Source organism: Lolium perenne, chromosome 5 (genome assembly GCF_019359855.2).
Source record: "Lolium perenne isolate Kyuss_39 chromosome 5, Kyuss_2.0, whole genome shotgun sequence".
Classification (NCBI taxonomy): Eukaryota; Viridiplantae; Streptophyta; class Magnoliopsida; order Poales; family Poaceae; genus Lolium; species Lolium perenne.
The window spans coordinates 221,608,202-221,680,290 of NC_067248.2; the positions used below are offsets into that span (position 1 = coordinate 221,608,202).

At 44.3% G+C, this 72,089-nt stretch overlaps 3 protein-coding genes and 1 long non-coding RNA gene across 9 annotated transcripts; 2 read left to right on the plus strand and 2 right to left on the minus strand.

The window, feature by feature from the left end:
* Positions 1 to 546: 546 nt before the first annotated feature.
* LOC127302011 (uncharacterized) lies at positions 547 to 5,334 on the plus strand. Of its 6 annotated transcripts, none has more exons than XR_011745561.1 (4): positions 547 to 1,621; positions 2,897 to 3,233; positions 3,332 to 3,410; positions 5,065 to 5,334. It is a non-coding gene; the product is annotated as an uncharacterized lncRNA (long non-coding RNA). The 6 variants fall into 6 exon arrangements; XR_007852580.2 differs by lacking the exon at positions 5,065 to 5,334 and adding an exon at positions 1,787 to 1,935 and having other exon boundaries at positions 3,332 to 4,980; XR_011745560.1 differs by lacking the exon at positions 5,065 to 5,334 and having other exon boundaries at positions 547 to 1,289; positions 1,376 to 1,621; positions 3,332 to 4,980.
* A 1,631-nt stretch (positions 5,335 to 6,965) lies between these two features.
* On the plus strand, positions 6,966 to 7,829 carry LOC127304128 (BTB/POZ domain-containing protein At1g55760-like). The gene has a single exon (XM_051334834.2). The coding sequence runs from the start codon at positions 6,972 to 6,974 to the stop codon at positions 7,827 to 7,829; it is 858 nt and encodes a 285-aa protein (XP_051190794.1). The 5' UTR covers positions 6,966 to 6,971.
* A 6,787-nt stretch (positions 7,830 to 14,616) lies between these two features.
* LOC127298249 (uncharacterized) lies at positions 14,617 to 15,233 on the minus strand. The gene has a single exon (XM_051328158.2). The coding sequence runs from the start codon at positions 15,080 to 15,082 to the stop codon at positions 14,876 to 14,878; it is 207 nt and encodes a 68-aa protein (XP_051184118.1). The 5' UTR covers positions 15,083 to 15,233; the 3' UTR covers positions 14,617 to 14,875.
* A 3,030-nt stretch (positions 15,234 to 18,263) lies between these two features.
* Positions 18,264 to 39,523, minus strand: LOC139831753 (MEIOTIC F-BOX protein MOF-like). The gene is made up of 6 exons (XM_071821077.1): positions 39,348 to 39,523; positions 39,115 to 39,285; positions 36,149 to 36,430; positions 18,891 to 18,942; positions 18,633 to 18,794; positions 18,264 to 18,500 (listed from the first exon to the last, which is right to left on the minus strand). The coding sequence occupies exons 1-6, from the start codon at positions 39,521 to 39,523 to the stop codon at positions 18,264 to 18,266; spliced, it is 1,080 nt and encodes a 359-aa protein (XP_071677178.1).
* Between the last annotated feature and the right edge of the window lie 32,566 nt (positions 39,524 to 72,089).

A 72,089-nucleotide genomic window follows, 5' to 3' on the forward strand; every position in this document is an offset into this window, starting at 1 on the left:
TATTTGCAAACTTCTAAATCTCTAGTCCCTCAATTATTATAAGTGTTTAGCTTTAATCTCTCAAGTTCTTACCCGACACTCTTGGACTGTCAAAATGGTTTTAGCCTTAGAGGCCAAGAATAATCGATGTTATAGTTGAATTACTATATGTAGACTTTCTAATTATCAAGAGATAAAAATGCATCCGGCATAGAAAAAGGCAAGAAGAAACTCTGGCCGTGCAAGAGACTTGGGAGATCACTGAGGTTTGCACTAGCAAATATAATACTATACTTAACCGTGAACAGCCTTCTTTTTTCTCCTAATTTTGAATTTTTTTCGGATTAACCATCTGTGTGACACGTACCCTTTTACTGGTTTGCTTTTCATCTTGAATTTCATGTGTGCAATTCAGGTGGTCTGTACTATTTTTCAGAGGTGGTGTGCTGTCCACAACTTCAACGTGTTTTCTCTCCTGAGGATCTGCTTGTGCTTCTGCTCTGGGTGGATGTAGTTATTTATGGTGGGTTCATGTCCTTAATTTTCGCACCACCGCTTTGACCACCGTTTACCGATCTAGAAAAATCTTTCCCCCACCAGACCCTCCTCTGCCTTCTCTTCCTTCACCACACGTCCCGCCCCACCTTACGGCCCCACATCACCGCTCGACACCGCTTGCTGCCGCAGCGGAGGGGATGCATCTCGTGGCGCAGCGATGTCCACCGGCGCGGCTCATCTTCATGGCCGTCGCGAGGCTGGTGGCCGCTCGATTCACTCTCGCAGCCTCCCGCGCCCGTGCCTCGCCGGCGCGGCTCGCCTTCGCCCCGTCCCGACGGCAGGGCCGACGCCGCGGAGGTGGACGAGACGAAAGAGCCGACGGTGGCGGCGGGGAAGGCGTGACGGAGGGGAAGGCGAGCTGTTGCGCCGCAAGAGGCTCCTCCAGGCCGCCGCCGACAAGCGCGACGAGGCCCGTAGCAGGGAGGGCTGCGCCAGGCAGCCGTCGAATCGGCCGCCTTGCCGCCAGCGACCATGGGCCGTGAGGAAGTGTCGCGTCACGGGGAGGACTCCGCCACGCCGCCGTCGATGAGCTCGAGGAGATGGCGCGGCGCGGGAGGGCTGCACAAGGCCACGCCGCCGTCGACTCCACCACGCTGTGAAGAGCAGCGGTATTTTTTTCGCGTGCGCCGAGGCGGGCGGCAAGATCTATGTCATCAGCGGCCGCAACATGCTGAAGAATGCGCTCAAGACGGTGGAGGCGTCCGACGCGGTGGCCTCCTCCCTCTTGCCCCTCTCGGATCCGCAGCGAGCAGGTAAGTGCAGCCCGTGCGACCTCGCCTCCCAAACGCACGGCTCGCCGCTCTACCTCGCTCCAGTGGCCGTCCTTGTTTTCTTTCAGATTCCAGTTCCGGAGATGCAACATCTCCCGTCACCGCTCCCTCTTCATCGTTGGATAATGCCCTGACTGAGTTCAGATGAATCAATTTGTAGCGTGGAGACTACTTTGCTTCTTTCTTCACGGTATACATATGCCTATTGTGTTCTCTTAATTTAACTTTTCTCATATTCTTTGCAGTTCCTGTTTTTGTCCGTGACCTGGATTCGTTTTCCCGTTTCAATCGAGCGTCCATCGATGCCTGCTTAGGTAGGCCTTCTGCTTCTTATTTCGTTCTTCTTCCTTTCCTGGCACACTTGGGATTCTTATATTCGCGATAAATTACATGCCCTTTCGAGTTGGATTGTTCACCTTTAGATTCCCGCTACACAGTATACCTTCATATGCTAAAAATTCTTACTTTTATGGGCGCAGGCCAGGAAAGAAAAGACGCATGTTTCGTTGGTTGAGGATGTGCCATCCTAAGCTATTTGGCTATTGGTCTTTTAACTGTGATTCAAAGATTCATGTACATCTCAAGATAAAATATGAAGCTATAACTCTTATGCATGCTCAGGTTTGGTGTAAGTGCTTACCTAAGTCACTATCTTCTTTTACCATGTGACAATATTTTGTACATCCAGTGTCAATGCTAAGGGAAATAGACTTAAGTTGATTTAACCCGGTTAATGATAAATAAAAAATTGTTTCTTCGATGTAAATGTAGGACCGAGAACACTCATTTTTTTCAATCAGATTGCGCAACTGAGGACCTTAGAAATTTATTAGGAGGCTTTCCTTTGAGGAGTATCTGTTTGTTTTATTACATCTGCACCGATTTGTTGGTCTGATGGTCAGCTTAAACTAACTAAAAGAGTTAGGAGTAATTTAGTTGGCAGGGAAAATATTAAGTTTTCTGTTAAGTTGAAAAGATTGCAAACATGCTGTTCTACGTATTGATCTGTGGTTCTTGATTTCCCACTAAGAACAGACTTTCATTTTTTTATTACGTATTGGAAAACATACCGAGAAGTTCCTTCTAGGATATTTCCTCCCAAACATAAACCAATCAGTACCTAAGGTTGCACACAGAGCTAAACCTAGCAGTAGCTAAGGTTTCACATAGAGCTAAACTTAGTACTACCTAAGATTTCCCATAGAGCTAAGGAATTACGAAACCCAACAAAAAACACAATCAAGAGAACTCTCTTTTTTGTTCTGTTGTTACCATTTTTGAAGCTTGGAGCCAGTATTTATGATTTATCACATTTACTTTCAACAGTGGTCTGTAATATTTTCCTGAAGTTCAGCATTTGGTTCAAAATAACCGATTCACATGCAGAATCTGATTTAAAGAGTAGAATTTTGCAACTTCTTTTAAGTAATGCTATGTATGAATGTCAGGTTCAACTTCTCAACGAGTTAACATCTTGGAAGAAAATTATGAAGAATCAAAAAAAGAGCTAGCGCATGTACATGTGATTCTTTAAATTGATTCCTTTGAGCTGTTAGTTGCTTGATCATGTCGTCGTGATTTTTCCTCAGGTTTCAGCAGCTCGGTCATCTTTTGACAAAGAGATCGCGCAAGGAAAAGAGAAGCAAACTCACCACAATTCCAGTAAACATGCAGGATTGAAGGATGAGATAAAGAGAAGAAAAAACCTGTCGGTTTCTCTTCCTCACTCCACACAACGGGTGGACCTGCGGCCATGGAGTCTGGATGTCGCTGCGGCTCCATTGACCCTGTGGTCGACTTCGCCGAACAGCCACAGTACGAACATGGTCGTGGCTACCGTCCCCAAGATTGTGCATCCAGCCCCAGTTACGGTTCCCCAGGATGGCGCATCCAGCTCCAGTTCCGGAGCTTCACTGCTGCCGGCAGGTGTGCGTCTCCCTTCTAAGAAAATATATGCATATATTGCAGCAGGTTGAGTACATGTTATTTTGTTCAGTTAGCTCTGAGAGAAGGCTTTTTTGCAGGTTGTTCATCTTCTTATTTGGTAAATAGTTCTTCAGTTGTGTGAACGTTCCTCAGTTTCGGCTCCAAGAAAAGGAGAAGGTATGTATACAATTTCTATGCTGTGCTCTTACTCATTACATGTACCATTCCCTTTTTCTCTTTCAATCAGCTACCCTATTTTACAGATCCTTTCATTTGGGTTAGAAAATAATAATGTAGTGTCAGATTCAGACTATTGAGTAAGCAGTAGTAAGTTGAATAGATATGGCATCTGGCACTGGTGGTGGTAGCATAGAAGAGCGAGCGACGCAGCTCCTTTTTTTCTGGCTTTCTCATTGTCTAAAAAAAGGTTTGGGTTGTTTTTTAGATACAGAGAAAATACCACAGTTTTAGGAATACTGCAGTATTAATAATGTAGTTTTAGTTGACAGGCAAAAAGTTCACAATGTTTCATGCTTCAGTTTTTTTAAAACTGTATTATTCTCAGAATGCATTAAAAATGCAGAGTTGCCAAACGGGGCCTAAGTTTGTAGACAGACTGGTTTGCTTCTCTTGATTTTGAAATTTGTACAATCAGTTTTTTAAGTTTGTAGGTGGACCTGGTTTGCTTATCTTCCTTCTGAAATCTGTGAAATCAGATCTGAGTCAATCCAATGTATTGCAACAAACCAGTCAGAGCTCTTTTTCGTAGCACGTGCTTCGCAATAGGACTGTTCAGATAATGTCATAGTAATGCGCCTGATGCAATAGTTTAAATTCTTTGTAGCTCATTTATGTTTTACTTATGACCAAGTAATATTCCGGTGTAGATTTTCCTGCCAGAAAAATTCTTTCCCTATAAAGGGGTAGGAAAACAGTTTCCTTTGCCACACACAATAATCATTTCCTGCAACTGAATGTATTAAAATGCTTCCCAGAAGTACTGTTGTTAATTGGACTATATATTTGAATAACTTCTACTCAAATGATTTTCGTTTTCAGTACCAGCAGAGCACTTCCACGTAAGTTCAGAGTTCCTCCATGTTTTTATTTCGTTCGTCGCCAACAGGTAGCCACGTGTTGTGTTTTTCTCAAGTTCGTGTTGAACTACTTACTTTTCTTGCTGTCTGTACAAATATCAGACTGAAGATTTGTAGAATTCCAATAGATCACCGTTATATGTTGCAAACTGATCTTATGTTTTTCTTTTTCTTTTTGAATGGTCAGTTTTCAATTCCATGTCTTGCAGTCCGTAAGAGGATTTAGACTTACCAGAACTGCAAGAACTGCAACAGCGAGCGTAAATGCCAAAAGTTCCCTGATTGCTTTAACTACATCCTCTAGAACAATATGGGAAAATGTCGAATGTATGAATACCCATGTTATGACATGGCGAGCTTTCACATTGCAAAAGCCTTGATGTTTAGGGAAACGGTAATGGATTAGTTGATATTCTGTCGTCTATGGGACTACAAACTGTCAATTTGAGCTTACTACTTGATTATTTTGATTCTTCTGTGGGAGAAACAAAAACAATATTTTTTGCAAATTAGTATTATTTTTAATGGCCTGCTAGCCTCCTTCATTGTAACTTGATTTCGATGTGATAATTTCGGGGGAAAAAAACTGTTGGTCATATGTTGTTCCTTTCCTGCGCTTCTGCAGGTTTTTGGCGCTTGGCGGCGGTGAGGCGTGCCCTTACATGCGCTTGATTCTATTTTCTTTTATTTCTGGACTGATTTGGTGTGGATTTTTTACTTCTCTTTTGTGGCAGATGGACGGGATGTCAATGATGGGAGACGAGATTGACTACATGAAGGAGCCACTGCAGCGGAAGATGCAGGAGCAGCCACACGATGCTGACACGGTGGTGGCGTTGTTGAGCCTCTTCCTGGAATCAAACCTGAACGAGAATTGGCCGTGATCATGCGTTCTATATGAATGATGATGTTCTTCCTATATGAATGATGCTGTCCTCTTTCAAATACAGTGTTCTAGCCTAAACACATCAGTTTGGTTCAATAATGTATTGTCAACTACTGAATTGGCTGCCTGTTTATCTTGCTCACTTTTAATTCAGTAATGTTGGTCTCTTGCTTTACTTAACACCATCGTTTGGTCTCAATTATTTCTCCTGCAGTCAAGATTCTTGATAACAACATGCCTGAAAATTCCACCTCAACAAATAGGTGCAGCAGTGCACTTATCTCTTCCTCTTCCCAACAACGACAAAGAAGCTGTCCAAGGTCTTGCCCTCTTTGTCTCAAAGGAAGAGCTGATACCGGGCGAGGACAACAATGCCGTCTGCTGATACCTCAAAGACAGAAGAACACCCGTAGCACCTATCTTACCATGCTATCCGCTAATTAATTAACAATGTATATTAGTACCATTAGCTAATTGACAAACTATGTACTGGAGTACTATGTATTAAGCAACAATGCAAGATATTACCAGTAACTAATCTTCCTGTTATGTGATGTAATCCTATCAACTATGCAATCCTGTAGGAAGATGTATCACTATAAGTGACTATAGTTAAGTAACAATGTATATTAGTACCGCTAGCTAATCGACAAGCTCTATGTACTGGAGTACTATGTGTTAAGCAACAATGTAAGTTGGTATCAGTAACTAATCTTCCGGTTAGTTGATGTAATGCTGGAGGAAGATATATCAGTATAAGTAACTAATTGATGTGCGCCTCCCCAATACCATTCAGTGCTTAATAGTGTTATGCATACAATGCAACTATTGTCATTGGCTCAAGGGTTTAGCTGGCAATTCTAAGTAGAAGAATTTTCCGGTTAGTTGATGCAATTCTGTAGGAAGATATATCAGAATTTGTGTTTCTTTTCGTCGAATAGAAGAATTTTTCAATAATGCCCTTAATTTTCATTCTAAGTATACCTACTATCGTTGCAACCTTTTGAGTACCTTCAAGGGCACCACCTCTTGGACAGCTTACGCCCTAACCTTAAAAATACCAACTCGCTGCGACTTACAAAATAACGGATTCTTACTAGACAATAAAATTAACTAGATAATTACCATGATCTGGCGCGGCGTGCCGCCGCGCCCTTCTTTGCTAGTATTAAAAAGAGAATAATCGAGAAATCAGAAGACACGAAAGTAACTGCAGTAGTGTAAATCAGAAGCATAGTCTCTAGTAATTTAGAAATATAACATAGTTTTTTTTATGTGTACATGATGCGGGTAATCACAACAATTTACGGAAAAATTAGTTTTATTATCTAGGGCTGATTTAAATTAGATTTTAATTTTGTGGCATTCTAGACTGTAGTTATGTCGTGAGATCATTTACTGTAATTTGGACTTATATTAGTTAGATGATTGCACTTAAAAGGCTATTAGATTGCATTGTAGTTGCTCCGACAGACAGATTGAGTTTATATGAATATTCCCGAGTATATGAATGGAACTGAACGTATGTCTAGGATATAAATGTGCAGAGGACTGAAGATAAAATTCATAGTGCCACAACAAAGTAAAGTGCAGATTCTTAAGGCTCCTCTATGTGTCTCTACGTGTGATATTTCTCCTCCGGTGGAGTGCCTCACTGTATCAGCAAAACAGATTTATCGTAACCAGTGTAACAATAGTGCATTTTCTTTTGGATTACAGTTCGGCCACACAAAGTCTGCTTTGGTCTCCGTCCCAATGCAGACGACGTCAAAGGAGCAAGCTCAATCTGGCGTTGCGTCCATGCTGCGAGAAAGCGTCTTCACCGACATCACCATCAACGCGGCGGGAGGCAGCATCAGGGCCCACCGCGCCGTCCTAGCCGCGAGGTCGCCTGTGTTCCTGAGCATGTTCTCGCACGCTCTCCGGGAGAAGGAGCTCTCCACAGTGGACACCCCGGACATGTCAATCGCCGCGTGCCGGGCCTTCGTCAGGTACATCTACGGCGCCTCTGTGTCGGAGGAGGAGCTGCTCGCCCACCGGAGCGAACTCGTCGCCGCTGGCGACAAGTACTGCATCGCGAACCTGAAGGAGACGTGCGAGGAGAGCCTGGGAAAGGACGTGGGCACGGAGAACGTGCTCCAGAGGTTGCAGATGGCGCACACCTACAGCCTAGCGGCGCTCAAACGGACCTGTCTGAGGCTCCTCGTGGATTTCGGGAAGATGTACGAGATTCTGGAAGATTTCATGGAGTTCACCGACACTTCGGACCCGGAGCTGATAGGTGAAATCAAGCGATTTGCATTTTCTCGGGGAAGAAAGTTCCCGGCCACACGACGAGAGGGGAAGGCTTCGGCTAAAATGGCCCGGCGCACAAGTGTTCGCAAGTCTACGCCTAGACATGCTTCGGGCACCACTCAAGCTAAACGGACTGTCAAGCCCACACCTAACCAGGCTTCGGCGAGCATTCCGGCTAAACGGCCTAGGGGGTCCAGTGTTCGGAAGTCCACGTCTGGGCAGGATTCTGACGCACTTCCGGATAAACGGGTTAAACGGGCCAACGTCCGGCTTGCAGGCGACAAGTGGGCACCGCCTGCTTCACGAGGTACACGATGAATGTTCTGTGACCAGCCTTCTAGGTAGTTACGTTCCCCAACCTCAAGCGCGTGTGGGGAGTGTGATGAAGTGAAATCATATTACTTGTCATGTGCACCTCCAGCATGTTTCAAAAAATGGCTATGAGCTAGAACTGAAGAAAGGGATGTTATTATGTCACCATCCTTACTATGTTGCTGCCACCTCTCAGATTTTGTGACTATTCATGTCAGTTTAAGAATGATTCAGAAAAAAAGAAACCTAGAATGCTCTGATAAAAAAGCCGCCAAATTTATGTTTCTGTATCTATGTTTGCCACAAGATCATGATAAGAATGTATAGAGAAAAGAACCTAGGAAGAAAGCAACTGATAAAATAACAGGACTTCCCTTTGCTAACTTTTTCTGAATTTCTTTCCTTACAAAAATCGTATAAGCTGGACATGCATTTTCCTAATTTGGTACAGTGTTGGGTACTAGGTTATGATAAGGCAAGCCAGCGATCTAGGAAATCCTACCCGCTAGTACATGTCCTCTGCTCCTACTCTATGAAATATGAACATATCTGCATGCCATGTTACTACATCTGTTTCAGTTGCTCAATTCAGATGATAACAAAAACAAGAATAGGATGTCCCATTACTGAAAATATGATAGATAAGGCTGAAGTGGATATAACTGAACAAAAGAAAATAAGAAACTACCTGTACCAAAGAGACAACACAAGAAAATCAAAGACTGGTAGAAAAATTCACAGGCCTAACCATGAGACAGAGAATGAAGGAAACTAAGAGAATGGGACAGTCGGTAGTTTGCCTGAGAATCAAGGAAACTGAAAGAAAATAAGAAACTAAAACACCAAAACTAAAAAATTAAGGAAACTGAGAGAATGATCTAAAAATGAGAAACAGAGAATGAGACGGAGAATGAAAGACCGAGCTAAAGATGATAGAGTGAGCTAAAGAATGAGAGACTGAGCTAATTAAGAACAAAAATGAGAACTCTAGAGTGAGAACAAGTAAAGGAACTCAAAAGATAGTCTGAATAGAAATTGAAATTACGAAGGAAATGAATGTCTATCTTTGAGTTCTCAATTTGAGAGAAGAATGAAAGAACAAGAAAATAAAGAACAGAAAATACTAAGGACCGAGATAATTAAGAAGAGACCGAGAGGAGGGACTGAGCAAAGATGACTGAAAACGATCTACCATGAAAAATATAATTAATGAAGACTAAGAAAATAAGGTGAGCTAATGGAAGAGTAACAAGAGACAGAGAAAATAATGATGAAACTGAGAGAAAATATGCTTTAGGGGCCCGGCACGACTGCACGGTGATGTGCGGGTAACACCTTTAGATGATCAAATTAAACGTTGGAGTTTCAGATGGATTAGAACTGTACTTTTTTGCGTTGAGATATCTCTTCTGAACGTTTCTTTTTAAAGTTGAGATGATCCTCAACACGTTACTAATTGTCGCATTACCAAATCTTCCATTAGTAGTACGTGTCGTGTATAGCAACACATCACGTATTAACTTGGGGCGAACTCGGTCTTCGTCCACGCCCGATTGGGCAGCTGATAGCTTAAGAGCATCTCTAGCGGATACCTCATCCGGCCGAACCGTGTGGCCTTGATGTGTTAACTGCATCTGTTTTTTTTTCCCACGAAAAACAGAAAGGACTGAACGGATCCCCCATCTAAAAATCGCAAACACGAATTAGTTGATTTCGGCACGAGACAAAACAGTTCATCCGAGGTTATTTACTAGATTTTGCAAAAGAGGAACTAAATGTTGCTAAAAACTACATTAACAGAGGCCTTCAGTTTGGAGCGGATTCCAAGCGTGTGCCATTTATGGCGGCGTAAAAATCTAGCCGCCGGAGTTGCAACGTGCCATTGAAGGCGGGCTGAAGGTTGTGGTAGGCACATGCACCGAAGCGATGTGGCCAAAGCGATGCAGCTAGACATGGCCGAGCAAGAGCGAGCAGTCACGTGACGACCCATTTTCAGCCCCATTTTAGGCCGGGAATGCATGGTCCGAACAATTTATCCGTTTACATTGCTCAGGTAGAGATACCTTTATTGGCAGAGAGTAGATATGCAGAGCCGAGAGCACAGTGGCGCTAGTTGTAGCGAGGTCGGTCAGATGCGCCGTTGCAAGTCACAAGGTCGAACGAACGTGCAAGGCAACGGAACCCACCTTTTGGGTGGACAGGCAACCGACTCCGCTGACGGAGCACTAGCAGTGTCGTACACAGCAACACAGGAACGGATTAGCGTAGACGCCACTCCGCTTTGCGGAAAAGCGTTTGACTCCTTGGCCCGTGTGATAGTGCAGTTCAGTTGGTGCCTCAAGCCAAACCAAACGCATGATGCCAAGGCCAGATGATGGTCGCTTAAGATTATCTGAACTCGCCGGATAAATCGGACCATCCATGTGCCCCCGGTCCATGATGGAGCGCTAAACTATTTAGCAGTATCTCTACTATTAAGAGCAAACTGGTGAATGTCTGGTGTCACATTTTCAGGATGGACAATAATACCCCCCACGTCTACTATCCAAGATGATTTATCTCAACGCAACAAACAACTCCATACCATTAGGCGTAGCTTTTCAAACTTTCAAATGGCACAACAAACACCTACTATTTCTCAACTAACACGTCTTTATCCTACCATGATGATTTATCCTACCAAGAGATTGCCACCGCAGTGCATAACTTTATAATCCCGCGAAGCTAAAATATTATATCTCCTCCCCCATCCATTTTTTCTTCACCTGACGCGTTATTAAGATCCGATTAACTAGGACGACCCGAGCTTTAGAATCTTGTAACAGCCAATGCTATAGCTATAGCCACGGCCAGATCAGTTTTTTCGTCGCCTCCCGTGCATCCCTTTTCCTCACTCAGCCGCCCCAATCTCTTCCTCTCCCAAAACGCACACCAACCATCTGTGGAATCCCCCGCGTCAGTGGACCGGGAGGAAGCAGCCAAGGGAGGAAGCAGCCAAGGAAGGAAACGGGACCTGCGAGGGCGCCTGCATCCGCGCCCGACTCCTCCACGCCGCCACTCCGCAAGGCAGTTGCGATACAAGAGACCACACTCGACGACCTCCGACAAGTAGTTCCAAGGCAAGCAATCCGAGGCGGACAAACTCAAAGGTAATCTCGCCGCCATCACCAGCCGCCGCTACGGTGGCGCCGGTGACCAAGATGAATACACCATCGATAGAGGGCATGTCGAGCGGGTGGCGAGGTGGGTGGCGTGATGATCCATTGGAACACAACACTCCCAGGATGCGGAGCCATTAGTACCGCTCTGTGTCCCAAGTTACAACAAGTTGATTTTCCTCCATGGAGTCGATACTACTTTGCTTTTTTACCCATTCAGTTTCTGAATTGGACATGACCTTGTACACTTGTCCTCCTGCCTCCTGGTGATCGCATGAACAAGAATCATTATGTGCAATGGTAACAATAAATAACATTCATTACGGACACTTGTGCTACTCGATTCATTAGCCTCTGTTTTTTTCTCAGATGATTTTTCGCATAGTGCAACTACAGGGAATGAGGATTTTCGTTGACATCTTTTCAAGAATACGACTTCTTTTACATTGTGCCCTGTTTCAGCATGAAGTTTAAGGAATGGACATAATGAGGTGTGTGCCAAGTATAAACCGCCCACCCCCATGGGTACTACATGAGAGATGCTATGCTGGACACTGGCGAGTTGCAATTGGCGATGAAGATGGAGATTCTTTCTCTGGTAATCTGGACTAACTAGCTGAATCTCTTTCTTCTCTAGATTTTTTCATTTCAAAATCTCTTCTATATATCTGAAAAGACACAACAAACACCATCCTCGTATGGTGTTATATCTACCCTCTGTTTTCTTCAGTGAATACTAAATTGCTCGGAAATTTTACTCATTTTTTGTTCAGATTGAGCCAAACCCTCCACGGTTAGTATCTTTCAATTGTGTATTGGTCCCAATATTTATGTGGTGCTGGATCGTTGAAAATTATCTTGCTGGACACGAATGCGATAGTTTTTCTTGTTTTTGGTGACGCTAATAAGTGCGGGAGAGGAGCATTGATGCTTAAGTTTCTGGCAGGATATTCTGAAATAAGGTGAAATTAGTACCTAAATTTCAAATTCTTGTAGGTTACCGTGCCTACTGGCTTGTTATTTTGGTTGCTGTAGCTGGCATAGAGGAGATCTTATCATCTGTTTGTTATATTGGAACTGGGATGAATGCATGTGCAAATTGTTAGAGAGATCCATGTGATTATTATGTTGGTTTATACACTGGTTCAGTATAGGCGTATAGCTACTGTGCAGATCCAGTGCAGAATTGCATATCATGCTTGCCTGTGCATATGGATATGACATCCTCCACATGGATGTTGGGTCTAGCATTTAGTTTGAACTTTTCTTATGTTTGCTGGAAGCATATTCGAAGTTACTAGAATACAAAATATATCTAGCAGTTTTTTTAGCTCTCTTTTATGCAACCTGTGAAAGCTATTAACTTTGTAAGCAAGTTTCACCAAAGCCAGTAACTATGAGTTAATCCTGGCAGACCCTACTACTAGATAAGACTCTTGCTTTGTGGAGTACTGCTCAAGAATTAGTTGATCCATTTCTATTTACCTGCATCTTGTAAGAATTATCTGCTAAATATGTTCTAGAGGATCTTTTAAGGTGAAACATGTAATTATATGATATTGTTCCAGTGGTACGGGTCCTTGTTTCTATTACTCCAGAAATGCGTGCTAATTGTGGTTTGTTAATGAACATGGCCAATAAATATCTTACAATATTTTGGAGAACGATGTCGACTAAGAATCAGAACTCATATTGTGTATATCAGTGTTAGTTAATACTGTAAGGCCAAATTAGACCTGACTATAGACGACTAACATTTCTTATAGCAATAGGCTTAATTTATGGGGATGCGTTCATAAGAATTTGTCAAAGGAATAACTAAGCTACAGTTTCATAGATCACGCACAAGATTCCATTTGGTTGGAAAAATCTTGAGAAGCTGAAGTGATCATACAAGGCTTCAATTGAATTTTTTAAACGGAAGGCTCGAAATGAGCCCGGCTTTGAATTAACAAAGCCATCAACAGGCTAGGAGTTACACCAGAAGTTACAACTTCAATTGAATTTTGACAGGTAAAGTTGAGAAAGCATCAGTTACAAGAGTTGTCACATTCTGGACTATCTTTCTGTTGATGATTGAAGGCCTCTGAGTTGTTAGGCGTGAAACCTAAAGAGGTTGTGCATATTGGGGATAACAATAGGAACAATCTATGAGGAGTTGGGCATGCAGGACGCGATTTATGTCCTTGGAGCAGTAATGTCCGGCCTGACAGGTTGGAGAGGTCGTGCCTGGAGCAGCAGCGAGGCAGATTCCAAGGGCACAAATGAGTGCAGCAACCCAAAGAAGGTGTGGCTCCATGGGGCCGTGGGGCACCAAGGTGCAGCCTAACAAATGTGGTTATCATTGTATATTTTGACTACAGTAGTATTCAGAGATCATCTTTTAGTTGCTTACTTCATTGAGCGCTCTTCAAGGGAAGGGGGAGATGCGCCTTCATGACTATGACCACTGGTGAGTTTTTCATTCATGTTCATTTTAACAGTGGGATGTGCAATTTGTGATTGTTAAGATTTGTTTGCCTTCCTATAGGTAAAAATATCCCCAATCATGTTTTGTAGCATCTACCATCTTTCATATTTTAGCAGTCTCTTAGATTCTTATTCTTTTTTTTTTGTAAAAAGTATGCAAAACAATGTATTAGAAACTTATCTATAAAAATGTATTAGAAACTTATGCTGACTTAATTAGAATGACCATATCAAGTCTTCCTATGTTATAGCTTGCTAGACTAATGGTCATTTTTGTTTAGTGTGTTTTACATTAGTTATAGACGTACACTTTCCAGCATTTGGTTGCATTGAAAAAAGTGAGCATGTACTCCTTTAGATTTCTTTTCTATTCTGAAACAAAATGATTGATTTTCTTTAGATTTCCTCCATCGGCTGTTGCAGCAACATATTTGTTGTGCTCCTACCTGTAAATTTACGGCAACACAAACTCCCATCCTCCATCGACGCTCTTAGGGATAGGGTGGTTTTGGAGATGGCACCTCTAGCAGCATTGCAAATACAGTGCAATGCTGCACCGTGGTCACTAACACATGACTCATTTTTATGGTCTGGAGATATACTTGTCTCATTTCCTTTTGGGTTTATTAATTTATCTTCACTTTGTCAATTTGTATTTATGTTTATTTGTTTCTAGCTTACACATAGGTACTGCATTGTTCTCTTGAATATAAACTTGTCACAATTTTAGATCATGGCTTAATCTGTTCTACACTTGAATGTTATACCTTTTCTACTCATGATGTTTCATTTTTCAGTTTTATCCTGCACGGGTATTGTACTGCATTGGTCTGAGCCTGACCCACCGCGTCTATCCTGCAGGTATTAGACGAATTTTCTTAAACATCTTCTGGATGTTAGGAGTGACACAAGACACAATGCCTAGAACTAAAGCCAAAGTACTGATGGTGGAAGACAAGTGGGACAAAGAGTACCTCATCATAAAATGGAACTCAACGAAGCTGATGATGTACAGTTGTTCACCACCATTGCAAAATGGGATTGACATATTTTCTATGCAATCTTAATGTTTTGGAATGCTGAATTTTCACATGTGTTACATTATAAATGAGGCCAGGATTGTTTTTAGGAGCCGTGGCAACGCACGGGCATTCAACTAGTAGGAATTAACAATCAGAAACGGGGGCCGCGCGGCACGCTAATTACCAATCAATCAGAAAAGTTCATACTCTGGCAAAAATATCGTCGGAGAGAAACAACAAAAGGAATACAACTGAAAAATTAATAAACGCGAACCGATCAGTCCCCGAAACCAATTTCCTCTTCCTTCACATACGGCAAGCAATGCTGGCGCTCCAGCCCATCATCTCATCCGCACCGCGTGACGGAATCCCCACTGCGCGCCGGATCTGGGAGGCGGGGTCCCTAGTACGGCGAGGGCGCGAGGTGGCCACCGAAGGCGCGGAAGGAGGAGGAGGCGGAGGAGGGGTAGTCGTCCTGGAGGTGGATGCCGTTGGAGAGCTTGTGGAATCCGCGGGTGTAGACGCCGAAGCCGAAGACGATCCCGACGGCGATGAGGACGAGGATGACGAGCGTGCAGCAGCAGCACGCCTTGCTCGGGCAGCAGCACATCTTCGCCTCCTCCGGCCGCCTCCCCTTCCTCTTCTATCTCTTCTTCGCTGGTAGTACCAGGGGAAAAGTAACGGAAAAAAGGTGAGGAGCTTTTCGTCGGGGTGTGTGGTGGGGCTCTGCTCTGGGGAGGCGTGCGTGCGTGCCCGGCGGCGCGCGCGGCTGGTTATATAGCGCCGGAGACTGGTTGGGTTGGGGGGAATCGGGTGCGCCGGCTCGGTGCGGAGCTGCGGTCCCGTGCGTGGTTCGGTTCGGCTGGTGGCCGTGGATTCGGTGCCACGACGCTTTTTTCAAGGGCGAGGTGGGTGAAAGTGGACACAGTTGCGGTTTCGGAGAGAAGGAACAAGGCCAGGATAACCATGACACAGTTTAACAGGCGTGCACGTATTTTAAGAAATTATTTTAAATAAAATCTATGTTACAAAAAATATACCATTGGAAGCTTTTTGGCATTCGAGTCTAATGTACAAAATCTATATTTTATTGATCAAGTCAATGATCAAAATTTGTCTTAAACTGCGTGCGTGCTTTTAAACCGAGACGGAAAAAGTAGTTATCACTGCTACTCCCACAAGTTTTGAATATATGACTAGCTCCATTTGTCAATCTAAATATATTAACAGGTCACCGGCCGGCAGGAGTATAACATATTTTATAATTTTCTATCTCAACTAATATTTTGATATTTTGTAAAATCAAGTTGTAATCCTTCTATCCAACATACACTCCCTCCTGCCACAATAATAAGATTTATTACAACCAATAGGGAGTAGTACATATTGTTTTAGAATTTAGACTGTTATATCATGCGACGGGAAAAGTGCCACATCGTAGGTGACAACGTCGCAGAGGAAATCACACCCGTTGGCTCCAGAAATCGCTCGGTCACTAGTGGAAAATGAAATTTTTTGCGATAAATCTTGTGCTTGAATGACCAAACTAGTTCTGAAAATATACTGAATTGATGAAAACAACGACCCATATTTATGTGATTTCGATATACAACCTCATAAAACAGCTGTTGGGCAAGAATCAGAGGGCAAGATTGGAGGGCAACACTAGATAGACGTTATTCGGCATAGACACCATTGCAAAATGTTGATAACAGTTAAATAATAACCATACCACGGAAATCAAGTGAACATAAATAAGGTTGTTACTGTTTATTACTTTTTTTTTTTTGAGGAAAAGGCAGTCGAATCTGCCGTCCGATTAGATAGATAGAGTGCTATGCACAGAATGATCCAGTTTATAAGGGAAACCGGGTCCAAAAACCATATAGTGCCCGGTTTATAAGGAAAACCGAGACGAAAAACCGCACAAGCGAGGAGTCCCGTCATCCACACAAAGCAGGCTACCAACGCAACAAACACACCTCTAGCTCCGGGGCCGCCTCCCCGACGTACCATCCAGAACAACCTTCGCATTGCCCGAAGACGAACCAGACGGGTCGACAAACTCGCCGTCCACACAGATATCCATGTCGCCACCCAAGCACCATGCTTTCGGGGCCGCCGCCCCGACGTAGCAACCAGGACGACCTTCGCATAGCCCGAAGACGCACCAGCCGGGTCGACGACCTTGCCGCCCACGCAGCCCCAGAATCGCCACCCAAAACCAAGCAGCGCCATGACCCCGCCCCATAGGGCCGCTGCCGCAAAGGAGATCAAGGCCGCCGCCTCGAAGTGCCACCACCGTCCAGGACCGCCGCCCTGGCGTCCGCTGCCCTAGACCACATAACCATGTGCCCCACCGCCGAGAACCCGTCGCACCGCAAAGGCCAAGAGCTCCAAGGCGACCCCTCCAACAAGGTAATGACGCATCCGTCACCGTCGCCCGCTCCCGATGGAGCTTAGATTTTCACCCGAAGAACTTGAAGCCACTCGCGTCGGTCGGGATCGAAACTCCACAACGACGCCAACAAGAAGGGATACGACGCCCGAAGGCGCCGCCGTCATCGGCACAGACCGGAGTCGGTGCAAGGCTTTCACCCGGAGTTCGAACCCAAACGCGAAGCTTGGGGAGCCGCTGGGAGGCAACAAGACCATGTCGTCGACCACCATCTCCACCGCAAGACCATCCACCGCTGCACCTCACGCCGCGGCAAATGCTCTGCCTGGCCGCGCCCAAAGCCGCAGCTCCGGGGCCGCCGCCCCGGCATCCTTGCCCGCCTCTGGAGCATGCCAACCGAAGGAGGAAAGCCCCCCCAAGCAGCGGCCACCACCCCCGCATCTCCTCCCCGTATACTTTTTTCTTTTATTTTCCATGTCTTTTCTTTTTTTGAGACCAGCTTTCTCATCTCAGTAGTAGCAAAAGAAGTAAGAAGTTGGCATAAACCGCTATGATGACTGCTAATTATTGTGTGAACAGTACAAGTGCGCATCGCGCACCTGCTCCGAAAATCCGCGAATTTTTTTTAAATAATACACATTTTTTTGTTTATTTCAGAAATAATACTCGGTTTTGAGATATTTCAGAAATAATACACTGTCGGGTTCAGGAAACCCGAAATTTGAAACTCGGGGTAGAGGAACCCGAAATTTCAAAAATCGGGGTAGAGGAACCCGACTAATCCTGTTTCCGCGCGAAAAAGAAGGAATTGGGGTAGAGGAACCCGAAATTTCAGAATTAGGGTAGAGGAACCCGAAATTTCAAAAATCGGGGTAGAGTAACCCGAAATATGTGGGAATCTCGGGGTCGCCTAACCCGATTCACTAATATCGGGTTTCTAAAACCCGATTCTTTCTTTTCCTTTTCTTTTTCCTTTTTCGCCCTCCCGCCAAAAGAATAAGTCGGGTTCCTCTACCCCGATTTTGAAATTTCGGGTTCCTCTACCCCGAGTTTTAAATTTCGGGTTCAACGAACCCGACGGTGTATTATTTCTGAAATATCTCAAAACCGAGTATTATTTCTGAAATAAACAAAAAAAAGTGTATTATTTAAAAAAATGCGCTGAAAATCCAGCCTCAGAAAGCCCCGAGGAAATCAAGTGAACATAAATAAGGTTGCTAGTGTTTCTTACTTCTTTTGCTTTCTCATGCCTTTTTTCAGACCAGCTTTCTCATCGTAGTAGTACATTATTTATATAACAGCGTAACTCCCATAAGAAGAAGAAAAAATGTGTGCATGCATGGGCACACCAAGACCCAAGAAAAACCTATTCCAAAGGTACAGGGCCTCCAAACTATTTGTACCAACCCTGAGCTTCTAATGCCGCATGATACCACGGCTTCTCTGGACCTTCAGATAGCACAATGTCAGTCCTCTCGAGATTCTTCGAAACACGAAGGAGATACTCGATGATGTCGCAAACGCCATCCTTTTCACGTTGTTTGATCTCCACAAATTTGAGGTTCAAATGGTAGCCAGATATTTTCCCCGGCTTGGAACTTTCTGCAGCCTTTTTAGAGCGCGGTGGATGCTATAATTTGGCATGCAAAAAGAGTATCGATATGATTAGTTCCAGATGAAGAAAACTAAAGAGAAGGCTATGTAGAATTGACAGGGAAAAAAGTCACGTCTCCAGGTTTAGATATAAGCTAGATGTGTATACCTTGCAGTTCTGCAGAGTAAGTCTCTCCAAGTTAGGAGCGTGGCGGAGAAAATACTCCAGGAGCGTGGGCGTGTCACGGGTGAAATCGCACCGTTCCAGGATCAATGTTGTGAGGTTATTGAACTCTGGTAAATCTCTGTCGTCAAAATTATAGCTCATTACCTGAAAAACAAAGATGAAGCAGCGTACGATGTAAAAGAAGGAATTCCATTTAGCTAGCTATATATAGGTGGGACAAGCTATTAGCAACACACGGACCGTGCGTAGCGACGGGAAGCTGCATATCTCTAATTTGGTCACGTTATGGAGGCTGCAAAGAAGCTCGAATTCTGCGTAGATGCTGCCTGTGGCCCAACAAAACGTGGCATCGACGAGCGAAGGCATCTCGAATAGCCAAAGGGGTGCATACTCTTTGAGAAGCACGACGTCCAGAGAAACGAGGCCAGGAGCGACGATGCGCGGGGTGTAACAGTTGTGGAGGTGTTGCCGGCCAAAACCCACCGGCGAGCAGCGACGGGCAACACGGAGAGCCGGGAGGCTCCCAGAACTGCTGGTGGGTCCTGGTCCATCGGGCGACGGCCCGCAATGCTCTGGCACACATCCTGGCGGTTGCAAGGGCGTGCCACCTGACCTATACCTGGTCAGGAAGGTGATGGATTGCTTCGATTAATTTCCTGCATGGCAGACACGTAAACATTAAATCCGAGCTTCGATCGGTTCTCAGGTTATCCTGTGAATCAGCTCAAAGAGCCGATTCCTCCATGGTTCGTATTGGATCTACGACAACATGGGGTTCCTGCTTGATCAATACCAACTCAAATCGATCTACGACAGTCTAGGGCTTTCACCGCATAATTGGAACATCCTACACGTAGTTGAGCCTGGCAGATACGAAAGATAACAGAAAACTAATCCAAGAAGAGGCCTAAAAACCAACATAGAGTCAATTCCCGGAACATCTCCTCTTGGACCAGCAAACTACACCTTACGCACTACTGGATCGTTCAACCCGTTTGCAAGGCCTGACCATGCGGATATCAAGCTAATCCTTGAAGAACAAGGAACAACTATAACAGATCAGATCTACTAAATAAAATACAAGCAAGATGCTGCCCTTACACCCAAGATAGGTGCAAAGGCAGCTAGATATTTAGGGGCAGCATAACTAAGCAAGCATACCAGAAAAGCATCGATGCTAGCCCAAAAACATCTATGATAACAGTATTACTCGCCATCAACAAGGCTTCAGTACGAGCAACACAAGATAACGAATAAACTGATACTTCCTAGATCGCTAGGCAGCATGATGCTTACCCGGAAGAAACCCTCGAAACAAGGGGTGGCGATGCGCCTAGATTGTGTTTGTTGTGAACGTGATCGTCCTCCTTTCTCAATAACCCTAGGTACATATTTATAGTCCGTGGACTTTCTATCTTTGAAATAAACCTAACTGTGTACGAACCAAACTCCATCTCTTAATTCTAAACTAAAATGCGATCTACCATAATGTACAGATACACGGGCAATCTAGCCCAAACTCTCGCACGAGGCCGCTTCATAAACACTTCATGTGCATATCTTCCAAGCCCATCTCAATCACGGCCCATCTTCTGATTTGGCTAAAATCTGGTGATAACACATGCCCCCCTGGTTTTGGCAATAATAATTCCAAAACCACTCTGTTTTCCTTCACCGGGTCACGCGTTGCAGAGCAGAACCGCTACAGTGCCCTTTCATCATGATGCCTTGCCTTCTCAACTTCTCCGTACTGCACGATTTGACAGTTTTGGCACCGCATCCTCGAAACTGCCACAACATTGCATCATCCTTCACTATATCCCCTTTATTTAACCGCATCCGAGCAGTTCGAATCCTTATCCTCTGCTTTAGCAATCGAAAACCCTCCTCTGCACCATGGACTCCTCCTCTGCCTCTTCGGGCCTCTCCTTCCAATCCTCCTCCTCCAGCGAGCCGGTGCCGGAGTACGACCCAATAGCGGCGTACAATGCCCGCGCCCCAGAATGGTGGGACGAGAGGGATTGGGACTTCTCCGTCGAGTCAGAGGATGACGGATCCTTGACCGACGGGGAGGATAACCTCCAGTTCCTCGTGGACGGGGAGTTGGAGGAGGAGAGCGACGATGACCTCTTCTCCTGGGACGGGGACCTCTCCTCCGACGAGGAGGACGAGGCGGAGGACGACACCTCCTCCGACGAATACCCGCCGGCGAAGCGCTTCCGCGCCGGGTCGGAGGACGACGACGACGATGACGACGAAGAAGAAGAAGCCCCTGCCGAGGGCTTCAGCAGCAGCGACGACGACATCGCCGGCAGCAGCGCTGATAGCGGCGAGGACGGCGACGACGAGGGCAGCGATGGCCCCTAGATTAGGGACTACTAGAGTAGGGCTAGTAGTAGTAATGCATTAGGCAGCAGATCATCCTTTTGAGAGCAATCGGCTCTTATTGTAAAAAATCCCCTTTTTAATCAATGAAGAAGGCTTCCATGTTTGATTTTGCCGATAGTCCAAGTAAGTCAATGCACAAAGAGCCGATGGCAACGCATCGGTATTTTACCATAAAACGCCAGTAAGGCCAGACCCGGTTACCTATTTAGACAGATCCAAGCAGACATTCTCCAAATTCAAATGGTAACCTGTGACCCTCGTCTGCAAAAGCTCGCCACCCTTGAAAAAGGTCGTGATGTAGAGCCAGCCGATTTCACCAACATCGGCTTCCAAGAGCAAAGCATCTTCCGGGCCAGCTGCCCCCGAGCCCCAACTAAGGCGAGAACGACGGTGAGGAAGGTAGCCGCCAGGAAAACTTCGAAGCGCCGGAGTCCTTCTCCAGATCAAGAAAGCTTGCACGTATGTTGATCCATATCTTGACCGATTTCACCTATCCTCATGGGCTTCTGCAAACATGCTTGTACTTACTAACTCCTTTCTTTATAGGCACAGAACCATCCAAATTTGCCACCATCGGCTTCCAGGAAAAAGCTAGTTCCTGCACCTGTTGCAGAAATACGTGCCTTTGAACAAACAGCAAGCGACGGGCGAGGATGAAGATGACGAGGCCGAAATCGCCGAAGTAGATCGTGTCCGTGCTGACGCCCTCCGTGCCTGCGAGGCATTCCTTCAATAGAGCCCGAGACGGATCATGTAATAGTTTGTACCTCTAGAGTCGATGGCTGCGCATCGGCTTTTTAATCTAAAGTCGATGTCTGTGCATCGACTGTGCTTTGCGTCTTGTTGCTTCGTATATATATATTTTTTACTGGCCGATTTCATGCATCGGCCCCCATATTTCACTATCCATCATCCCACATACTTGTGCCAATTTTTTTTTACTGGCCGATTTCATGTATCGGCCCCCATATTTCACTGTCCATCATCCCACATACTTGTGAAATATTTCTTGAGATGCTGACCATTGACAGCCACTGGGAACTTCACGCCGCTCAGCTCCTCGAGCATGTATGCGTTACCCTTTAAAACTTGGTCGACCCTGTACGGCCCGTGCCAATTTGGAGACCATTTACCATACGCTGGATCCTTAGTCCCCAATGGCAATACAGCTTCCCATACCAGATCACCAACGTGGAACTCCTTTGGTCTCACCTTCTTATTATATGCGCGAGCTACCTTGGCTTTGTTCTCTTTAATTTTCTCAAGCGACCATAGTCTAAGTTCCGTTACATCCTCAATGCTATAACTCATCAGGGCTGCATATTCTTCAGTTGTTAAATCATTCTGAAACGTAATCCGTCTCGACCCAGCCGTGATTTCCCAGGGCAATACGGCTTCTTGTCCATAGACCAGATGGTATGGCGAGGTTTTTATCGCTCCATGACATGACATGACATGCGATAAGCCCACAACGCCTCTGACAATACCTCGTGCCACCGTCTAGGGTACTCGTCGATTTTCCTCTTAATCAGCTTGATAAGGCTCTTGTTGGACGCTTCCGCTTGCCCATTTGCTTGTGCATAGTATGGAGACGATCGGATCAACTTGATTCCCATGTCCTCGCAGAACTTTCGCATCTCGTGAGACACGAAGACCGAACCTCCATCGGTCGTGATAGTCTGGGGAATCCCGAATCTATGAATAACATGTTCTTTCACGAAATTGATAACATCTTTCGATGCCACTGACTTCATAGGGACGGCCTCCACCCATTTAGTGAAATAATCTGTAATGGCCAGAACCCACACATGGCCTTTGCTCGATGGAGGATTGATTTTGCCGATCATATCCATGCCCCAACCTCGAAATGGCCAAGGCTTGATGATGGGGTTCATTGCTGATGCGGGTACCATCTGAATGCTCCCAAACTTCTGACATGCTTGACACCCTTTATAGTACTTAAAACAATCCTCAAGCATGGTGGGCCGATAAAACCCCGATCGCCTGATCAACCATTTCATCTTATGAACCGATTGGTGAGTTCCACAGGCGCCTTCGTGTACCTCGTGTAAGAGCCGATTTGACTCGGCTGGTCCCAAACATTTGAGGAGTAACCCTTCCAAAGTCCTGTAGAACATGTCGTCCCCAATAAGGACATACTTCATGGCCTTGTACCTTATCCGTTTAGGTGCCCCCCGAGCCGAATCTTTCAAGTAATTGAAGATATCGGCTCTCCAGTCATCCGGTTCCAGGAACTGTACCTGAACATCGGCTCCATCTGCTACGTCCTTGTAGCCTGACGCCATCTGTGCGAGATCGTTTGCCTCGGTATTTTGCGACCTCAGGATCCAATTGAAGTTTAGGTACCTAAATTGTGCCATCAGCTCACGGCATTGCATCCATAATGGGAAGAGCGACTCGCTCTCACATCTGTATTCCTCCGTGAGTTGGGAAATCACCAATTTGGAGTCTCCAAAAAGTTCCACTGCTTCTGCCCCGGCTTCCAATAGCAACTCCATTCCCTTGCGTATTGCTTCATACTCAGCGACATTGTTGGTGCAAGGGGTAGGTAGCCTGATGGAGAAGGAATATGTTGCCCCCCGAGGCGACACGAGTAGAATGCCGATGCCGCAACCATCATCACAAACCGATCCATCGAAAAACATGGCACATGCACGCACAGACAGTGCTGCTATATCAGTGTTGATTCGTTCAGCAATAAGATCGGCCAACGCTTGTCCCTTGACTGCTTTCGCAGGCTGATACCGGATATAAAATTCTGATAATGCAAACATCCACTTACCGAGTCGGCCTTTCAACACAGGAGCCGACAGCATATGTTTGATAACATCTGATTTGCATATGACGACAATTTCCGCTGACAGCAAGATGTGATGAAGCTTGGTGCAGGTAAAAAATAGGCAGAGGCACAACTTCTCGATTTCAGGGTACCTAGTTTCTGCATCCAACATCCTTCTGCTGAGGTAGAAAACGACTTTCTCCAGACCATCATGAACTTGCACCACGACTGAGGCGATGGAAGTGTTAGCTACTGACAAGTAAATATAGAATGGTCTGTCTTGCTGGGGCGGAACTAACACAGGTGGCTTCGTTAGATACTCAAGAATTGACCGGCCGTTACACCAAAAGCACACTTCTTTGGATTCATTCTTAGTCCGAATTTTCTAGTCCGGTCCAGGACGTGCGCAAATCCTCCAAGTGTCCTTCCACTGAAACAGACTTGACTACCACGTCATCAATGTAAATCTCCACCAACTTGCCGATCAGATCATGAAAGATGTAATTCATGGCTCTTTGGTATGTTGCGTCGGTATTTTTCAGTCCAAATGTCATGACTACATATTCAAACAAGCCCACCGAGCCTGGTACTCTGAATGCAGTCTTGTGTATATCTTCTGGAGCCATGAAAATTTGGTTGTAACCGGCATTGCCATCCATGAAACTTAAAACCTTATGACCAGCAGTTGCATTGATCAATGTCTCTGCTACCGGCATTGGATACTTATCCTTTGGAGTGGCTCTATTGAGATCCCGAAAATCTATGGCGACGCGCCATCGGCCGTCCTTTTTCTCTACAGGCACGATACTAGAAATCCACTCAGCATACCTGCATGGCCTGATGAACCCGGCGTTCAACATTTTCTCGATCTCTTTCTTGACTTCTTCCAAAATTTCGGCCTTCATCTGTCGTGCTCGCTGCTGGAACGGCCGAAATCCTTTCTTAAGAGGGAGCCGATGCTCAATGATGCTCCTGTCTAACCCGGGCATCTCTGTGTAATCCCAGGCAAAGCAATCTGGGTATTCTTTCAATAAAGCTATCATCAGGCCCCTCAGATGCGGATCTAACTTTTTGCTGATAAATGTTGGTCGTGGCTTATCCCCAGGACCAATGTCAATCTCTTCTAGCTCATCAGCCGATGTAAACCCATATCCTAGCTTTCCGTCGCCTGCTAGATCGATGCTGAACACAGGAAAAACGTATGGTGAGGATAATTTGGGCCGATTGCTGGAATCGGCCTCTTTTCGATTGCATTGCTCAATGAAGATTTACACCTTATTTGTGCTCTACTACGGGAGGGAGTCTCCCAACCATGACTTCGTGACATGCTTGAGGTGAGATCATTGCTTTTTATTTTTTGGGGCCGATCGCAGGGATCGGCCTTGCCACGTACATCCATTGGTTTTGCTCTTGCTACTCTGTCAGGCCGGTGGATAAGACCAGCCTCACCCCATTTTTTGAAGCTTCGATGCGCTCACAGCCGTCCAAACTCACTCCAGAGATCGGCTCTTGGTCGTTTGCGTCCCAAATATTCATGCCCGCTATGGAGATCTCGATCGAGTCATCTGCATGAACGACCTCCACTTCATCTCCATCCCACTGTATCAGGCATTGGTGCATTGTGGATGGAATGCAGCAGTTGGCGTGAATCCAATCCCTCCCTAGCAGGACAGCGTATGTGCTTTTGCTGTCGACGATGAAGAATGATGTAGGGATGGTTTTTCGGCCCACGGTTAGATCCACGTTCAGAACGCCTTGTGTTTCTGATGCTTGGCCGTTGAAGTCGCTTAATGTGACGTTGGTTTTGATCAGATCTGCGTTAGAGCGTCCCAAACGCCGTAGCATGGAGTATGGCATTATATTGACTGCCGCTCCTGTGTCAACCATCATCTTGCCGACAGGCTGCCCATTGATATAACCTTTTAGGTACAGGGCCTTCAAATGTTTGTAGCCCTTCTCTCGTGGCTTTTCAAAGATAACTGGCCGTGGGCCGCAGTCAAACTATGCTACTGGCACTTCTTCGGTTCTTGGAGCACAAAACTCCGACGGAAGTATGAACACCATGTTTGTGCCAGCCGATGCCTTTGCATCGTCTTTTACTTGTTTGGGGCGCCATTCTTTCTTCGGTGGACGATTCTCTGCCTCCAAAGTTTGCTGAATTTTCACGGCCAGATCAGGCCGCGCTTTCCTCAACGTGTGCAGGTATTGCACCTCGGCTTCCTCCAAGCTACGTAGCCGCTGAACCCTACGCTTTTGGGAGTGACTGGGTCCATCAGGGCACCACCTTGGCCGGTGGTATCTATCTTCTTCTTCATCTTCTGACTCCTCGAAATCTTCTCCCCGAGATGACTCAGCTCGTCTGTTCTGAGATGGGAGAGGCCCTAGGCGCTTGAACACTGAAACCTCACATGTGCCCTTCTTCTGCTGTCTACACTCTGGGCAGTTGTCGATTGTAGGCAATCGGCTCATTCCTGAGTCCCAGCAGTGCTTAAAGAAAGGACAATCCCAGTGTCTGTCCATGTCTTCCTGCTCCCTTGACTTCTCCTTAGCGCAATGCTCATATCCTTCGTCGTTTCTATCGTACCGACGATATTTTCTGTTGTCAATATCATACCGACGATATTTTTCGTCATCTATGTCGTACCGCCGGCGTCGGTCGTACTGATGCTCATATTTGTTAAGGAGATGCGCGGAGAGCGGTCGTTGATAGCGCACGTTTCTCACTTGTTCCTCGGTGATGTACCGTCTGTCATCATCTCGGGGCCGGTCTCGTGGACCGGCCGCCTCCTTTTCCTTGCCACGGGAGGGACATATTTCTTCTTTATCCCTGCCATGGTGGTATACAGGCCCTGCCATGTTAACCTCGAATGAGAAATCCAGCTGACGCCTCGTGGAGTGATCGTGTTCCACCATGTTGACGCCAGGAAACGGGTGCGTGTCCACTTTCATGGCAAACTGACCAAGGATCAAACGGCCTTGTTCTATCGCCGTTTGGATCTGCCGACACAGTTCTTTGCAGTCATTGGTGACATGGGTGAACGAGTGATGCCACTTGCAGTACGGTCTCCCGTTCATTTCTTGCGCCGTAGGGATTTTATGGCCTTCGGGTAACTTCAGCTGTTTTTCCTTAAGTAATAGATCGAATATCTGCTCAGCTTTGCTTATATCGAAGTCAAACCCTCTTGCTGGCCCTTGTTGTTTCACCCATTTGCAGGACACGGGAGCTGCCCCCCGAGCCCATTCAGCCACGGCTACTTCCTGATCTTCTGCAAAGTCCTCAACTTCTTCTGTTTCGACCAGGCCTATCGGGCGTTTGAACTTATCTTGGTACAATTCTGGGTGGCGCTGCTCATACAATGTTAATTTCTGAACCATGTGCGCCAGTGAATTGTATTCCACTTGGAAGGCTAGATCCTTGATCGGCGCTGCGAGGCCCAACACTGCCAGATCGACTGCTTCTTTCTCAGTTAAACGAGCCGAATAACATCGGTTCTTGACAGTCCTGAAATGCTGAATGTATTCCGACACCGTTTCTCCCCGCTTCTGCCGCACCTGTGCCAGATCGGCAATGCTAGCCTCGGTAGCTTCTGAGTGATATTGAACATGAAACTTCTCTTCCAGTTGCTTCCATGTCCGGACTGAATCTGGTGGCAACGAGGTGTACCACCCAAAAGCTGGTCCTGTGAGAGATTGCGCAAAAAACCTCACGCGCAACGGGTCTGATGCTGAAATCATGCCTAACTGCGCCAAATATCGGCTTACATGCTCAATTGAGCTAGCCCCTTCTGATCCTTTGAACTTTGAGAACTCAGGGAGCCAATACTTAGGCGGCAGTGGAATCAAATCATATTCATTGGGGTACGGCTTGGAATAGCCGACTGTTCTCCTCTTTGGCAGGATGCCGAACTGGTCTCTCAAGATTGTACTGATTTGTTCCACGGTATGAGCTGCAGGGGCTGAGCTTTCATGACTCGTTCCGGTGGCATATTTAGCTAGCCACGCCTGTTTATCGGTGTCCGCTCCCGCAACCGCTCCTACTGCAATCTGGTTTGTGCGCGCCAAGTTATTGCAGTCCGGCACGTATGTGCACACGTACCCATGTGGGATTTCTTTAGGCGGCTCATAAAAGAATTGGCAATCACCAGGATCGCCTCCAACCTTGTAGACGACGTATGCCGATGAACCTTGTGGCTCTGGAGCTGCAAGCGTGAATGGCAGCTGCAGTCTGGTGTGGAACGGTATTTCTCCCTGGTGAGTTCCTAGGGCAGGCCCTGACGGAGAGTACTGATGCTTCATGATTTCCTAAACCACGCGAACCGCGATAAGCTCCAAAGTGTTCACCAGGCTCTGATGTCTACTTCCCCCTCCTTTTCCTGTAGACAGTGTTGGGCCTCCAAGAGCAGAGGTTTGTAGAACAGCAGCAAGTTTTCCCTTAAGTGGATCACCCAAGGTTTATCGAACTCAGGGAGGAAGAGGTCAAAGATATCCCTCTCATGCAACCCTGCAACCACAAAGCAAGAAGTCTCTTGTGTCCCCAACACACCTAATAGGTGCACTAGTTCGGCGAAGAGATAGTGAAATACAGGTGGTATGAATATATATGAGCAGTAGCAACGGTGCCAGAAAATAGCTTGCTGGCGTGTAGTTGATGGTGGTAGTATTGCAGCAGTAGTAACGCAGTAAAACAGTAAACAAGCAGTAGTAACTCAGCAGTATTTAGGAACAAGGCCTAGGGATTACACTTTCACTAGTGGACACTCTCAACATTGATCACATAACAGAATAGATAAATGCATACTCTACACTTTTGTTGGATGATGAACACATTGCGTAGGATTACACGAACCCTCAATGCCGGAGTTAACAAGCTCCACAATAATGCTCATGTTTAAGTAACCTTATAGTGTAAGATAGATCAATAGACTAAACCAAGTACTAACATAGCATGCACACTGTCACCTTCATGCATATGTAGGAGGAATAGATCACATCAATATTATCATAGCAATAGTTAACTTCACAATCTACAAGAGATCATGATCATAGCATAAACCAAGTACTAACACGGTGCACACACTGTCACCTTTACACACGTGCAGGAGGAATAGAACTACTTTAATAACTTTGCTAGAGTAGCACATAGATAGTAGTGATACAAAACTCATATGAATCTCAATCATGTAAAGCAGCTCATGAGATTATTGTATTGAGGTACATGGGAGAGAGATGAACCACATAGCTACAGCGGAGCCCTCAGCCTCGGGGGTGGATTACTCCCTCCTCATCATGGAGGCAGCGATGGCAGTGAAGATGGCGGTGAAGACGGCGGTGGAGATGGAGAAGCCTTCCGGGGGCACTTCCCCGCTCCGGCGGCGTGCCGGAACAGAGATTCCTGTCCCCCAGATCTTGGCCTCGCGATGGCGGCGGCTCTGGAAGGTTTCTGTGGTTTTCGTCGAACGTGTCAAGGTTTTTAGGTCAGGGGCTTTATATAGGCGGAGAGGCGGCGCAGGAGGGCTTCTGGGGGGCCCACACTATAGGGGGGCGCGGCCCCCCCTGGCCGTGCCGGGGTGTGGTGTGGGGCCCCCAGGGCTCCCCTCTGATCCTTCCCGGGTGTTCTGGATGCTTCCGATGAAAATAGGAACTTGGGCGTTGATTTCGTCCGATTCCGAGAATATTTCGTTACTAGGATTTCTGAAACCAAAAACAGCAGAAAACAGAACCGGCACTTCGGCATCTTGTTAATAGGTTAGTTCCAGAAAATGCACGAATATGACATAAAGTGTGCATAAAACATGTAGATAACATCAATAATGTGGCATGGAACATAAGAAATTATCGATACGTCGGAGACGTATCAGCATCCCCAAGCTTAGTTCTGCTCGTCCCGAGCAGGTAAAACGATAACACAGATAATTTCTGGAGTGACATGCCATCATAACCTTGATCATACTATTTGTAAAGCATATGTAGTGAATGCAGCGATCAAAACAATGTATATGACATGAGTAAACAGGTGAATCATATAGCAAAGACTTTTCATGAATAGTACTTTCGAGACAAGCATCAATAAGTCTTGCATAAGAGTTACTCATAAAGCAATAAATTCATAGTAGAGACATTGAAGCAACACAATGGAAGATTAAGTTTCAGCGGTTGCTTTCAACTTATAACATGTATATCTCATGGATATTTGTCAACATAGAGTAATATAACAAGTGCAATATGCAAATATGTAAGAATCAATGCACAGTTCACACAAATGTTTGCTTCTTGAGGTAGAGAGAGATAGGTGAACTGACTCAACAATAAAAGTAAAAGAATGGTCCTTCAAAGAGGAAAGCATCGATTGCTATATTTGTGCTAGAGCTTTGGTTTTGAAAACATATAGAGAGCATAAAAGTAAAATTTTGAGAGGTGCTTGTTGTTGTCAACGAATGGTAGCGGGTACTCTAACCCCCTTGCCAGACAAACCTTCAAAGAGCGGCTCCCATTTTATTTTATTTTTGTATGGCACTCCTTCCAACCTTTCTTTCACAAACCATGGCTAACCGAATCCTCGGGTGCCTGCCAACAATCTCATACCATGAAGGAGTGCCTTTTTATTTTTAGTTTTATTATGATGACACTCCTCCCAACCTTTGCTTACACAAGCCATGGCTAACCGAATCCTTCGGGTGCCGTCCAACAATCACATACCATGGAGGAGTGTCTATTTTTGTTAATTAATTTGGGACTGGGAATCCTATTGCCAGCTCTTTTTGCAAAATTATTGGATAAGCGGATGAAGCCACTAGTCCATTGGTGAAAGTTGCCCAACAAGATTGAAAGATAAACACCACATACTTCCTCATGAGCTATAAAACATTGACACAAATCAGAGGTAATAAATTTTGAATTGTTTAAAGGTAGCACTCAAGCAATTTACTTTGGAATGGCGGGAAATACCATGTAGTAGGTAGGTATGGTGGACACAAATGGCATAGTGGTTGGCTCAAGTATTTTGGATGCATGAGAAGTATTCCCTCTCGATACAAGGTTTAGGCTAGCAAGGCTATTTGAAACAAACACAAGGATGAACCGGTGCAGCAAATCTCACATAAAAGACATATTGTAAACATTATAAGACTCTACACCGTCTTCCTTGTTGTTCAAACTCAATACTAGAAATTATCTAGACCTTAGAGAGACCAATTATGCAAACCAAATTTTAGCATGCTCTATGTATTTCTTCATTAATGGGTGCAAAGCATATGATGCAAGAGCTTAAACATGAGCACAACAATTGCCAAGTATCACATTACCCAAGACATTAATAGCAATTACTACATGTATCATTTTCCAATTCCAACCATATAACAATTTAACGAAGGAGAAACTTCGCCATGAATAATATGAGTAGAAACCAAGGACATACTTGTCCATATGCTACAGCGGAGCGTGTCTCTCTCCCATAAAGTGAATGCTAGGATCCATTTTATTCAAACAAAACAAAAAACAAAAACAAACCGACGCTCCAAGAAAAAGCACATAAGATGTGATGGAATAAAAATATAGTTTCAGGGGAGGAACCTGATAATGTTGTCGATGAAGAAGGGGATGCCTTGGGCATCCCCAAGCTTAGACGCTTGAGTCTTCTTGATATATGCAGGGGTGAACCACCGGGGCATCCCCAAGCTTAGAGCTTTCACTCTCCTTGATCATGTTGCATCATACTCCTCTCTTGATCCTTGAAAACTTCCTCCACACCAAACTCGAAACAACTCATTAGAGGGTTAGTGCACAATATAAATTGACATATTCAGAGGTGACACAATCATTCTTAACACTTCTGGACATTGCATAATGCTACTGGACATTAGTGGATCAAAGAAATTCATCCAACATAGCAAAAGAGGCAACGCGAAATAAAAGGCAGAATCTGTCAAAACAGAACAGTTCGTATTGACGAATTTTAAAATGGCACCAGACTTGCTCAGATGAAAATGCTCAAATTGAATGAAAGTTGCGTACATATCTGAGGATCATGCACGTAAATTGGCTTAATTTTCTGAGCTACCTACAGGGAGGTGGACGCAGATTCGTGACAGCAAAGAAATCTGGAACTGCGCAGTAATCCAAATCTAGTACTTACTTTTCTATCAACGGCTTTACTTGGCACAACAAAACACAAAACTAAGATAAGGAGAGGTTGCTACAGTAGTAAACAACTTCCAAGACACAAATATAAAACAAAGTACTGTAGCAAAATAACACATGGGTTATCTCCCAAGAAGTTCTTTTCTTTATAGCCATTAAGATGGGCTCAGCAGTTTTAATGATGCACTCATAAGAAATAGTATTTGAAGCAAAAGAGAGCATCAAGAGGCAAATTCAAAACACATTTAAGTCTAACATGCTTCCTATGCTTAGGCATCTTGTAAATAAACAAGTTCATGAAGAGCAAAGTAACAAGCATAGGAAGATAAAACAAGTGTAGCTTCAAAAATTTCAGCACATAGAGAGGTATTTTAGTAACATGAAAATTTCTACAACCATATTTTCCTCTCTCATAATAACTTTCAGTAGCATCATGAGCAAACTCAACAATATAACTATCACATAAAGCATTCTTATCATGAGTCTCATGCATAAAATTATTACTCTCCACATAAGCATAATCAATTTTATTAGTTGTAGTGGGAGCAAATTCAACAAAGTAGCTATCATTATTATTCTCATCAAGTGTAGGAGGCATAGTATTATCATCATAAAAATTACTCTCCATAGTAGGTGGCAACAAAAGACTACTATCATTATAATCATCATAAATAGGAGGCAAAGTATCATCAAAGTAAATTTTCTCCTCAATGCTTGGGGGACTAAAAATATCATGCTCATCAAAGCCAGCTTCCCCAAGCTTAGAATTTTCCATATCATTAGCAACAATGGTGTTCAAAGCGTTCATACTAATATCATTGCTACTAGCATGCAAATAAGGTTCCATAGGTTTTTTAATTTTCGCATTAAACCATTCATGTCTTGACTCAGGAAATAGTACAAAGAGCTCACAGATGTTTTCCATTATGCCTTACTAGTGTAAAACAAGAAACAAAAAGATGCAATTGCAGGATCTAAAGGAAATAGCTTCGAGTACTTACAACGACGGAAAATAGCTTGGTAGCCAAGGTCCGGAGTGTGAGTACCTTTTACCTTTCCTCCCCGGCAACGGTGCCAGAAAATACTTGATGCTGTCCAGGACTGGCGCGAGGTTGACGAGGGAGGAAATCCCTATTGTGTAGCTTTCTGGTCCCCGGCAACGGCGCCAGAAAATAGCTTGATGTCTACTTCCCCCTCCTTTTCCTGTAGACAGTGTTGGGCCTCCAAGAGCAGAGGTTTGTAGAACAGCAGCAAGTTTTCCCTTAAGTGGATCACCCAAGGTTTATCGAACTCAGGGAGGAAGAGGTCAAAGATATCCCTCTCATGCAACCCTGCAACCACAAAGCAAGAAGTCTCTTGTGTCCCCAACACACCTAATAGGTGCACTAGTTCGGCGAAGAGATAGTGAAATACAGGTGGTATGAATATATATGAGCAGTAGCAACGGTGCCAGAAAATAGCTTGCTGGCGTGTAGTTGATGGTGGTAGTATTGCAGCAGTAGTAACGCAAAGAAAACAAGAAACAAGCAGTAGTAACTCAGCAGTATTTAGGAACAAGGCCTAGGGATTACACTTTCACTAGTGGACACTCTCAACATTGATCACATAACAGAATAGATAAATGCATACTCTACACTTTTGTTGGATGATGAACACATTGCGTAGGATTACACGAACCCTCAATGCCGGAGTTAACAAGCTCCACAATAATGCTCATGTTTAAGTAACCTTATAGTGTAAGATAGATCAATAGACTAAACCAAGTACTAACATAGCATGCACACTGTCACCTTCATGCATATGTAGGAGGAATAGATCACATCAATATTATCATAGCAATAGTTAACTTCGCAATCTACAAGAGATCATGATCATAGCATAAACCAAGTACTAACACGGTGCACACACTGTCACCTTTACACACGTGCAGGAGGAATAGAACTACTTTAATAACTTTGCTAGAGTAGCACATAGATAGTAGTGATACAAAACTCATATGAATCTCAATCATGTAAAGCAGCTCATGAGATTATTGTATTGAGGTACATGGGAGAGAGATGAACCACATAGCTACAGCGGAGCCCTCAGCCTCGGGGGTGGATTACTCCCTCCTCATCATGGAGGCAGCGATGGCGGTGAAGATGGCGGTGAAGACGGCGGTGGAGATGGAGAAGCCTTCCGGGGGCACTTCCCCGCTCCGGCGGCGTGCCGGAACAGAGATTCCTGTCCCCCAGATCTTGGCCTCGCGATGGCGGCGGCTCTGGAAGGTTTCTGTGGTTTTCGTCGAACGTGTCGAGGTTTTTAGGTCAGGGGCTTTATATAGGCGGAGAGGCGGCGCAGGAGGGCTTCTGGGGGGCCCACACTATAGGGGGGAGCGGCCCCCCCCTGGCCGCGCCGGGGTGTGGTGTGGGGCCCCCAGGGCTCCCCTCTGATCCTTCCCGGGTGTTCTGGATGCTTCCGATGAAAATAGGAACTTGGGCGTTGATTTCGTCCGATTCCGAGAATATTTCGTTACTAGGATTTCTGAAACCAAAAATAGCAGAAACAGAACGGCACTTCGGCATCTTGTTAATAGGTTAGTTCCAGAAAATGCACGAATATGACATAAAGTGTGCATAAAACATGTAGATAACATCAATAATGTGGCATGGAACATAAGAAATTATCGATACGTCGGAGACGTATCAGGCTCTCAGAATGACGGTGTAGAGAATGAGCCACCATGTAATTAACTTCCTGGCGCAGAGCTCTGGTGCGTTCCTCCGAAGGGAGAGACAGATCTACCTCATCTAGAACGCCTTCGGGTGAGAATCCTTTGAACCTAATGCCATGTTTACGGGTTCTCTCGAAAGAGCCGATGAGATCGGCTTCGAAGACAGCTTTGATCTCATCATATTTCTTCTTGTGATCCTCAGGCAGATCTTCGTACGTGACTGGTTCATCCAACATCTCAGCTGCAGATGTTGACGTAGTTGCTGTAGAATGTCCCACCGGGCGTGCCAGAATGTGTTTCCGGCCAAAACCCACCGGCGAGCAGCGACGGGCAACACGGAGAGCCGGGAGGCTCCCAGAACTGCTGGTGGGTCCTGGTCCCTCGGGCGACGGCCCGCAATGCTCTGGCACACGTCCTGGCGGTTGCAAGGGTGTGCCACCTGACCTATACCTGGTCAGGAAGGTGATGGATTGCTTCGATTAATTTCCTGCATGGCAGACACATAAACATTAAATCCGAGCCTCGATCGGCTCTCAGGTTATCCTGTGAATCAGCTCAAAGAGCCGATTCCTCCATGGTTCGTATTGGATCTACGACAACATGGGGTTCCTGCTTGATCAATACCAAGTCAAATCGATCTACGACAGTCTAGGGCTTTCACCGCATAATTGGAACATCCTACACGTAGTTGAGCCTGGCAGATACGAAAGATAACAGAAAACTAATCCAAGAAGAGGCCTAAAAACCAACATAGAGTCAATTCCCGGAACATCTCCTCTTGGACCAACAAACTACACCTTACGCACTACTGGACCGTTCAACCCGTTTGCAAGGCCTGACCTTGCGGATATCAAGCTAATCATTGAAGAACAAGGAACAACTATAACATATCAGATCTACTAAATAAAATACAAGCAAGATGCTGCCCTTACACCCAAGATAGGTGCAAAGGCAGCTAGATATTTAGGGGCAGCATAACTAAGCAAGCATACCAGAAAAGCATCGATGCTAGCGCAAAAACATCTATGATAACAGTGTTACTCGCCATCAACAAGGCTTCAGTACGAGCAACACAAGATAACGAATAAACTGATACTGCCTAGATCGCAAGATGCGATCTAGGCAGCATGATGCTTACCCGGAAGAAACCCTCGAAACAAGGGGTGGCGATGCGCCTAGATTGTGTTTGTTGTGAACGTGATCGTCCTCCTTTCTCAATAACCCTAGGTACATATTTATAGTCCGTGGACTTTCTATGTTTGAAATAAACCTAACTATGTACGAACCAAACTCCATCTCTTAATTCTAAACTAAAATGCGATCTACCATAATGTACAGATACACGGGCAATCTAGCCCAAACTCTCGCACGAGGCCGCTTCATAAACACTTCATGTGCATATCTTCCAAGCCCATCTCAATCACGGCCCATCTTCTGATTTGGCTAAAATCTGGTGATAACAGGAGGTGGCTCTGCTCCATGCTCATGTTGGAAGAGTCGATGATGAGGGTCTTGAGCGTGGCAGAAGCGACCACCTCCTCGAAGCCAATGAGGCAGTCCCTGAGCTCGAGGTGCTCCAGCAGAGGGCATCCGGCGGCGCCGAGGAGGCGCTCGAAGCCGTCGCGCAGCGTGACCCCGGTGAGCCGCGGTGTGGTGATGCGGCGGAGGATGGTGCCATCGCTCATACCGCGCATCTCGACGTGTGCGCCGTCCGACTGGCTGTGGATGTTGAGGACGGCGGGGCTGTAACACGCGAGGAAGCGGTTTGTTGTTAGAGATATATTTGGTATACCTACGGTTTAGGTAGTCTAGGATAGAGATAGATCTTGTGTCTTGTCTTGCACTCCAAGATGATCCCTGTACGCCTATATATACTCGCCCATGAGGCTCAATAATATATCCAACATATTCCGCCAATCTCTCTCCCTCTCTATCCTTCTACATGGTATCAGAGCGGCACGCTCCTTGACCTAGTCGCCGCAAGTTTTCGCGCCGCCCCCGGGGAGGTCAATCTTCATGGCCTACTCCGGGGGCCGCGCAACCCGTACGAGGGTTCATCTGCGGATCCGTTGATCCGCTGCCCTCGAGTTTTTTTTTCCAGTCTGTAGATTGGTTTTCCTTTTGCTCCGCCGGTCGCTCGACCGGCGGTTTTCCTTTTGGTTTTACCGATCATAGATCGGATTGAGTCGCCCATCGCCGTCGTCCTCTTGCGCCTGTACTCCGACAACGGCATCGACCTGCACCGGCCATCAACCGCACGGCACAGCCGCACGCGCCGCACACGGGGTGCCCCTACGTGCATCGCAGCAGGCTGTTCTTGCTCGCGCGGTCTCCATCGCCTGTTCGTCTTCGTCGTCATTGACCGGGACTACATCGACAACGCCGCCATCGACACCGATCTGCGCGTCGTCCATGCCATGGCCCGTATCGTGCCGCCGTCGGTCAGATCCGTCAGGCGGCCGACGTCACGACCCGGCCGACCGGCCTCAGCACCGGACGGGCCGGCGCCACGGCCGGCAGACCGTCCACCTGACCGGACTACCCGGCGCTACAGCCGGTCCGGCCGGCTTCCAGACCAGGTCAGACCGGACCAAACCGGTGCCTACCGGGCCGCCATCCAGGGGTTGTCGCCCAGTCACCCGGCGCCCAGGCCGGCAGACCGGGCTCTAGGCCGGTTGGACCGGCGCCACCGCTGGTCAGACCGGGCCCCAGGCCGGTTGGACCGGCACCCAAGCCGGTCGTACCGGACCCCAGGCCGACCATCCAGCCGTGCATCCGGCAGTATAGGCGTCCAGTTCTGCAGCGCCATCGACTCCGATTTGTGCGTCGTCCATGCCATGGCGCGTATCGTGCCGCCGTCGGTCTGATCAACCGACCCCGCGCACGTCAACGCCAAGCATGTCCCCGAGCACGCGCCTATCACCGATCGAGCATCGGGTTGCCGTTGCGTTGCCCCTTCGGGCCGCAGCGCCGCTGCCTTTGGTCCACGCTACCGGCTTCCAACGCGCCTTCCGAGGCGTGTACGTAGCTGGTGCTCTCCCGTCGCTGCACCGACTCGCGCCCTGCAGCTACGCCGGCCCCTCGGGCCGTGCCGTTGCTGCACGCGGTCACCTTCGCCGTTCCCCGCGCATCGATATCCGAGGCCACCACAGCGCCGCCCCTTCGGCGCGGGTCGCCTCCGTTCGCGCATGGTCTTCGTCACGCTGCTGGGTCTTCCTCGCCTACTTCGTGTACCGCCGCCGCGCCCCCACCCCATGTCGCCGCTGGGCTCGCCAACCACTTCAGGTCGCGCTGGGCTCACCGACCACCGCAACGCCCATCTAGGCGTCTAGCATGACCACCCCTGGTCACCGCTGGGTTAGCCGCCTTCTACGTCTCCAACCGTCTCGACTTCGTCGCCCGTGCCATCGCCTCGTCCCCATCTACACCACCTGCTACTCTACTCTGAGAACCGCGGGCAGCATCGGCATCTCTCCGTCGATCTGCGACCGCGACGCTTCCGGAGGCCTCCTCTGCTAGTCCCTCTGACATGGCGACAACTCCATGATGGTCCCTGCCCCTCGCATGCCCGGTACTGGCAACACCGGAAGTGCCTTCGTCCCCGACACGTTCCCGAGTCTGGCAAACTCGCGTCGGACATCTCGTCTTCATCGGCTTCGACAACGTCTTCTTCGGCATCGCCTCTACGACTGCCTCGACCGCGTCACCGACTTCTTCTATGTGTAGTTGGTCCTGGCAAAACCGAAGTATGCCTTCGTCCCCGACGTGCGCCTGGTTTTGGCAAAACTAGGGCCGCACCTCGTCCTCGACGGCTCGGACTTCATCGACTTCGGCATCGACAACCTCCACGACTGCCTCGACGCGTCTCCGTCACTCTCCTCGTACACTATGCGCTTGCGGCTAGATCGACACCGGCACCCGCCCACGACATCGACCACGGCAATCCCTCGCGCGGCTCCCTCGACCAAGGTTGCAGCACCCACGCTCTCGGCTACCTCGACATCGGCATAAAGGGCTACCACCTCGCTTGCGCCTCACCAGCCTCCTCTCCAGTCCAAGCATCCGCGACGCAACTCCGTCCACGACGCTCCCGCTACGACTGCGGGGGAGTGTCAGCCCGTTGGTTCCTACCTTCGGCTTCTCTCCAGTCTGACCGTCCGCGACGCTACTGTTGTTCACGTCACTACCGCTACGACTGCGGGGGAGTGTTAGAGATATATTTGGTATATGTACGGTTTAGGTAGTCTAGGATAGAGATAGATCTTGTGTCTTGTCTTGCACTCCAAGATGATCCCTGTACGCCTATATATACTCGCCCATGAGGCTCAATAATATATCCAACATATTCCGCCAATCTCTCTCCCTCTCTATCCTTCTACAGTTGTCCCCGGGAGGCAGGACGACCTGCATCCGGAGCGTGTCGAGACCGAGTGTTGTGCCGCAGGAGGAGGTCGTCCGCGAAGTTGTTGAACCTGGCCCACTTCTCTAGGTCATCGTCGTTGGCGTCATGGAACTCCTGCGGGCCGACATCAAGGCATCGTGTGTCGCGCCAGAGATGGCGCCACCGCCGCGACACGGTGCTCGTCTGCACAAGCTGCCTAGCGCCCATGGAGGAGAGGGAGAGGATGAGGCTGAGAAGGCAGTCCGGCAGGTCGCTGACAGAGGGATGATGTCGCCGTAGTTGTTGATGCCTTCCTCGTCGGAGGAGTGCTTGATGCCACACATGAAGGGAGGGGCGTCCGAGCCAAGCCCGTGCCTGCTGTCGCGGCCGATGCAGTAGTACGATGTTAGATCCGACGACTCAGAGTCATCAGATCCAACGGACATTGTAGTCATGGTAAGACGCGATGATGACGCTGATGGTGATGGCGGAGCCGACACGATCAGTGTTGTCGGCGCATTTGATGCAGTTGCAGCCGATAAATCGGCCACGGTTGGTGATGAAGCAACAGACGTGGCAGTCGACGAACTCGCGACTGTTGTAGGTCCCTAAGTTGATCGGTTCCGGAAGTCGAAGAATGCCACCGGGGCTGATGCTGAGGTGGACGCTCCCAATCGTCAGGTCCATCCCACCGCGTAAACCTAAGAAGGTTGAACGCGATGCAAAGGTTTTGGGGGTGAACTCGAAGGACCCGAAGAAGATCGAGTCCTCCAAAATCGGCGATGACGGACCTGATGCGGTCGATGCCGAAGGCATCATCGGAACAACCGATAATGTGCTTTGAATGAGCAGGTTTCCCATAGACGACGCCAATTTTTGAGGGATCTCCTAGGCAATTCCCACCATGAGAGGCTTAGGTTTGATAGAATCCTGTAGGTTAGCACAAAACATCGGATACCAAACGAGCAGAATGCGAGATTTACCCAGGTTCGGGACCCTGCTTGTCTGAGCTTGATTATGCGTGAAAAGGTTACAATGGGGCAGCCGATAGACTGAGTGGTGGTGATCTCGCCGAGAGGCAAGGTTTCTAGGATTTGGTGTATGCGGGATTGTGTAGGTTGTGTTCCGGCAGGCCCTCTCATAGCCTTTATATAGGAGGTCAGGTCTCAAGAGTCCTGCACGAATTCAACTAGATTACAGCAAGATCTAATCTATCTTTTCGTTATGCAACGTCTTCTTGCCTTGTCCATCAAGAATCCACCTCCTTCCCTATTTCCACCGCTGCAACCGACGTATTGGTCCTTGTTGGGCTGCAACGATCCTCGTGGGCCCCTTGTTGGGCTAGAGTAGTTAGCCTAATATCGAGTATCCGAAAGGTAATGCTTACATCAGAGAGTATAACAAAAGACCTTGAAAAACCTTTTCCACGGGTACATGGCTGATACGTCTCCAACGTATCTATAATTTCTTATGTTCCATGCTAGTTTTATGACAATATCTACATGTTTTATCCATACTTTATATCATTTTGATGCATTTTCCGGTACTAACCTATTAACAAGATGCCGAAGCGCCAGTTCCTGTTTTCTGCTGTTTTTGGTTTCAGAAATCTTACACAGGAAATATTCTCGGAATTGGACGAAACAAAAGCCCACGGCCCTATTTTCCACGGAGGGTTCCAGAACATCGAAGGAGAGTCGGAGGCGGCAAGCAGGGGCCCACACCACCTGGCGGCGCGGCCAAGAGGGGGGCGCGCCCACCTAGGGTGTGGGCCCCTCGGGACTCCACCGACATCGCCCCTTCGCCTATATATTCTCTCCATCGCGAAAACCCTAAAGAATCGACGATATTCCACGAAGAGTTCCGTAGCCGCCGCCATCGCGAAGACAAGTTTCGGGGGACAGAATCTCTGTTCTGGCACGCCGCTGGGACGGGGAATTGCCCCCGGAGTCATCTCCATCGACACCTCCGCCATCTTCATCGCCGTTGCTGTCTCCCATGATGAGGAGGGAGTAGTTCTCCCCCGAGGCTGAGGGCTCTACCAGTAGCTATGTGGTTCATCTCTCTCTCCCATGGTGTGATCTTTATGTGATCATGAGCTTTGTAATCTAGTTGAATATGTAGATGTTACTCTTGTCTATTATGCACTCTAGAGGTTACTTTAATATGAACTCCGGAGTCACTCTCCACAGTGTGATGGTGACAGTGTGCGCATCGTGTGTGATTCCTTTATGACATTGTGGAGCTTGTTTACTCCGGCTTGAGGTGTGCTTTTGCAGCCCTACACAATGAATGGTGTTTGTTATCCAACAAGAGAGTGTTTGAGAGTACCATTTATTTATTCAATTATGTGATCATTGTTGAGAGTGTCCACTAGTGAAAGTATGATCCCTATGTAATAACCCAGAACATAGGAACAACGAAGGGTAGATTTAGAAATGGGATGTGCATTTCATCGCAAAACGGGGGAAATTTTCGCGCCTTATTGCAACTAAACCTAAGAGGGATCGAGGTTCTCTCTCATTTTGCACTTAGGGTTAGGCAATGTGAGTTAGGGAAATTTCGACATGATCTCTTTTGTATCTTGCTTGATTTGGGGAATTGATTTCATTTGACAAGTGTCAATACATTAAACAATAAACAATGAACAATATAAATGGAATTCAGAATTCAAACAACTTTGAATTTCAAAGTGAATCACAAATACAATATTTATTCTAGAATATAAATATCACATCATCAAAAGCTCATAAACAAAAACTTGGGCTTTATTGATAACAACACAGATTACAAAGTCTTTACAATATTCTTGATACAAGAATTGATAAATAAGAAACAGAAATGAAAATGAAGATTACAAGTTTATTCCTAATCTAAAACCTAAACTATATGACTTGGAGAATATCTTCTGGCCATGTCCAACTTCATAAACCTGCAAAACAAAGAATCAAACTAGCCAAAATGTTAGAGTTAGCAAATGACACAATATTCAGTTTGGACAGAACCAAGTCACAGCACACTTGTGCTTGTCCAAAGCCAAGGACAGCACAAGATAGGATCAGCAGACCAAAACCGAGCAAATGCGGTAGGCTCAAGTTTCAGCATATGAGAGCACACAGCTCAAGTGTGTCAAGCAGCAACAACAAGGCAATGCAAGGGATGAGTCACAAAGTGACCAGGCCTTGTGTGTCATGGTCGAGTAAAAGAAGAGATGGTATAAAAGGATCACAAACCCTAGAACCAAAGTGCACGATCGACGAGATAAGAATCACCAGGTAAGGGTGAAGTTTGAGCAACACATAGTTCATCCCTGTTCTTGCTTAAGAACAGCACAAACACACAAAACCTCAGCCATCGTAAATCATGGTGACTGAGAAGATCATCCAAGATCTGGAGGTGAAGGGCTTTGCACAAACCACAAGACTGCATCAACAAAGCATTACTTTCTAGGAGCTGGAACAAGGTATACCTAGTTCCTGGAAGAGATCCAATGGATCTAATCCATCATATGCATAAGCATGGGATGAGCAGATGCTCATATGGGTAGATCATCACTTGGTTTTCACCAAGGATTACTGCCATCAAAGGCTACTAAGATAGACACTATCCAGATACGATCATGTGCACAAGAGGCTAGAAAGCATGAACAGATGCACACTAGCAAGATCACATGCACAGATAGCACCAAGAGATAGCATAGATTAGCAGCTAAGACTACGGAAGATCCTAAGCAAGCAACCATCGAAACCCTAGATTTCTTCACAGGCAAGCATATTGGCATTCATACTTAATATGATCCCCAAATATGCAAGCAAAGTGAGTAGCCAACAAGATCAAATCAATCATGTGAGCAACCAATCAGTAGCAAGCTACTGAGGTCACATCACACTTAGCACCAATTAAAGAAAGCCAAATAGATCACATCACTATCCAGAAATGGATTCAGATTTTAACTGCTTGTAAAAGAATCATGAACAGCAAACTCATATACAAGCAAGACATTTAAATCATCATCGCATAAGCAGTTCATCCTAATTAAATAATCCAAGCATGAATTTATTACAGATCCATGCTAAACATGACAGCAGCATACTGCAAGACAACTTAATTCATAGCCACTAGAGCAACTCTAGATAGCTAGAAATAAGCAACAGCACAAGTAAGCAACCACACGGTGATGCTTGAGCATCGACATCACTAGATAATTGCTTCATATAGCCATAATTAGCTGCAAGCAATCATCGACAAGCTAGTGATCAAATTGATCAATCATAGCAAGCCAAGCTACACAGAGGATTAGCCAACAAGCAAGAAATGATCCAATGGATCATTGGCTTGCAATTAATCTTGAATTATATCACGTGCACCTCTCGGCACACACACAAGTGTCACAGATGCATCACAAGTGCACCTAGACAAGCAAGTATGAATAAACCAGTAAGCATAGCAAGCCTATAAGCATGAACAGCAGGTATATCAAGCCATAAGCAAGCACGGCATAGCATGGCAAGTATAGAGCAAGCTAGGAGTAGCAGAGAAGCAAGCATAACATGAACATCAAGCAAATCGACATGTGCCGCACCAATAACTGGTAATCCGACCATAAGCTTGCGATGAAACCGAAGCACAGCAAGATTGCGCAGCAGTAGCATGACTCTAGATGATCACAAGATCACCAGAGAGTGACATAGCATGAGGAGGAAGAAGCACAGTAACAAGGGGAGGCGCACAGAGGAGTAGGAGGAGGAACAGAGAACCTTACCCGCGCCTGGAGGCGAAGCTATGGCATGGCGAGGCGGTGGCGCGGCCATAGCAGCTGCAAAGCAGGTAGTCGCCGGCGTTACGCCGACGAACACCACCACAAGAAGACAAAGCACGGAGACGACGGCACAGCGCTGCGAGCAAAGAACCGCGCCAGTCGGTCTCGGAGGCGCTCAAGTCGATGGCGAGGGCGAGAGCTCGTCGGAACTTCACAATCGCCGAGGCGATTCTCCAGTGGATCCAAATCGAGGCGATCCGCCAGAGAAGACGAAGAGAGGAAAATCGCTCGGACAGATCGATAGATCTGCTCGAGGCGGTTCTAGATCGGTAGGTGGCTACGGCGGAGGAGGCCGGTGATGGCCGGAGCGGAGCGGCGGCCATGGCGGCGACGCCATCGCCACGGGATCGCGAGGCTAGGGTTAGACGAGTGAGGAGAGGGCCGAGTGAGAGTGAGTGAGGTGGGCCGCTTCTGCGCCACCGAACCCAAAAGGGGGCCAGCCTATTTGGGCCGTCCCTCGGGTTAGTTTAATTGGGCTGGGCCCAATAAGGGTCCAGGGGTATTTTGGTCATTTTACAATTAATAAAAGACCAAAACTTTACCAAATTTTTATAAATCATAAACAACTCTAAAAATCCAATAAAAATTGGATTTATAAATGAAAAAATAAATCTTAACCAGAATAAAATATGAAATGAAATTATGGAACAAATTCAAAATTATGAATTTTTAGAATTTAAATAATAACTTGGAATTTTAAATTATTATTTCCTTGTATTTAAAATTCAAGGAAAAATCTCAAATAAGTTCAAATACTTATTTTCCAACATTTCAAAATGGGATTCTATTATTCCAAGTCATTTCATTTGAACAAGGGAATTTTTCCCAGAAAACTACTATATTTCTTTTTATTCCAAAAACTATAGAGGTAACTCTATACTTTCAAATTATTTTGGAATGACTAAGGTAATTATCAAGTAAAATCATTTTACTTTGAAAATTGTTGTACTTTGTGTGAATTACCATGATTAACACTTTTAAATCAATTGTAAATTACCGTCAAAGACATAAATCTTAAATACAACCCTAACTTGTAATAACTCAATGGGGTAAAGGGATTCAACATAAAATAATACATCCATGATTGCATTATTTGGATTTTTATAACATTGTCCTTACCGGACAATGATGCTTCTTACGTAACCCGAGGTCCAGGTTCCATCAACCGCATTGAACCGCACTATCTCGCAGTCCACGTGCAAGTTCACCCTTGCTCATGTCAACTTGATTATTTTCTATTACTTTAATGCAAAACTATATACTTATCATTCCCGCATCGCAAATGAAATGTTATTTTACAACTATGAATATGACTATGTGGCTGGCAATGGAACCATGGTGTGTGTTGATATGGTGGATGTTCCATTGCAATGGGTTATATCACCCTAGGATTAATTACCAATGCTGTCCAGTGATTCTAGCGCCGTACAAACCGCGTTGACCATGAGATCCATAATGGCTCGGAAAAGCCAGTTGTATCTTTTCCCTTCGCACGCCAACGGATCGGAGAGACGGTGGGGTGCCGGAGGCACCGCCACAATAGGTTGGGAAATCCTTTTAAATCCCCATCCATTGGTGATGTTAATCTCTTCCGATCTATGAAGGATTGTCCAAAGTACACCATGAGTAAAGCCGTATTATCGGGGAAAGTCTACTGGAGGTGTGCGGGTGGACAAAAGGGTGGGTTTGCGATCGCGGAGAAGGCGGTGTGGGCTTGGATCTTTATACCTGGCCTCACACCAAAGGAAGTGTGAACGGGGGCAAGTCTCGCGGATGGCAAAAAGGGTGGGATCTCTTGTGGGAAAAGTAACGCACCTCTGCAGAGTGTATCAAATTGTGGCTGTCACTCCTGTTCCGGGAAGGAACTGCGAACGCGGGCAGAAAGGAACTCCACGAAGTTCTAGTCAACCCGTGAAGACCGACGGGCATAGTTTTCATAATAAAAGCAACCTTTTGAAGAAATGTTTTCAAAACATGCATTGACCTGCGATTTCCTGATCAATGGTCGTAGCTAGTGCATCAAACACCTTTTATTCTTTTAGAACTTGCTGAGTACCTCTGTACTCACCTTCTTTCGACACCCTTGCTAGACTCGTGATCCCGAAGTGGAGGCTATCAACGATGGAGCACCAGAAGGAGGCTACGAGTTGGTCTACGATGAACCTGATCTTACCGGCGGAGTGGAAGGCGTAGACTATGGGATAGTCTACGGACCAGATGACACGGAGGTGGAGGAGTAGTGACATACCCTAGTATCATAGAGCCGAGCAACGTAGAACTTACCTAAATAAGTTGTTGAGCTCTTTATATTTGTTATGAGTTGTAATCGTACTTAAGTAGTATCTTAGGGTGTTCTCATAGGACCTGTGAGAATACCAACTTGTTAAGACAATGTTTGTAATAAAGTATGGAGTGTTATGACCTGCAATGTTTCTGTTGTACCACTCGAGGGATATGGCAATTTGTGAGGAAGCCCCTTCACAAAGATCATATCAACGACTTGTATACTACAACATGCAGTGGTATGCTGGGTCACCGCAGCTGGTATCAGAGCAAATGTTGCGACCTTAGGTTGGAAAAACCTAGTATAGGGAAGGAACCTGTAGGAGTCTAGTAGAAATAGTAAAGGATTCTCTAGAAGTATGGTGATTATTCACTTGAGAATAGCAAAACCATATATTTTAGTGCGATAATTCTTTATTATAGCTATTATGATGCATTATCATCACTAATATTCTGCTTTTGTATACAGCCATAATGGCGAACACTTTTCCTAAGAGGACTTTGAGGAAAGTTGAGGGTTGGCTCGGTGATTATGATGGACCAATAACAGCTCTCCTGTGTGGGATGCTGAAGGAACTTCATTGCGATCCACGGATACCTGTTATCAAGTATACTTACTATGATGGGGAAATCCTAGCCAAGTGCAGAGTATCGGTCCAACTACCGGAAAAGCTGCTGATGAGTCGTATAATGCCATACGGAGAAGCCAAAACTATCACCACAGCCTACCATATGGGTCTATTCAAGGCAATCCTTGAGATAAGGTAGCACAAGTCAGTAGAACTGCTATGTTCAGAGTTTTCTCATATACCTCATGCCGAGGAAGGTGAGGATCCCACTCTGAATCATTTGGTGTTAGCACACAGAAGTCCTGAAGCTGCAGCACAGCACATGGATAGTTGTAAGTCTTTATTGACCACGATGTACCTTTTACACATGAAGATGAGAGGTGAGATTGACCACATGCTAGCTGAGTTCACGGACCCTGATAAAGTCCAAACTCGGATGCGTGATTTGAGGGCACAACCACAACATACTACACCCTTCTTTAACCCAGATAGTGATGTAGATTTGAGTGACCAGTGGTTCAAGAGAAATCTACCTACAAGAGATCCACTTACACCTAACTTTGTCCCGCACTATCCACACGTGTCAGCATCATATGATACTGGATATGGGGAAGACCACTCATGGAACATAAATTGCTCGGAGTCACCGATTGAAAACTCGACGGGTTGGCGTTTCGGGGAACCTTTCGGTGATGAGGAGGAGCCAATTCCATGTGATACCGGAGATGAGAGTGATGCGGTTAACCCGAATGTTAACCAAAGCTTTGAGCAGAAAGAGAAAGACACCAACTCCATTTCTTTGGATTTGGAGATGGGATTACCCAAAACATCCCAGTACGTTGTAGGTGAGAGTTCTGGAACCAAGAAAAAGAAGAAGAAGAAGATGAGGGGTCAAGTTAATAGGAATCCTCCATGGATGACTGGGGAAGAGGAGATGTATTCCACTGGGGATATGTACGAGTCTTTATCTAGTTACTTTGGCATGACGGATCTCTGTCTCGGCACTTCGTCCGATTCAGACTACATACCTACGGGAAGAACTTTCATTCCGGACGGTCTTCGGAGGACAGACCGTTGTACCGGATGGACCCCAGGGATGTACGCGGAGGCGAATGAAGACGATGAGGAGTAGAGTTCCAATGAAGAATAAAGTAATCTAGGTGGTATTGTAATAGAACGTATTTTAAATTTCCGTTGGCTTGGGCTTTGAGCCAAATAAGTGGTTTATATGTACCACATGTAATATAAGTTTGTGAGTGTGTTATGTATTATACGGTGTATATACATAATAAATGTTTGTTTTGGATTTGCTTCTTGATTTCATTGTGTGACTAGTTCTGGGCATTGAGTTGAGCTCAGAAAGCATTTGCATGGTGTAATTATGAGTAATCGCTCTTTGTTACAGGACTAGGGGGAAATGGCGTTAGTAGAAACTGAAGAGGCTCGCAGAGAGCGGGAAGCCAGAGAGAAAGAGGAAGCAGATGCAGCAGCTAGAGCAGAAAACGCACCACCACCACCACACCCAATGTTGCACCCAGACTTCCAACAATATATGAGGTCAATGGAGGAAGATAGGAGGCGTTACTGTGAAAGCAGAGCAAGAATATGCAGGATTTCTTTACCCATGTCATTAATGATAGGGGTAATGAAGGCAAGGGAGTAACACTATCGGACTTCCAAAATGCAAGACCATTACCATTTACATCAGCTCCAGAACCAATGGACGCTGAAGATTGGCTCATGGATACGGAACGGAAGTTGAAGACTGTTGGATGCAACGATGAGGAGAAGATTAGATACACCACGTATTCGTTGTCAGGACCAGCAGCAGCAGGGTGGGAGACCCTTGTAGCCGTACACCCTCCGGATAAGGTATTCACCTGGGAGGAGTTCAAGAAGAAGTTTCGGGATGCTCATGTTCCGGACAGCGTGGTGGAGTTGAAGAAGAGGGAGTTTGAAGAACTAAGACAGAATACTGCACCAATTATGCAGTATGTTCGGGATTTCAATAGGTTATCCAGGTATGCACCTGAGGATGTAGATACCGAGGAGAAGCGGAAGAAGCGGTTCATGAAAGGCATGAATCCATACATGAAGATGCAACTGAGGTTGGCACGGACTGCCGAATTCCAGGAACTGATTGACTCGGCAATCACTTTCGAGGATGACTACAGGCAAGTCCAGGAGGACAGGAGGAAGAGAGCTCGTATAGAGCCAAGGAAGTACCCAATCAGTAAACCAATACCTGATCGGAGTTTCAAACCCAGATATCGACCTACTACTGGTAATCAATATAACCGGGGAGGTCAGAGTCAGAACCCAATTAACCAGATCATCTGAACAGTTGTGGCCTGAGAGGGCATTTGCGTAAGGACCGTCGAAAACCCAATCATCTGCTATGGTTGTGGGAAGGAAGGACACATCAAGCCGGAGTGTCCGAACAAGTCATCTTGGAGCGGACAGAGCTCTGGAGGACGAGGTGGAAACAACAACAACAACAACAACAACCGCAACAACAACAACAACAACCGCAACTACAACTACAACAACAAGAAGGGAAAGCCTTATGGAAAGCTGAATTGCACATCTTTGGAACAAGCGGAAGAGTCGGATCAAACAGTCTTAGGTACGCTAAGCATTCTTACTCATCCTGGCAAAGTATTATTTGATACTGGAGCAACCACATCATTTCTTGCATTGGAGTTTGTGGAAAAATTCGGGCTTAGATGTTCTAAGTTAGAAACCCCTATAACTGTCCTATCCGCGGGGGGAACGATCTTAGTAACCCACGTGAAAGAAGCACAAGTCCTAACCATATGTGACTGTGTGTATTTCGCGGACCTATTCATCATACCCATGAAGGACATATCAGTCATCTTAGGGATGGATTGGTTGACAGAAAATGGAGCGGTGATTAACTGTGGAGACAAAACAGTGTCACTTCGCAACTCCATCGGAGGTAGAATAGTGTTCCAAGGCGATAGGTACAGTGAGTTGGAGATTGGATTGGAACTCAACAGCCTGAAGGAAGTGAGAATTGAAGATATTCCTGTAGTAAATGAGTTTAAGGATGTATTTCCTAAGGAACTACCGGGGATGCCACCCGATAGAGAGATAGAATTCACAATCGATCTAATTCCAGGCACAAGACTAATAGCACAACCACCATATAAGATGGGGCCAAAGGAGTTAGTGGAACTAAAAGCTCAGATAGATGAACTGGAACAGAAGGGATTTATTCAAGAAAGTGTGTCACCATGGGGTACACCAGTTATTTTTGTGGATAAAAGAGATGGAGGAAAGAGAATGTGTGGAGATTACAGAAATTTGAACAATGTAACTATCAAGAACAAGTATCCTTTACCTAGAATTCAAGATCTTTTTGATCAAGTTCAAGGAGCAGGAGTCTTCTCAAAGATAGATTTAAGGTCAGGATACCATCAAATCAAGATCAAGAAGGAAGATGTACCAAAAACAGCATTCGTATCAAGGTATGGACACCATGAATACTTGGTTGTACCATTTGGACTAACAAATGCACCAGCAATTTTCATGAATTTGATGAACAAGATATTCATGAAGTACTTGGACAAGTTTGTGATAGTGTTCATAGATGATATTCTAATCTATTCCAAAGATAAAGAAGAACATGCCAAACATTTGAAGATAGTTACGCAAACTTTGAGGGAACATCAGCTATATGCGAAGTTCAGCAAGTGCAAGTTTTGGTTAGATAGTGTTGAATTTCTTGGACATGTGATAACCAAAGAAGGCATAGCGGTGAATCCAAATAAGGTTCGGTCCGTATTGGAATGGAAATCACCTAAAAATGCGAAGGAGATACGAGGATTTCTTAGTATGGCAGGCTACTATAGAAGATTCATAGAGGGATTTTCGAAGATTGCAGGACCAATGACCAAGTTACTCAAGAAAAAATGCTCCATTTGTGTGGACTGATGAGTGTGAAGCCAACTTCCAAACACTCAAAGATAAGTTAACCACAGCACCAAGATTGGCGGTTCTGAACTCCGGAAAGGATTATACGGTGTATTGTGATGCTTCCAAGAATGGACTTGGATGTGTTCTTATGCAAGATCGGAAGGTAATAGCCTATGGATCAAGACAGTTGAAACCACATGAACACAACTACCCAGTACATGATCTCGAGTTAGCGGCAGTTGTGTATGCATTGAAAAGTTGGAGACAATTTCTATATGGATCCAAGTGTGAGTTATACACCGATCACAAAAGCTTGAAATATTTCTTCACTCAGAAAGAATTAAACATGAGACAGAAGAGATGGTTGGAGTTGATTAAGGATTACGACCTTAAGATCAACTATACCCCAGGCAAAGCTAATGTAGTAGCAGATGCTTTAAGTAGGAAGAGTACGGAGAATCAACCTACGGAATGGGAAATTCCAAAGGAACTTCGGAAAGAGTTAGAAGATGCTCAGATCTTGTTTATTCAAGGTGATGTCAAAGGAAGTTTAGCAACCATGAGGATAATGGATGAGATGTACTCAGACTTGAAATATGAGATTATCCGAAAGCAAGCGGATGATTTGTTCATCCAAGAGGAGATAAAAAGGATTGGCGAAGGAAGACCATCGGAATTCCATCTAGGGGATTTTGATTCATTATACTTCCAGAAAAGGATCTGTGTACCTGATGATCAAGAAGTGAAGTCAATCATATTAAAAGAAGCACATGAAACCCCTTATTCCATACACCCGGGAAGTACGAAGATGTATATGGATTTGAAGGAGATGTTCTGGTGGAACAACATGAAGAGAGAAATAGCACAATATGTCTCGGAACGTCATACATGTCAACGAGTGAAGGCAGAGCATCAGAGTCCTGCGGGATTACTCAAACCACTAGAGATACCGGAATGGAAATGGGATGAAATAGGAATGGATTTTGTTACTGGTTTACCAATGACTAATAAGAAGAAGGATATGATATGGGTAATAGTGGATAGACTCACCAAGAGTGCTCATTTCATAGCCGTAAACACAAAAGATAATGCAGAAAAGCTTGTGGATATATATGTGAAGGAAATTGTGAGTAAGCATGGAGTACCAAAGAAGATAGTCTCAGATAGAGGTTCGATTTTCACATCAGCATTCTGGAAACAACTACAAGAATCTTTGGGATCCAAGTTGGATTTCAAGACAAAGCATATCATCCACAAACCGGAGGACAAACCGAAAGAACCAATCAGATACTTGAGGACATGCTTAGAGCTTGTGCTCGAACTTTGGAGGCTCATGGGAAGATCATTTACCTTTAGCGGAGTTCTCATATAACAATAGTTATCAGAGTAGCATCAGATGGCACCGTACGAAGCACTGTACGGAAGGAAGTGTAGATCACCAATTTGTTGGTTTGAAACCGGAGAAAACAAGGAGTTTACACCAGACTACATCAAGGAGAGACAAGACGTCATCGAGGTGATCCGGGATAGACTCAAGATAGCTCAGAGTCGTCAGAAGAGTTACGCCGACTTAAAGAGAAGAGATTGGGAACCAAAAGTGGGAGACATGGTTTATCTGAAGGTTAGCCCAATGAAAGGACTTAAGAGGTTCGGAGTGAAAGGAAAGTTAAGCCCTCGATATATCGGACCATTTAAGATACTCAGTCAGAATCGAGGAACAGCTTTTGAGTTGGAATTACCGGCACAACTAAGTCAAATTCATAATGTATTTCATGTATCACAACTCAGAAAGTGTTTGAAGGCACCGGATGATCCTATCACATATGAAGAAATTGAATTGCAATCTGATCTAACCTATGTGGAAAGGCCTGAGAAGATCTTAGAAGTACAATGGAAGAAGTTAAGAAACAGGGCAATCAAATATTGTAAAGTGCAATGGCAACATCACCCTGAGCGAGAAGCCACTTGGGAGACGGAAGAAGAACTCAGGAAGTCTTACCCCGAGATGTTCAGGTACCAATCTTAACTTCGGGACGAAGTTTCTGTTAAGGGGGAGAGGCTGTAATAACCCAGAACATAGGAACAACGAAGGGTAGATTTAGAAATGGGATGTGCATTTCATCGCAAAACGGGGGAAATTTTCGCGCCTTATTGCAACTAAACCTAAGAGGGATCGAGGTTCTCTCTCATTTTGCACTTAGGGTTAGGCAATGTGAGTTAGGGAAATTTCGACATGATCTCTTTTGTATCTTGCTTGATTTGGGGAATTGATTTCATTTGACAAGTGTCAATACATTAAACAATAAACAATGAACAATATAAATGGAATTCAGAATTCAAACAACTTTGAATTTCAAAGTGAATCACAAATACAATATTTATTCTAGAATATAAATATCACATCATCAAAAGCTCATAAACAAAAACTTGGGCTTTATTGATAACAACACAGATTACAAAGTCTTTACAATATTCTTGATACAAGAATTGATAAATAAGAAACAGAAATGAAAATGAAGATTACAAGTTTATTCCTAATCTAAAACCTAAACTATATGACTTGGAGAATATCTTCTGGCCATGTCCAACTTCATAAACCTGCAAAACAAAGAATCAAACTAGCCAAAATGTTAGAGTTAGCAAATGACACAATATTCAGTTTGGACAGAACCAAGTCACAGCACACTTGTGCTTGTCCAAAGCCAAGGACAAAGACAAGATAGGATCGGCAGACCAAAGCGAGCAAACTGCAGAGGCTCAAGTTTCAGCATATGAGAGCACACAGCTCAAGTGTGCTGGGCAGCAACAAAGAAGGCAATGCAAGCGATGAGTCACAAAGTGACCAGGCCTTGAGGCTCAAGCTCAGAGTAAAAGAAGAGATGGTATAAAAGGATCACAAACCCTAGAACCAGGTGCACAATCGACCGAGATAAGAATCACCGAGGTAAGGGTGAAGTTTGAGCAACACATAGTTCATCCCTGTTCTTGCTTAAGAACAGCACAAACACACAAAACCTCAGCCATCGAAATCATGGTGACCCGAGAAGATCATCCAAGATCTGGAGGTGAAGGGCTTTGCACAAACCACAAGACCGCATCAACAAAGCATTACTTTCTAGGAGCTGGAACAAGGTATACCTAGTTCTGGAAGAGATCCAATGGATCTAATCCATCATATGCATAAGCATGGGATGAGCAGATGCTCATATGGGTAGATCATCACTTGGTTTTCACCAAGGATTACCGCCACCAAAGGCTACTAAGATAGACACTATCCAGATACAGATCATGTGCACAGAGGCTAGAAAGCATGAACAGATGCACACTAGCAAGATCACATGCACAGATAGCACCAGTAGATAGCATAGATTAGCAGCTAAGACTACACAGAAGATCCTAAGCAAGCAACCATCAGAAACCCTAGATTTCTTCACAGGCAAGCATATTGGCATTCATACTTAATATGATCCCCAAATATGCAAGCAAAGTGAGTAGCCAACAAGATCAAATCAATCATGTGAGCAACCAATCAGTAGCAAGCTACTGAGGTCACATCACACTTAGCACCAATTAAAGAAAGCCAAATAGATCACATCACTATCCAGAAATGGATTCAGATTTTAACTGCTTGTAAAAGAATCATGAACAGCAAACTCATATACAAGCAAGACATTTAAATCATCACTGCATAAGCAGTTCATCCTAATTAAATAATCCAAGCATGAATTTATTACAGATCCATGCTAAACATGACAACAAAGATACCTGTTAAGCAAGACAACTTAATTCATAGCCACTAGAGCAACTCTAGATAGCTAGAAATAAGCAACAGCACAAGTAAGCAACCACACAGTGATGCTTGAGCATCAGCATCACTAGATAATTGCTTCATATAGCCACAGAATTAGCCAGTAAGCAATCACTGACAAGCTAGTGATCAAATTGATCAATCATAGCAAGCCAAGCTACACAGAGGGATTAGCCAACAAGCAAGAAATGATCCAATGGATCATTGGCTTGCAGAATTAATCTTGAATTATATCACGTGCACCTGCACACACACACAAGTGTCACGTATGCATCACAAGTGCACCTAGACAAGCAAGTATGAATAAACCAGTAAGCATAGCAAGCCTATAAGCATGAACAAAGAGGGTATATCAAGCCATAAGCAAGCACAAAGATAGCATGGCAAGTATAGAGCAAGCTAGGAGTAGCAGAGAAGCAAGCATAACATGAACGGCAAGCAAATCGACATGTGCCGGTACCAATAACTGGTAATCTGACCATAAGCTTGCAAGAAAACCGAAGCACAAAGAAGATTGCGCAAGAAAGAGCATGACTCTAGATGATCACAAGATCACCAGAGAGTGACATAGCATGAGGAGGAAGAAGCACAGTAACAAGGGGAGGCGCACAGAGGAGTAGGAGGAGGAACAGAGAACCTTACCCGCGCCTGGAGGCAGAAGCTATGGCATGGCGAGGCAGTGCCCGCGCGGCCATAGCAGCTGCAAAGCCAGGGTAGTCGCCGGCGTTACGCCGACGAACACCACCACAGCAGCACAGCACGGAGACGACGGCACAGGCGCTGCGAGCAGCAACCGCGCCAGGTCGGTCTCGGAGGCGCTCAAGTCGATGGCGAGGGCGAGAGCTCGTCGGAACTTCACAATCGCCCGAGGCGATTCTCCAGTGGATCCAAATCGAGGCGATCCGCCAGGAGAAGACGAAGAGAGGAAAACTGCTCGGACAGATCGATAGATCTGCTCGAGGCGGTTCTAGATCGGTAGGTGGCTACGGCGGAGGAGGCCGGTGATGGCCGGAGCAGAGCGGCGGCCATGGCGGCGACGCCATCGCCACGGGATCGCCAGAGGCTAGGGTTAGACGAGTGAGGAGAGGGCCGAGTGAGAGTGAGTGAGGTGGGCCGCTTCGGCGCCACCGAACCCAAAAGGGGGCCAGCCTATTTGGGCCGTCCCTGGGTTAGTTTAATTGGGCTGGGCCCAATAAGGGTCCAGGGGGTATTTTGGTCATTTTACAATTAATAAAAGACCAAAACTTTACCAAATTTTTATAAATCATAAACAACTCTAAAAATCCAATAAAAATTGGATTTATAAATGAAAAATAAATCTTAACCAGAATAAAATATGAAATGAAATTATGGAACAAATTCAAAATTATGAATTTTTAGAATTTAAATAATAACTTGGAATTTTAAATTATTATTTCCTTGTATTTAAAATTCAAGGAAAAATCTCAAATAAGTTCAAATACTTATTTTCCAACATTTCAAAATGGGATTCTATTATTCCAAGTCATTTCATTTGAACAAGGGAATTTTTCCCAGAAAACTACTATATTTCTTTTTATTCCAAAAACTATAGAGGTAACTCTATAATTTCAAATTATTTTGGAATGACTAAGGTAATTATCAAGTAAAATCATTTTACTTTGAAAATTGTTGTACTTTGTGTGAATTACCATGATTAACACTTTTAAATCAATTGTAAATTACCGTCAAAGACATAAATCTTAAATACAACCCTAACTTGTAATAACTCAATGGGGTAAAGGGATTCAACATAAAATAATACATCCATGATTGCATTATTTGGATTTTTATAACATTGTCCTTACCGGACAATGATGCTTCTTCTGTAACCCGAGGTCCAGGTTCCATCAATCGCATTGAACTGCACTATCTCGCAGTCCACAGGCAAGTTCAGCCTTGCTCATGTCAACTTGATTATTTTCTATTACTTTAATGCAAAACTATATACTTATCATTCCTGCATCGCAAATGAAATGTTATTTTCCAACTATGAATATGACTATGTGGCTGGCAGTGGAACCATGGTGTGTGTTGATATGGTGGAGGTTCCATTGCAATGGGTTATATCACCCTAGGATTAATTACCAATGCCGTCCAGTGATTCTAGCGCCGTACAAACCGCGTTGACCATGAGATCCATAATGGCTCTGGAAAAGCCAGCTGTATCTTTTCCCTTCTGCATGCCAACGGATCGGAGAGACGGTGGGGTGCTGGAGGCACTGCCACAATAGGTTGGGAAATCCTTTTAAATCCCCATCCATTGGTGATGTTAATCTCTTCCGATCTATGAAGGATTGTCCAAAGTACACCATGAGTAAAGCCGTATTATCGGGGGAAAGTCTACTGGAGGTGTGCGGGTGGACAAAAGGGTGGGTTTGCAGTCGCGGAGAAGGCGGTGTGGGCTTGGATCTTTATACCTGGCCTCACACCAAAGGAAGTGTGAACGGGGGCAAGTCCCTGCGGATGGCAAAAAGGGTGGGATCTCTTGTGGGAAAAGTAACGCACCTCTGCAGAGTGTATCAAATTGTGGCTGTCACTCCCTGTTCCGGGAAGGGAACTGCGAACGCGGCAGGAAAGGAACTCCACGAAGTTCTAGTCAACCTGTGAAGACTGACGGGCATAGTTTTCATAATAAAAGCAACCTTTTGAAGAAATGTTTTCAAAACATGCATTGACCTGCGATTTCCTGATCAATGGTCGTAGCTAGTGCATCAAACACCTTTTATTCTTTTAGAACTTGCTGAGTACCTCTGTACTCACCTTCTTTCGACACCCTTGCTAGACTGTGATCCTGAAGTGGAGGCTATCAACGATGGAGCACCAGAAGGAGGCTACGAGTTGGTCTACGATGAACCTGATCTTACCGGCGGAGTGGAAGGCGTAGACTATGGGATAGTCTACGGACCAGATGACACGGAGGTGGAGGAGTAGTGACATACCCTAGTATCATAGAGCCGAGCAACGTAGAACTTACCTAAATAAGTTGTTGAGCTCTTTATATTTGTTATGAGTTGTAATCGTACTTAAGTAGTATCTTAGGGTGTTCTCATAGGACCTATGAGAATACCAACTTGTTAAGACAATGTTTGTAATAAAGTATGGAGTGTTATGACCTGCAATGTTTCTGTTGTACCACTCTGAGGGATATGGCAATTTGTGAGGAAGCCCCTTCACAAAGATCATATCAACGACTTGTATACTACAACATGCAGTGGTATGCTGGGTCACCGCACCCTAGGCCTTGTTTCTAAGCATTGAAACACCGTTTCCAACAAGTTCTGCTACATGTTCGCTTGCTGCCATTTTTATTTCAGATTGCAATTGCTACTTATAATCATCCATATTACTTGTATTTCACTATCTCTTCGCCGAACTAGTGCACCTATACATCTGACAAGTGTATTAGGTGTGTTGGGGACACAAGAGACTTCTTGTATCTTAATTACAGGGTTGCTTGAGAGGGATATCTTTGACCTCTACCTCCCTGAGTTCGATAAACCTTGGGTGATTCACTTAAGGGAAACTTGCTGCTGTTCTACAAACCTCTGCTCTTGGAGGCCCAACACTGTCTACAGGAATAGAAGCGTGCGTAGACATCAAGCTATTTTCTGGCGCCGTTGCCGGGGAGGTAAGGTAAAAGGTATTCACATCCTCCGACTACTAAGCTATTTCCTAGCACTGTTGCCAGTGTGTGAGTGCTTGAAGGTATCTCCTTTAGATTCTGCAATTTTATCTTTTTGTCTCTTGTTTTTATTTTCACTAGTTAGGCTTAATGGAAAACAACAAATATATTAGAGATCTTTATAGCATTTATCTTGAGTTAGGACATGAGGTGTTTGAAGAGAAAATTAAAAAACCTATGGAACTTTATATGCATGCTAATGGCAATGTTATTAGTATGAATGCTTCTAACACCATTGTTGCTAATGCTATGGAAAATTCTAAGCTTGGGGAAGCTGGTTTTGATGAGCATGCTATTTTTAGTCCCCCAAGCATGCAGGAGAAAATTTACTTTGATGATACTTTACCTCCTATATATGATGATTACAATGATGACTATCATATTTTCGGTCCACCTACTATTGAGGAGAAGATTAATTATGATTACAATATACCTCCTATATATGATGATTATGGTGATGAGAATAATAATGATAGCTATTTTATTGAATTTGCTCCCACTACAATTAATAGTAATGACTATGCTTATGTGGAGAGTGATAATTTTATGCATGTAGCTCACGATAAGAATGTTTCATGTGATAGTTATATTGTTGAGTTTGTTCATGATGCTACTGAAAGTTATTATGAGAGAGGGAAACATGGTTATATGCATCTTAATAATATTAAGTTTCCCCTCTTTATGTTGAGAATCTTGAAGTTGCGCTTGTGTTGCCTTTCTATGCTTGTTGCATTATGCTTACATGATTTGTTTATTTACAAGATTCCTTTTCATAGGAAGTGGGTTAGACTTAAAAGTGTTTCTTATTTGCTTTTGATGCTCTCTTTTGCTTCAACTCTTATTTCTTGCGCGAGCATCATTAAAATTACTGAGCCCATCTTAATGGATATAAAGAAAGCACTTCTTGGGAGATAACCCATGTTTTTATTTTGCTACTGTTTTGTTGTGTCTTGGAAGTTATTATTACTGTAGCAACCTCTCCTTATCATGTTTGTTTTGTTTTTATGCCAAGAATTGCCTGTAATGGTAAGAAAGTGGTATTTGGGAGATTTGCAATCTTGTTTACTGTTTCTGGTTCGTCACGAGAAAAATCGCCAAAAATTACCAGAACGTAAGTTTGAGCTGCAAATTTACGAGCATCTTCCCCAGGTATTTATCTAACTTTCATTAGTTCAGAGTTTTTCGAGTTACGCAGCGTAATTATTTTTCAAAAATCAATTTTTACGAACTGTTCTGTTTTGACAGATTATTGCACTATTTTGCATTTGCATCTTTTTGCCCACCTTTTTGAGTTCTCTTGATCAAAGAACCTTATTGAAGTTGTGCTACAGTAGCTAATTCTTAGTAAAATTCTTTTCATATGTCATACCGAACTTTGTAGATTTGATTAATATTATCGTTGCACTAACGCTGCTAATGAGATTTGTGATGAGTTTTGTATGAAGGAAGTTTTCAAGTGTAGGAAAGAAGAATGATGAGATGAGATAAAGAATGGACAAAAGCTCAAGCTTGGGGATTGATACGTCTCAAACGTATCTATAATTTCTTATGTTTCATGCTACTTTTATGATGATACTCACATGTTTTATACACATTATATGCCATTATTATGCATTTTTCGGCACTAACCTATTGACGAGATGCCGAAGAGCCAGTTGCTGTTTTCTACTGTTTTTGGTTTCAGAAATCCTAGTAAGGAAATATTCTCGGAATTGGACGAAATCAACGCCCAAGATCTTATTTTTCCACGAAGCTTCCAGAAGTCCGAAAGGGAAACGAAGTGGGGCGACGAGGCGGCCACACAGTAGGGCGGCGCGGCCAGGCCTGGGGCCGCGCGGCCCTAGCGTGTGGCGCCCACGTGGCGCCCCCTGTCCTACCCTTCCGCCGACATAAGCCTTCGTCGACAATAACTCCAGTAGCGAGAGCCACGATACGGAAAACCTTCCAGTGACGCCGCCGCCAATCCCAGCTCCGGGGATTCAGAGATCGCCTCCGCACCTGCCGGAGAGGGGAATCATCTCCCGGAGGTCTCTTCATCGCCATGATCGCCTCCGGATCGATGTGTGAGTAGTTCACCCCTGGACTATGGGTCCATAGCAATAGCTAGATGGTTGTCTTCTCCTCATTGTGCTATCATGTTAGATCTTGTGAGCTGCCTATCATGATCAAGATCATATATTTGTAATGCTACATGTTGTGTTTGTTGGGACCCGATGAATATTGAATACTATGTCAAGTTGATTATCAATCTATCATATATGTTGTTTATGTTCTTGCATGCTCTCCGTTGCTAGTAGAGGCTCTGGCCAAGTTGATACTTGTAACTCCAAGAGGGAGTATTTATGCTCGATAGTGGGTTCATGCCTCCATTGAATCTGGGATGTGTGAGAAAGTTCTAAGGTTGTGGATGTGATGTTGCCACTAGGGATAAAACATCGATGCTTTGTCTAAGGATATTTGTGTTGATTACATTACGCACCATACTTAATGCAATTGTCTGTTGTTTACAACTTAATACCGGAAGGGGTTCGGATGATAACCTGAAAGTGGACTATTTAGGCATAGATGCATGCTGGATAGCGGTCTATGTACTTTGTCGTAATGCCCTGATTAAATCTTATAGTACTCATCATGATATATGTATGTGCATTGTTATGCCTTCTTTATTTGTCAATTGCCCAACTGTAATTTGTTCACCCAACATGCTATTTATCTTATGGGAGAGACACCGCTAGTGAACTGTGGACCCCGGTCCATTCTTTACATCTGAAATACAATCTGCTGCAATTGTTCTTTACTGTTCTTCGCAAACAAACATCATCTTCCACACTATACAATTAATCCTTTGTTTACAGCAAGCCGGTGAGATTGACAACCTCACTGTTACGTTGGGGCAAAGTATTTTGATTGTGTTGTGCAGGTTCCACGTTGGCGCCGGAATCCCTGGTGTTGCGCCGTGATACGTCTCCAACGTATCTATAATTTCTTATGTTCCATGCTAGTTTTATGACAATACCTACATGTTTTATTCATACTTTATGATGTTTTTATGCGTTTTCCGGAACTAACCTATTGACGAGATGCCGAAGTGCCAGTTCCTGTTTTCTGCTGTTTTTGGTTTTAGAAATCCTAGTAAGGAAATATTCTCGGAATTGGACGAAATCAACGCCCAACATCTTAGAATTCCACGAAGCTGCAGAACACCCGAGAGGCACCAGAGGGGAGCCCTGGTGGCCCCACACGTGTGGGCGGCGCGGCCAAGGAGCCAGGCGCGCCGCCCTGTTGTGTGGTGGCCCCAGACCCCCTCCGACTCCGCCTCTTCGCCTATTTAAAGCTCTCTGACCTAAATCTTCGATACGGAAAAGCCACGGTACGAGAAACCTTCCAGAGCCGCCGCCATCGCGAAGCCAAGATCTGGGGGACAGGAGTCTCTATTCCGGCATGCCACCGGGACGGGGAAGTGCCCCCGGAAGGCTTCTCCATCGACACCACCGCCATCTTCATCACCGCTACTGTCTCCCATGAGGAGGGAGTAGTTCTCCATCGAGGCTAAGGGCTGTACCGGTAGCTATGTGGTTAATCTCTCTCCTATGTACTTCAATACAATGATCTCAGGAGCTGCCTTACATGATTGAGATTCATATGAGTTTTGTATCACTATTCATCTATGTGTTACTCTTGTGATGTTATTAAAGTAGTCTATTCCTCCTTCACGGTGTAATGGTGACAGTGTGTGCATCGTGTAGTACTTGGCGTAGGCTATGATCATAATCTCTTGTAGGTTATGGAGTTAATTATTACTATGATAGTATTGATGTGATTTATTCCCCCTTCATAGTGTAAAGGTGACAGTGTGTATGCTATGTTAGTACTCGGTTTAAATTGCAAAGATCTATTATCCTCTAAAGGTTACTTAAATATGAATGCCGAATGTTGTGGAGCTTGTTAACTCCGGCTTGAGGGAGCTCTTGTAGCCCTACACAACAAGTGGTGTTCATTATGAAACAAGAGTATATGTAGCACAAAGGAAGAGAACTTATTTATTTATGTGATCAATGTTGAGAGTGTCCACTAGTGAAAGTATGATCCCTAGGCCTTGTTTCCAAATACTGCAATCATCGCTTGTTTACTGTTTTACTGCAACTTTACTTCCTGCAATATTACTACCATCAACTGCACGCCAGCAAGCACTTTTCTGGCGCCGTTACTACTGCTCATATTCATTCATACCACTTGCATTTTACTATCTCTTCGCCGAACTAGTGCACCTATACATCTGACAAGTGTATAAGGTGTGTTGGGGACACAAGAGACTTCTTGTATCGTGATTGCAGGGTTGCTTGAGAGGGATATCTTTGACCTCTTCCTCCCTGAGTTCGATAAACCTTGGGTGATCCACTTAAGGGAAACTTGCTGCTGTTCTACAAACCTCTGCTCTTGGAGGCCCAACACTGTCTACAAGAATAGAAGCACCCGTAGACATCAAGCACTTTTCTGGCGCCGTTGCCGGGGAGGAAAGGTAAAAGGCACTCATACTCCGGTCCCAGGTAACTAAGTACTTTTCTGTTGCCATTGTGTGTGTGCTCGAAGCTATTTCCTTTAGATCCTGCAATTGCATCTTTTTGTTTCTTGTTAAACACTAATAAGGCATAATGGAAAACATCTGTGAGCTTTTTAAACTATTTCCTGAGTCAAGACATGAATGGTTTAATGCGAAAATTTAAAAACCTATGGAACCTTATTTGCATGCTAGTAGTAATATTAGTATGAACGCTTTGAACACCATTGTTGATAATGATATAGAAAATTCTAAGCTTGGGGAGGTCGGTTTTGATGAAAATGATCTCTTTAGCCCTCCGGGTATTGAGGAGAAAGTTTATGTTGATTATGATATGCCTCCTATTTATGATGATTATAATCATAGTGGTCTTTTGGTGCCGCCTACTATGGAGAGTAAATTTTATTATGATTATACTATGCCTCCTACACTTGATGAGAATAATAATGATAGCTACTTTGTTGAATTTTCTCCCACTACAACTAATAAAATTGATTATGCTTATGTGAAGAGTAATGATACTTTTATGCATGTGAATAAGAATGCTTTATGTGATACTTATATTGTTGAGTTTGTTCATGATGCCACTGAAAGTTATTATGAGAGAGGGAAACATGGTTATATGCATCTTAAGAATATTAAGTTTCCTCTCTTTATGTTGAAAATCTTGAAGTTACACTTGTTTTATCTTTCTATGCTTGTTGCATTATGCTTCATGAATTTGTTTATTTAAAAGATTCCTTTTCATAGGAAGTGGGTTAGACTTAAATGTGTTTTTAATTTGCTTTTTGATGCTCTCTTTTGCTTCAACTCTTATTTCTTGGGAGTGCATTATTAAAACTGCTGAGCCCATCTTAATGGCTATAAAGAAAGCACTTCTTGGGAGATAACCCATGTTTTATTTTGCTACAGTACTTTTGTTTTATATTTGAGTCTTGGAAGTTGTTACTACTATAGCAACCTCTCCTTATCTTATTTTATTGCATTGTTGTGCCAAGTAAAGTCTTTGATAGTAATGTTGATACTAGATTTGGATTACTGCGCAGAAACAGATTTCTGTCTGTCACGAATTTGGGCAGGGTTCTCTGTAGGTAACTCAGAAAAATCTGCCAATTTACATGCGTGATCCTCAAATATGTACGCAACTTTCATTCAATTTGAGCATTTTCATCTGAGCAAGTCCAGTGCCTCTAAAAAATTCGTCTTTACGGACTGTTCTGTTTTGACAGATTCTGCCTTTTATTTCGCATTGCCTCTTTTGCTGTGTTGGATGGATTTCTTTGTTCCATTGACTTCCAGTAGCTTTGGGCAATGTCCAGAAGTGTTAAGAATGATTGTGTCACCTCTGAACATGTGAATTTTTGATTATGCACTAACCCTCTAATGAGTTTGTTTTAAGTTTGGTGTGGAGGAAATTTTCAAGGGTCAAGAGAGGAGGATGATATACTATGATCAAGAAGAGTGAAAAGTCTAAGCTTGGGGATGCCCCCGTGGTTCATCCCTGCATATTTCAAGAATACTCAAGCATCTAAGCTTGGGGATGCCCAAGGCATCCCCTTCTTCATCAACAATCTATCAGGTTTCTTCTCTTGAAACTATATTTTTATTCGGTCACATCTTATGTACTTTATTTGGAGCGTCTGGTTTTTTTGTTTTGTTTGAATAAATTCATACTTGTGTGGGAGAGAGACACGCTCCGCTGTTGCGTATGAACACATGTGTTCTTAGCTTTACTCTTAATGTTCATGGCGAAGGTTGAAACTGCTTCGTTCATTGTTATATGGTTGGAAACAGAAAATGCTTCATGTGGTAATTGGTATAATGTCTTGAATAATTTGATACTTGGCAATTGTTGTGCTCATATAGATCATGTTTAAGCTCTTGCATCATGTACTTTGCACCTATTAATGAAGAACTACATAGAGCTTGTTAAAATTTGGTTTGCATGATTGGTCTCTCTGAGTCTATATATTTTCTGGTTAGGGTGTTTGAATAACAAGGAGATGATGTAAAGTCTTATAATGCTTACAATATGTTCATATGTGAGTCTTGCTGCACCGTTTTATACTTGAGTTTGCTTCAAACAACCTTGCTAGCCTAGCCTTGTATTGAGAGGAATTCTTCTCGTGCATCCAAATCCTTGAGCCAAAAACTATGCCATTTGTGTCCACCATACCTACCTACTACATGGTATTTCTCTGCCATTCCAAAGTAAATTACTTGAGTGCTACCTTTAAAATTTCATTCTTTATCTTTGCAATATATAGCTCATGGGAAAATAGCTTAAAAACTATTGCGGTATTGAATATGTTGCTATGTATCTTATTTCTTATAAGTTGCTTGTTGAGCGGTAACGAAGTTTCTGGGGACGCCATCAACTTTTACCTTTGTTGAATATCATGTGAGTTGCTATGCATGTTCGTCTTGTCTGAAGTAAGGGCAATTTTCATGATCAAATGGTTTGAGTATGCATATTGTTAGAGAAGAACATTGGGCCGCTAACTAAAGCCATGAATCATGGTTGAAGTTTCAGTTTGGACACAAATCCTCAATCTCTTATGAGAATATGATCTGTTGTTGAATGCTTAAGCATTAAAAGAGGAGTCCATTATCTGTTGTCTATGTTGTCCCGGTATGGATGTCTAAGATGAGAATAATCAAAAGCGAGAAATCCAATGCGAGCTTTCTCCTTAGACCTTTGTACAGGCGGCATACAGGTACCCCTTTGTGACACTTGGTTGAAACATATGCTATGCAATGATAATCCATGCTAATCCAAGCTAATTAGGACAAGGTGCGAGCACTATTGGTATACTATGCATGAGGCTTGCAACTTATAGGATATCTTATATATAACACATATGCTTTATTACTACCGTTGACAAAATTGTTTCTATGTTTTCAAAATGAAAAGATCTAGCACAAAAATAGTAATCCCTGCTTCCCTCTGCGAAGGGCCATTATTTTACCTTATGTTGAGTCAGTTTACCCACTTCTTTCTATCTTAGAAGCAAACACTTGCGTCAACTGTGTGCATTGATTCTTACATGTTTACCTGTTGCACTTGTTATATTGCTTTATGTTGACAACTATCCATGAGATATATATGTTGAAGTTGAAAGCAACTGCTGAAACTTATATCTTCCTTTGTGTTGTTTCAAAGCTTTCTACTAAGAATTTATTGCTTTATGAGTAAATCTTATGCAAGTCTTATTGATGCTTGTCTTGAAAGTATTATTCATGAAAAGTCTTTGCTATATGATTCAGTTGTTTACTCATTGTCTTCATCATTGCTTTGAATCACTTCATTCATCTCATATGCTTTACAATAGTATTGATCAAGATCATGTTGGTAGCATGTCACTTAAGAAATTATTCTTGTTATCGTTTACCTACTCGAGGGCGAGTAGGAACTAAGCTTGGGGATGCTTGATACGTCTCCAACGTATCTATAATTTCTTATGTTCCATGCTAGTTTTATGACAATACCTACATGTTTTATTCATACTTTATGATGTTTTTATGCGTTTTCTGGAACTAACCTATTGACGAGATGCCGAAGTGCCACTTCCTGTTTTCTGCTGTTTTTGGTTTCAGAAATCCTAGTAAGGAAATATTCTCGGAATTGGACGAAATCAACGCCCAGCATCTTAGAATTCCACGAAGCTTTCAGAACACCCGAGAGGCACCAGAGGGGAGCCCTGGTGGCCCCACACGTGTGGGCGGCGCGGCCAAGGAGCCAGGCGCGCCGCCCTGTTGTGTGGTGGCCCCAGACCCCCTCCGACTCCGCCTCTTCGCCTATTTAAAGCTCCCTGACCTAAATCTTCGATATGGAAAAGCCACGGTATGAGAAACCTTCCAGAGCCGCCGCCATCGTGAACCCAAGATCTGGGGGACAGGAGTCTCTGTTCTGGCACGCCGCCGGGACGGGGAAGTGCCCCCGAAAGGCTTCTCCATCGACACCACCGCCATCTTCATCACCGCTGCTGTCTCCCATGAGGAGGGAGTAGTTCTCCATCGAGGCTAAGGGCTGTACCGGTAGCTATGTGGTTAATCTCTCTCCTATGTACTTCAATACAATGATCTCATGAGCTGCCTTACATGATTGAGATTCATATGAGTTTTGTATCACTATTCATCTATGTGTTACTCTTGTGATGTTATTAAAGTAGTCTATTCCTCCTTCACGGTGTAATGGTGACAGTGTGTGCATCGTGTAGTACTTGGCGTAGGCTATGATCATAATCTCTTGTAGGTTATGGAGTTAATTATTACTATGATAGTATTGATGTGATTTATTCCCCCTTCATAGTGTAAAGGTGACAGTGTGTATGCTATGTTAGTACTCGGTTTAAATTGCAAAGATCTATTATGCTCTAAAGGTTACTTAAATATGAATGCCGAATGTTGTGGAGCTTGTTAACTCCGGCTTGAGGGAGCTCTTGTAGCCCTACACAACGAGTGGTGTTCATTATCAAACAAGAGTATATGTAGCACAAAGGAAGAGAACTTATTTATTTATGTGATCAATGTTGAGAGTGTCCACTAGTGAAAGTATGATCCCTAGGCCTTGTTTCCAAATACTGCAATCATCGCTTGTTTACTGTTTTACTGCAACTTTACTTCCTGCAATATTACTACCATCAACTGCACGCCAGCAAGCACTTTTCTGGCGCCGTTACTACTGCTCATATTCATTCATACCACTTGCATTTTACTAGCTCTTTGCCGAACTAGTGCACCTATACATCTGACAAGTGTATTAGGTGTGTTGGGGACACAAGAGACTTCTTGTATCGTGATTGCAGGGTTGCTTGAGAGGGATATCTTTGACCTCTTCCTCCCTGAGTTCGATAAACCTTGGGTGATCCACTTATGAGAAACTTGCTGCTGTTCTACAAACCTCTGCTCTTGGAGGCCCAACACTGTCTACAAGAATAGAAGCACCCGTAGACATCACGCCGCACTACACTTCGCCGCCATCAACCTTCAACGTGCTTCTTGGCTCCTACTGGTTCGATAAACCTTGGTTTCTTACTGAGGGAAACTTGCTTCTATACGCATGACACCTTTCACTTGGGGTTCCCAACGGACGTGTGCTTTACGTGTATCAAGCTAAATTTCTGGTGCCGTTGCCGGGGAGATCAAGACACGCTGCAAGGGGAGTTTCCACTTTCAATCTCTTTACTTTGTTTTTGTCTTGCTTTATTTTATTTACTACTTTGTTTGCTGCACTAAAACAAAACACAAAAAAAATAGTTGCTAGCTTTACTTTATTTACTATCTTGTTTGCGTTCTCCATATTAAAAACACAAAAAAAATTAGTTACTTGCATTTACTTTATTTACCTTTTGTTTATTTCATCATGTTTGCTCCTAAGTACACTCTAAAAGACATACCGGTAGGACGAGGGTCTATAATTGGAAGAGATAATATAGAAGATTTTTTCACTCATGTTAGTACAGCTGAAGATTTTGAAGATAGACACTTGGTAGAACTTGCTCCTACTTATGAAATTGTTGCTGCCTCTTTAGTACACATGTTGGAAACTAAATTTGTTAATCTCAATCCTATAATTTAGCATATGTTTCTTACACTCTCTGATATGGACGAAGGAGAAAAGAAAGATTTTGTCTTAGAAACTCTTCTTAAAGAATTTGGTGGTGTAGCAAGAGAGGCTAGAAAAGTCTTTATTAAATATAAGATGCTTGGCTCTTACACCAACTTTCCTAGTACCCTTGAAAAGATGGATATTGATAGAATAAAGTACACTAATAATGTTAATGATGGAGGAGAGATTAAGACATCAATACCTTGCAAGCTCCTAGGAATGCATGAAGCTCTAGAAAATAACTATGGTTGGCTTGTTCCTGAAAATTTGTTTGATGAGAATAGCAAGCCTAAGAGTAATGAAAAAGGAGCCTCTGAAACTTACATAGATAAGATACAATGCATAGTTGAGAAAACTCCAAACCCCTTTGTTGATGCTTCGTCTCTCGATAACACTTGATTCACACTTTCTGCGCCTAGCTGAAAGGCGTTAAAGAAAAGCGCTTATGGGAGACAACCCATTATTTTACTTCTACACTTTTGTTTTATATTTGAGTCTTGGAAGTTGTTACTACTGTAGCAACCTCTCCTTATCTTTATTTTATTGCATTGTTGTGCCAAGTAAAGTCTTTGATAGTAAAGTCAATACTAGATTTGGATTACTGCGCAGAAACAGATTTCTTGCTGTCACGAATTCGGGCAGGGTTCTCTGTAGGTAACTCATAAAAATCTGCCAATTTACGTGCGTGGTCCTAAGATATGTACGCAACTTTCATTCAATTTGAGCATTTTCATCTGAGCAAGTCAAGTGCCCCAGAAAAATTCGTCTTTACGGACTGTTCTGTTTTGACAGATTCTGCCTTTTATTTCGCATTTCCTGTTTTGCTATGTTTGATGGATTTCTTTGTTCCATTAACTTTCAGTAGCTTTGTGCAATGTCCAGAAGTGTTAAGAATGATTATGTCACCTCTGAATATATGAATTTTCAATTATGCACTAACCCTCTAATGAGTTTGTTTCGAGTTTGGTGTGGAGGGAGTTTTCAAGGGTCAAGAGAGGAGGATGATACAATATGATCAAGAAGAGTGAAAAGTCTAAACTTGGGGATGCCCCCGTGGTTCATCCCTGCATATTTTAAGAAGACTCAAGCATCTAAGCTTGGGGATGCCCAAGGCATCCCCTTCTTCATCGACAACTTATCAGGTCACCTCTAGTGAAACTATATTTTTATTCAGTCACATCTTATGTGCTTTACTTGGAGCGTCTGTTTGTTTTTATTTTTGTTTTGTTTGAATAAAATCGGATCCTAGCATTCTTTGTGTGGGAGAGAGACACGCTCCGCTGTTGCATATGAACACATGTGTTCTTAGCTTTATTCTTAATGTTCATTGCGAAGGTTGAACTACTCCGTTCATTGATATATGGTTGGAAATGGAAAATGCTGCATGTGGTAAATGGTATAATGTCTTGAATAATTTGATACTTGGCAATTGTTGTGCTCATATAGATCATGTTTAAGCTCTTGCATCATATATTTTGCACCTATTAATGAAGAACTACATAGAGCTTGTTAAAATTTGGTTTGCATGATTGGTCTCTAGAGTCTAGATATTTTCTGGTTAAGGTGTTTGAACAACAAGGAGACGATGTAAAGTCTTATAATACTTACAATATGTTCATATGTGAGTCTTGCTGCACCATTTTATACTTGAGTTTGCTTCAAACAACCTTGCTAGCCTAGCCTTGTATTGAGAGGGATTCTTCTCGTGCATCCAAATCCTTGAGCCAAAAACTATGCCATTTGTGTCTACCATACCTACCTACCACATGGTATTTCTCTGCCATTCCAAAGTAAATTACTTGAGTGCTACCTTTAAACTTCTATTCTTTGCCTTTACAATACATAGCTCATGGGAAAATAGCCTTAAAAACTATTGTGCTGAAGAATATGTACTTATGTATCTTATTTCTTAATAAGTTGCTTGTTGAGCGGTAACCATGTTTCTGGGGATGCCATCAACTACTATAACTTAGTTGAATATCATGTGAGTTGCTATGCATGTTCGTCTTGTCTGAAGTAAGGGCGATTTTCATGATCAAATGGTGTGAGTATGCATACTGTTAGAGAAGAACATTGGGCCGCTAACTAAAGCCATGAATCATGGTGGAAGTTTCAGTTTGGACACAAATCCTCAATCTCTTATGAGAATTTTATCTGTTGTTAAATGCTTAAGCATTAAAGAAGAGTCCATTATCTGTTGTCTATGTTGTCCCGGTATGGATGTCTAAGTTGAGAATAATCAAAAGCGAGAAATCCAATGCGAACTTTCTCCTTAGAGCTCTGTACAGGCGGCATAGAGGTAACCCTTTGTGACACTTGGTTGAAACATATGCTATGCAATGATAATCCATGTTAATCCAAGCTAATTAGGACAAGGTGCGGGCACTATTGGTATACTATGCATGAGGCTTGCAACTTATAGGATGTCTTATACATAACACATATGATTTATTACTACCGTTGACAAAATTGTTTCTATGTTTTCAAAATGAAAAGCTCTAGCACAAAAATAGTAATCCATGCTTCCCTCTGCGAAGGGCCATTCTTTTACTTTATTGTTGAGTCAGTTTACCTATTCTTTCTATCTTAGAAGCAAACACTTGTCTAAACTGTGTGCATTGATTCCTACATGTTTACCTATTGCACTTGTTATATTACTTTGTGTTGACAATTATCCATGAGATATACATGTTGAAGTTGAAAGCAACTGCTGAAACTTATATCTTCCTTTGTGTTGTTTCAAAGCTTTCTACTAAGAATTTATTGCTTTATGAGTAACTCTTATGCAAGTCTTATTGATGCTTGTCTTGAAAGTATTATTCATGAAAAGTCTTTGCTATATGATTCATTTGTTTACTCATTGTCTTCATCATTGCTTCGAATCGCTGCATTCATCTCATATGCTTTACAATAGTATTGATCAAGATTATGATAGCATGTCACTTCAGAAATTATCCTTGTTATCGTTTACCTACTCGAGGGCAAGTAGGAACTAAGCTTGGGGATGCTTGATACGTCTCAAACGTATCTATAATTTCTTATGTTCCATGCTACTTTTATGATGATACTCATATGTTTTATACACATTATATGTCATTATTATGCATTTTCCGGCACTAACCTATTGACGAGATGCCGAAGAGCCAGTTCCTGTTTTCTGCTGTTTTTGGTTTCAGAAATCCTAGTAAGGAAATATTCTCGGAATTGGACGAAATCAAAGCCCAGGATCTTATTTTTCCACGAAGCTTCCAGAAGTCCGAAAGGGAAACGAAGTGGGGCGACGAGGCGGCCACACAGTAGGGCGGCGCGGCCAGGCCTGGGGCCGCGCGGCGCTAGCGTGTGGGCCCCTCGTGGCGCCCCCTGACCTACCCTTCCGCCTACATAAGCCTTCGTCGAAAATAACTCCAGTACCGAGAGCCACGATACGGAAAACCTTCCAGAGATGCCGCCGCCACCAATCCCATCTCGGGGGATTCGGGAGATCGCCTCCGGCACCCTGCCGGAGAGGGGAATCATCTCCCGGAGGTCTCTTCATCGCCATGATCGCCTCCGGATCGATGTGTGAGTAGTTCACCCCTGGACTATGGGTCCATAGCAGTAGCTAGATGGTTGTCTTCTCCTCATTGTTCTATCATGTTAGATCTTGTGAGCTGCCTATCATGATCAAGATCATCTATTTGTAATGCTACATGTTGTGTTTGTTGGGATCCGATGAATATTGAATACTATGT

Coding starts and splice junctions, on each gene's coding strand:
- LOC127304128 (XM_051334834.2), top strand. CDS start 6,972: ATGCAGACGACGTCAAAGGAGCAAGCTCAATCTGGCGTTGCGTCCATG.
- LOC127298249 (XM_051328158.2), bottom strand. CDS start 15,082: ATGTGCTGCTGCCCGAGCAAGGCGTGCTGCTGCTGCACGCTCGTCATC.
- LOC139831753 (XM_071821077.1), bottom strand. CDS start 39,523: ATGACTACAATGTCCGTTGGATCTGATGACTCTGAGTCGTCGGATCTA. Junction 39,286..39,347: donor TACGGCGACATCATCCCTCT/GTCAGCGACCTG, acceptor CATGGGCGCTAG/GCAGCTTGTGCAGACGAGCA. Junction 18,501..18,632: donor TTACTCTGCAGAACTGCAAG/GTATACACATCT, acceptor GCCAAATTATAG/CATCCACCGCGCTCTAAAAA.